Source organism: Pecten maximus, chromosome 1 (genome assembly GCF_902652985.1).
Source record: "Pecten maximus chromosome 1, xPecMax1.1, whole genome shotgun sequence".
Classification (NCBI taxonomy): domain Eukaryota; kingdom Metazoa; phylum Mollusca; class Bivalvia; order Pectinida; family Pectinidae; genus Pecten; species Pecten maximus.
Window position 1 is genome coordinate 21,190,910 of NC_047015.1, and position 72,089 is coordinate 21,262,998.

Below are 72,089 nucleotides of genomic sequence, written 5' to 3' on the forward strand. Positions count from 1 at the left end.
GACAGGGATAACAGAGGCTTCTAAAATATTAACAGTATCACTTACAAGTATAGGGTCAATAGGTGTACTAGAACGAGCGGTGACACGAGTAGGTTCTTGTATTACGTTTGTTAGATTAAAAAGAAGTATTAGTTCATTGAGTCTATGATTTCGAATTCTAAGCAAATCAATATCACTATAGCAATACACTTGTAGTCACTGCATGTATCACGTTGATACGATTGATATTAAATGTTTAATAAACTTCCAATAGCTATATAAAATGTCTAGGACGATAATAACATCACAGAGACAGTTATTGTGATTGTTCATGCCACCACTCCTATCTGATAAGTTATCTATTCAGTACATAACAGGTAATTCATTTGTTTGGCTGTATACAGTTGCAATCCAATAAAGATGACGAGATAAAGCAAAGCCTGCATGACAAATGCACATGTCATTTCCATCGATATCGTCAAGTGAGTATGTCGATGTCTGTATTTGACTGTCAAAGCGTGCTTCCTTCACGGCCTACAACATTACGTCCACCCTTTATGAACTGTGACATTCGCTGGACCAGCATCGTCACCACTTGTTGTTTTATATTTTGGAAATGGATTATTTACATTGTAGGACGTGATATTGCCAGTAATATATAGAGGGTATCCAATAGTTTCCTGTTGATAGTCATCAAAATATGTTACTTTTTTTTTAATAAGATCAAGAGCACTGATAACGAAACAACGAAGCATATTAGTCGCTACTAAGTCGGACATCTTTTTTATAGTATAAGGAAACAGAATATTTACCAGACGTGTCCATATAGCGGCCATTACACTGTCTTGAATCTTCAAATGTAGACGTGTGTTTGGATACATGTATCCAACATAGCAGCGCTCAGATGAAACACGCAGTATTGTGAAATTTTGTTTGTTTGTATCCGACTCCAAACCTGGTTTCCAGGCTTTAGCACTTTTAAAAGGCAAAATCGGTCAATTGTAACAACCAACCAACCAACCAACCGGTCTATTCCGAAACTCCGGATTGATAGATGGTCTGATTACCATCAGCTAGTCAAACACCCGCTATGTAAGAGAGCCTAGCAGCCTTCAATTGGATTTGTAGTTTGAAACCTTCACCTTGCAAACCAGTTTGTATGGTCACGTCCCTGACGATCTACATCTGTATGTAACCCCTGTCAATAAGCAGACCTCCATACGGTATTGTCTCACCTTCTCATATACATCTCCAGTGGATACGACATTGTGGTTCCTTAAATGGAACATTATCCGAGAGTGTGCATGATCTTGCCCCGTTTTCACCAACATTCCTTAACTTAAGGGGGGCCGCGGTGGCCGAGTGGTTAAGGTGTCCCGACACGTTAACACTAGCCCTCCACCTCTGGGTTGCGAGTTCGAAACCTACGTGGGGCAGTTGCCATGTACTGACCGTAGGCCGGTGGTTTTTCTCCGGGTACTCCGGCTTTCCTCCACCTCCAAACCTGGCACGTCCTTAAATGACCCTGGCTGTTAATAGTATATAGGTCTCTGATAGGATGTTAAACAAAAACAAACCAAATACTATTTTTACTCGCGTGCTTTGTATCGCAAGTATCCCATGTTCACGTCATCAGGAATCGCTTCGACGTCATACCGTCCTGTCAAGGCTGTGACTTGATGTTCAGCTGCTACTCAAACTAGGTCTCGATATCGGAAGCTGTTACGTTCCCCTACCTAAATATTCATGAACAATGTTAACGCAAAAACTTATGGTGACATGAATTATGTGGTTTTTCTCCGGGTACTCCGGCTTTCCTCCACCTCCAAACCTGGCACGTCCTTAAATGACCCTGGCTGTTAATAGGACGTTAAGCAAAATAAACCAAACCAAACCTTAACTTAAGGAAAACTCTTAACTCAAACTTGTCCATGGGAAACATCATTGGATTGAAGAAAGAATCTTACCTAATAAAACTTTCCTGAGATTCTGTAATGCGTTTCTTTGGGAATTTTTAAGTTATTGATGAAACTGGGGCCAGATATGTTTCAGCAAGTCTGCCTTTCTCAGATCCTTTGTGTATGTGGAGAAAGCATGCTGTCGCTTACCCAGTATTTTGTATGCTCGCTCCAACTGATTATGAGAGAGGTTGTCCTTTGGTTACTGAGACCTCTATCTGTCCCACCATTCCCTCATAACCTGGTCATCATTGGAGGATTCAGCAGTATAATTTTTGTCAGAGGGTTCTGGGGACTCCAGTTCATTACCTTCACATCAGTGAGAGAACACAAAGATGATTTAGGCGAGATAGTAACAGACTGAGTAGGCATGCGCTGTTATAATTGAGATTAAAGTGTACCCTGAACGAAAAACGATAATCAAATATGTTATTCTTTGTAACCACCAAAGAAGAATGTCGCAAACCGCATCAAAATCGGTTGGCCGAGTGCCGAGATATCGCACATCGAAGTACGCGATTTGCACCTGTCGGTCGACTGCTAATCAGCGTATCGGTCAGTCACGCTGATTTGGAACTCTTCAGTCTATGACGTCACAGGTTGAACGGAGTGACTGTTATGGTGGCCAGTAGCATAGAGGACAGTGTGAACAGTAGCAGCACAAACATGTCTGAATACGATCTGGACATGAGATTTGAGGTTGTTGAATTTGGCGAATATTGCCGACAAGAAGTCGGAATCCTACAATATAAGTTTGAGTTAAAAAAAAAATAAAAAATAGTGAAATTGACTCTGAAAATGACCGCTTGGTTAACACAGACTGGTGTAATAATCGGCCAATCACCAATAAATGTATATTAGTTATGTGTTTACCATTTCTTACTCATTACCAAAGAAAGGAACACAGCATCAACATTTTTAAATAAAATAATGTGCCATTTCATTCGCAAATTAATATTCAAATAAACATACTGGTAACAATACAACAGTTCTGGATAGGCCTACTCTGGTTTGTGAGAAAAGACGAACACACGTACAGTAAATTAATGCGTTATATTCTATACAAAACCCCCTTCTAGTCATGAAGGACACTTAATTTAGAAAGTAATATATTATAATCATCATGATCTACAATAGACTAAATCTCTCCCCGTATGAATACCAGTGTTGAAGTCTACAACAAACTTCTACATATACAGATTGTATCCCTTATTTTACATGCCATGGTCTCAGGGATTAAGGACGATTAAATGCTTGAGAAAGATATAATTTATATACGATCGTTGTCAGTGAAATTATATAAAAGTGATTCGCAACAATTATAATATAACTGATACTTTCTGTACAGGTATAAAGCATAGGTACTTATTAAAACCATCATTTTAGCTCCATTTTTTATGATAAAAAAACATACAATTTATTTCATTGTGACTAATCATAATTAATACTAAAACTTATAAACTCGCAATAATTTTCGTGTATGATTTTTTTTCCAAATTTTATGTATTTTTTGCTATTATTTTTTTAATTGTGTCATGAAGTGATCCAGATCCTTGTGGTTTTGCTTTCCATTCGTGTCGCAAGTCATATCTTCACTTAAAAAGGGACTTTTAACAGATGTATAAACATGTTCGGAGAATTACGAATTCCCAAGTTTGAATGGGTTAGTATACCGCTTAACAATTACCGGGTGTGAAATTACGGTCCACAAGCTCGTCACACCTGTCACTGCACCACAGGTGTCTGTGATTTCTGGTGTTCTAATCGGCACACGCCGATAATTGCTTGTGAGTTCACGCGTTTGGTTTCTGTACACTTCAAAAAAGTTCCGAAGACATGCTTTTACAGGTTGTACATAAATTTTATAAGGAATTGCGTTTATACTATAGGGAATACATTTTCAAGTTGTTGAAATCAAACACATTATTTTTGGAATTCAGTGAGTTTCGTTTTCCTTGCAAACGAAAAAATTCGTATCTCAAAGGTTTGTCTATAGAATAATTAACCAAAGTTACCTCATTCATATATATATACCCATGATGTTGAACATTTACTTTATGAATCTTGTCTGGGAGTTACTGATCTTTCATGAACACGTTTTATCAATTGCGGACAATTACCCAAAAATCACAAATAACGGTATCATTGCTGTTTTGGCTAATAAAAAAATCAAAATGATTAGCATTTATTTTACATCTTGTATGAATTGCATTTAAACTTTTATTGCTAGAAGTATTATAACCGAAATCGATACTGGTACATTTGTATGTAACAAACCGGTCATGCCCTCATAATAAAGGCTACATGATGTAAGTCGTTATAAACGGCCCGTTATTCAAATGTCATGCATGTTACAACGACCCGTTGAAATAAAAAAAAAAAAAATATATATATATATATACATGTTATATACGACCTGTTATAATAGAAAATAAATAAGATGATACACGTTGTATTTGGCCTGTTATAATAGAAAATTAGTAAGATGTTACATGTTGTATATGGCTCGTTATGAGAGAAAATTAGTGAGATGCTACATGTTATATATGGCCCTTTTAAAAAGAAAATTATATGTCCCTGGTTTCGGTAGCACTTGTTATTACTTATTCACAAATATAACTCAGAGAGTTTATTCAGCACTTTCATTTTTGTTGTCTTATTCGTATTAATTAGAGGCACGTGTTCACGTTTGTTTCTATATATTTCCTATATGGCGGCTCCGATCGTGTTCAACCTGTGACGTCGCAGGTCAGAGGTCACCAAAACGAGGTATTCGGTTTTGGGCTTAGGTGTGTTTTCGAGAAAAATCGAAATTACTCGGTAATGGGTCGGCCGATTTTGATGCGGTTTTCTGCATTCTTGTTTATTAATCAATACCAATAACATATTTAAATATATTTTTTCGTTCAGGGTACACTAAATAGGTTTTTTGAATTGGATAGACGTACAAATAATTAATGTAGTTATGACAGTCAAACAGATATGGAAGTTCACGGATTACTTGTAAATGACTGAAAAAAATCGGAAACAGTATGTGCACTGTGCTGTTAAAACGTTATCATCATTGGCTAATGTACCTTCATAATATATGGTTGTCTCTACAAAGTTACTTGCATGCTTTAAATGCGTCGAGATGAAAATCACATTTCTATTCAATTCATTGGCCGGATAATTTATTTTGTTTGACTCCTTTTTCATACGGCACTATATACATCCGGTTGTTTACTTCCGCATCAGCATGGCCAAGTTCGTTGGTATGATTAATGCGCTGTTAGCTAACGAACTCTCTCTATGAAATATATCAGTTGTTTGTCGTAAAAATCTAGGATGTCAGCATTTAATGTTTCCTACACGCTGTCATGAACCAAGTTGTACTTCGAAGCCATAAAGGCGAATACCTCCCAGGGGAAGATATATACGGGTAAGTAAATATATGTACTACAGCAGTCGAAGCATTTAACGTTATGACAGAAAAGGTATATGTGAAAAAAGCGAGAGTATGGTCGGTAGGTACATGATCCATGTCCTTGGTTGCTACGATCACTATGTAAAAATTGAAATGTCACCTGTGCATTTTTCTGTAAAATCATCTTTTTTTTTTTAAGCGGAAATTGCGATTTCTGTTTCATTTGCTTATTTGTTAATATCTAATTCATCTGAACGTCACAACAATCTGTATATACTTTCCCGTAATTTTCCCAATCCAAACAGAGCCGCTACAACCGGAAGTGGAGTAATGCAACATTTTTTCTTGTTTTTTTTTTCGACTCTGGATATGATAATCATTTATTAGATTTATTAGAGTTACTTCCCTTTCTCTATTCGGTTAGTATAGAGATTGAAAAACGGCAATTTCACAGAAAAAAGCACAGGTGACATTTTTAGCCCACCATCATTTGGATGGTGGGCTATTCAAATCGCCTTGCGTCCATGGTGCGTGGTCCGTCCGTCCGTCCCTACGTCCGTAAACAATTCTTGTTATTGCTATTTCTGAGAAAGTACTGAAGGGATCTTTCTCAAATTGCATACGCTGGTTCTCCTTGGTCTGAAGTTATGCATATTGCATTTTGGGACAAATTGGAAAACAACATGGCCGACAGACAGCCATCCTGGATTGACAATTGAAGTTTGTTATCGCTATTTCTCACAAAGAACTAAAGGGATCTTTCTGAAATTTCATATATACATGTAGGTTGCCCTAATGGTCCGTGGTTATGCATATTTAATTTTGGTACAAGTCAGAAAACCACATGGCCAACAGGCAGCCATCTTGTATTTTGACAATTGAAGTTTGTTATCCCTATTTCTCAGAAAGTACTTAAGGGATCTTTCAGAAATTTCATATAAAGTTTAACCTTGGTCCGTAGTTATGCATCTTTCATTTTGGGACCAATCGGAAAACAACACGGCCGACAAGTAGCCATCTTAGATTTTGACAATTGAAGATTGTTATCACTATTTTATAGAAGGTACTGAAGGGATCTTTCTCAAATTTCATATGTAGGTTCCCCTTGGTCCGTCATATTGCATTTTGGGACCAATCTGCTGAAAACCGCATGGTCGACGGACAGCCGTTGTCTCAAATTTCATATATAAGTTCTCCTTGTTTGAAAAGTACTGGAGGGATGTTTCTCAATTTGCACAGATTAGTAAGAGGAAGGGAAAAATAGAAAAGATCAATCTGACATGGAACTTATAAAGATCATTCAATGGTGGGTGCCAAGATCCCTCTGGGATCTCTTGTAATTTTATTGCCGGTATTGTAACAACCAAGCTCAACGATCATGCACCTACAAACCATAACTCTCGCTTTTTGTCAGGTATGCCTTTTCTGGCGGAAATGCTTCAATTTGCTACTGTTTATATAGCTATATATAGCTATTATAGTGGAATACCACTATAATAGTGAAATCAGGACTTCTCCCCAACCTGTCTAATGTAGTGATACAGTTGCCTTACAGCTTCACGCTCGGTAGCCAGTTACCAGAGGAAACTCTGGCTACACGCCCGGGCGAATTTCCCTTTTCCTAAATAGTCAGTTGAGTGTCGCAGTTCAATCCCCAGTGGGGTCACACTAGTCTCCTGTTACACTATCTATATATTACCAATCAGGATTCGTCTATACCTTCAAACTATTTGCTGTAAGGCCAAGAATGGGTTCAATGATACAGCCACAATGACATAGACCTTTCAGAATTATTTAAGCACCTCAAATTCAATTTAACAGTTTGAGGCTCTAGTAAGTAAAATGTACATCGTCATGTTTTAAAAGATAATACATGTTTCCACTAACAATAACATGCCAGAAAAATAAGGTCGGTAAATTCTAGGCAAGGAAATCTGTTTGCTGTCTTTTTTAATTATTTTTTCTAATTAGGTTATACAGACAATCAATATTGACTTTAATAGTCATCCTTGAAATGGTAAAAAAAACTTAGGTTAGGCACAATAATACAGGGTCGGTAGGGTCAGTGGAAACACAGATATTTAGTTTCTATGCCTCAATGTAATGTCAATTTGTCAGAGACATGTACTATTGTACATGTAATCTTCCTGGAAAAAAACCCTAGCTGGATATGTAAATACAAAAGCAATTGTGACATCTGCATGGTTTTTACTCCCAAGAACTGACCTGACAGTTACAATTTACATATTTATTATGTAAGTTTAATTGACAAAAAAAATAAAAATACATATTTGTCTATCTGCCATATTTTTCAACCTGGCATGAGTTTTGATCTGGCCATATCCCAGACCTGGAGATTATGAGAGATGGAATTATCTGGTGTCGGGCAATACATGTAGCACACTACTTTTATGAAAATGTGAAATTACACAATTCGGTAACGCTAGGATTTTCTGTGCAGACAAAATATATCTGGCATGATGTTTTACCTAACATGTTCATGTAGGTCAGGTGTCATGACATGCAAGATTTATTTTGTCTGCACCAAAATCTAAGCGACACCAAACAGTGTAAGAGAATTCTATGTTTTCATATACATATAGTAGTGCACTTTGTTCCTACACCATTAGAACTCAGGCTGCAGTCAACCATATCATTCATACTTCTGGAAACCGGGGAGTTGATCAGGCTGCAGTCAACCATATCATTCATACTTCTGGAAACCGGGGAGTTGATCCATAATGATTCTATGTTTGATAGTCTTGTTTCATATCAGTTCATTTACATATTTTCTGGATAAGTTATTGAATATTCTTTTTCAGTTTATTTACATTTTCATCAAGTATAAATTGTGCCATTTGTTATTGAACCATCTCTTCTGGCATTTGTCATAGAAATGTGCAGCAACAATTCATTTAATATTCATCCCCTTAAATGTCATATTGGTACTGTAAGTGATGGGCTTGAGATGAATTGAAATTGGTCGTTTTACATTTCAGTGTTGTTTACTTGAATGTAGTAAGTACAACAACTGGACGTGGTATTCGCCTGAAATTTCAAGGTTGTGAACATTGTAAGTATTCTGTTACTTGGGTCACCTCATATTAACATGATAGAGTCTTAATCAATGAAACATAAGCAAAACCGTTAATCTTAACCATAGAGCAATAATCAACACTACCCAACACCAAATAGCAATACCCAACATCTTACAATAATACACAACACCATACAGCTATACCCAACATCATACAGCAATATTCAACACAACCTAACATCATACAGCAAAACCTAACACAACCCAACACCATACAGCAATATTCAACACCACCCAACACCATACAGCAATATTCAACACCACCCAACACCATACAGCAATACCCAACACCACCCAACATCATACAGCAATATTCAACACCACCCAATACCATACAGCGATACCAAACACAACCCAATACCATACAGCAATACTTAACACCACCCACCATCATACAGCAAACCCCAACACCACCCAACATCATACAGCAATATTCAACACCACCCAACATCATACAGCTAAATCCAACACCACCAACATCATACAGCAATACCCAACACCACCCAACACCATACAGCAATACCCAACACCACCCAACACCATACAGCAATACCCAACACCACCCAACATCATACAGCAATACTCAACACCACCCAACATCATACAGCAATACCCAACACCACCCAACATCGTACAGCAAAACCAAACACCACCCAACATCATACAGCAATACCCATCACCACCCAACATCATACAGCAATACTCAACACCACCCAACATCATACGGCCATACCCAACATCACCCAACATCATACAGCAATAATCAACACCACCCAACAGCATACAGCAATACCCAACATCACCCAACATCATACGGCAATACCCAACACCACTCAACATCATACAGCAATACCCAACACCATACAGCAATACCCAACACCACCCAACATCATACAGCAATACTCAACACCACCCAACATCATACAGCAATACCCAACACAACCCAACACCATGCAGCAATACCCAACACCATCCAACACCATACAGCAATACCCAACACCACCCAACATCATACAGCAAAACCAAACACCACCCAACATCATACAGCAATACCCAACACCATCATACAGCAATACCCAAGATCTTACAGCAAAACCCAACACCATACAGCAATACCCAACACCATCCAACACCATACAGCAATACCCAACACCACCCAACATCATACAGCAAAACCAAACACCACCCAACATCATACAGCAATACCCAACACCATCATACAGCAATACCCAAGATCTTACAGCAATACCCAACACCATACAGCAATACCCAACACCATCCAACACCATACAGCAATACCCAACACCACCCAACATCATACAGCAAAACCAAACACCATCCAACACCATGCAGCAATACCCAACACCATCATACAGCAATACCCAAGATCTTACAGCAATACCTAACACCATACAGCAATACCCATCACCACCAAACATCATACAACAATACTCAACACCACCCAACATCATACAGCCATACCCAACACCACCCAACACCATACAGCAATACCCAACATCATACAACAATACTCAACATCATACAGTAATACCCAACACCACCCAACACCATACAGCCATACTCAACACCACCCAACATCATACAGCAATACCCAACACCACCCAACATCATACAGCCATACTCAACACCACCCAACATCATACAGCAATACCCATCACCACCCAACATCATACAGCAATACCCAACATCATACAGCCATACTCAACACCACCCAACATCATACAGCAATACCCAACACCACCCAACACCACCCAACATCATACAGCAATACCCATCACCACCCAACATCATACTGCAATACCCAACATCATACAGCCATACTCAACACCACCCAACATCATACAGCTATACCCAACACCATACAGCAATACCCAACACCACCCAACATCATACAGCAATACCCAACACCACCCAACATCATACAATGATACCCAACACAACCCAACATCATACAGCAAAACCCAGCACCACCCAACATCATACAGCAATACCCAACACCATACAGCAATACCCAACCCCACCAAACATCAAACAGCAATACCCAACACCACCAAACATCATACAGCAATACCCAACACCATACAGCAATACCCAACCCCACCAAACATCAAACAGCAATACCCAACACCACCCAACATCATACAGCAATACCCAACACCACCAAACATCATACAGCAATACCCAACACCACCCAACATCATACAGCAATACCCAACACCATCCAACACCATACAGCAATACCCAACACCACCCAACATCATACAGAAATACCAAAAACCACCAAACATCATACAGCAATACCCAACATCATACAGAAATACCAAACACCACCAAACACCATACAGCAATACCAAACATCATACAGCAATACCTAACACCACCAAACATCATACAGCAATACCCAACACCAGCCAACACCATACAGCAATACCCAACACCATACAGCAATACCCAACACCACCCAACATCATACAGCAATACCCAACACCACCCAACATCATACAGCAATACCCAACACCACCCAACACCATACAGCAATACCCAACACCACCCAACATCATACAATGATACCCAACACAACCCAACATCATAAAGCAATACCCAACCCCACCAAACACCATACAGCAATACCCATCACCACCAAACATCATACAACAATACTCAACACCACCCGACATCATACAGCCATACCCAACATCACCCAACATCATACAGCAATACCCAACACCATCCAACATCATACAGCAATACCCAACACCACCCAACATCATACAGCAATACCCAACACCATACAGCAATACCCAACATCATACAATAATACCCAACACCACCAAACATCATACAACAATACTCAACACCACCCAACACCATACAGCCGTACCCATCACCACCAAACATCATACAGCAATACCCAACACCATCCAACATCATACAGCCATACCCAACATCACCCAACATCATACATCCATACCCAACATCACCCAACATCATACAGCAATACCCAACACCATCCAACATCATACAGCAATACCCAACACCACCCAACATCATACAGCAATACCCAACATCATACAGCAATACCCAACATCATACAATAATACCCAACACCACCAAACATCATACAACAATACTCAACACCACCCAACACCATACAGCCGTACCCATCACCACCAAACATCATACAACAATACTCGACACCACCCAACATCATACAGCAATACCCAACACCACCCAACATCATACAGCAATACCCAACACAATACAGCAATACCTAACCCCACCCAATCTCATACTATACAATAACAAAAACAAATATTGTACCGCAATACCTAACACAACACAACATGATACAGCATTACCCAACATCATGCACACAACATGTACCACATAACTCAACCCAACACCATACATTACCACCAAACACCATTTAACTCCACACCATACATCACAACCAAACACCATTCAGCAACACCTAAGACAGCTCTACCCAACCTTATACAACTCTTACAACTTAACCCAATACCACCTTGCAATTTCACACTATTTAACACATGTTCAATATTTTTTGAAAACTATGATGCATCTAATAATTTAATACTTGAACTACTGAATTAAATATATTTCCCAACTTAGGTGAATACACTTGTTGAAACCTGACATAATTTAATCACAAGAAAGGTAAAAATCACATGCTTATGTCATGGCGCAGCGTCTGTCGTCCGTCGTCCGTCCGTCTGTCCGTCAACATTTGCTTCAAATCGCTACTAGTCAAAAAGTTCTATTTGGATTTTGATCAAATTTGGCCAGAAACATCCTTGGCAGAAGGGGATCAGATTTTGCATAAATTGTGACTCTGACTCCTAAGGGGCCGGAGGGGCGTGGGCCAATAGGGGAAATTAAGGCAATTCCTTTAAATCGCTACCAGTCATAAAGTTATGAATGGATTTGAACCCAATTTGGTCAGGAACATCCTTGGGGCAAGGGGAACAGATTTTGCATAAATGGTGACTCTGACCCCCGAGGGGCCAAAGGGGCGGGCCTAATAGGGGAAATAGAGGCAATTCCTTTAAATCGCTACTTGTCATAAAGTTATGAATGGATTTGAACCCAATTTAGTCAGGAACATCCTGGGGAGAAGGGGAACAGATTTTGCATAAATGGTGACTCTGACCCCCGAGGGGCCAATGGGGCGGGGCCCAATAGGGGAAATAGAGGTTATGCCTTTGAAATCGCTACTTGTCATAAAGTTATGAATGGATTTGAACCTAATTTAGTCAGGAAAATCCTTAGGAGAAAGGGAACAGATTTTGCATAAATGGGGACTCTGACTCCCGAGGGGCCAATGGGGCGGGGCCCAATAGGGAAAATTCCTTTAAATGGCTACTAGTCATCAAGTTATGAATGGATTTCATCCCAATTTAGTCAGAAACATCCTTGGGGGAAGGGGGAAAATTTTGCATAAATGGTGACTCTGACCCTCGAGGGGCCAATGGGGCGAGGCCTAATAGGGGAAATAGTGGTAATTCCTTTAAATCGCTACCAGTCATAAAGTTATGAATGGATTTGAACCCAATTTGGTCAGGAACATCCTTGGGCCAAGGGGAACAGATTTTGCATAAATGGTGACTCTGACCCCCGAGGGGCCAAAGGGGCGGGCCTAATAGGGGAAATAGAGGCAATTCCTTTAAATCGCTACTTGTCATAAAGTTATGAATTGATTTGAACCCAATTTAGTCAGGAACATCCTGGGGAGAAGGGGAACAGATTTTGCATAAATGGTGACTCTGACCCCCGAGGGGTCAATGGGGCGGGGCCCAATAGGGGAAATAGAGGTTATGCCTTTAAATCGCTACTTGTCATAAAGTTATGAATGGATTTGAACCTAATTTAGTCAGGAAAATCCTTAGGAGAAAGGGAACAGATTTTGCATAAATGGGGACTCTGACTCCCGAGGGGCCAATGGGGCGGGGCCCAATAGGGAAAATTCCTTTAAATGGCTACTAGTCATCAAGTTATGAATGGATTTCATCCCAATTTAGTCAGAAACATCCTTGGGGGAAGGGGAAAAATTTTGCATAAATGGTGACTCTGACCCTCGAGGGGCCAATGGGGCGGGGCCTAATAGGGGAAATAGAGGTAATGCCTTTAAAATCGCTTCTTGTCATAAAGTTATGAATGGATTTTTTCCCAATTTAGTTAGAAACATTCTTGGGGGAAGGGGAACAGATTTTGCATAAATGGTGACTCTGACTCGCAAGGGGCCAAATGGGGCGGGGCCTAATAGGGGAAATAGAGGTAATTCCTTTAAATCGCTACCAGTCATAAAGTTATGAATGGATTTGAACCCAATTTAGTCAGGAACATCCTGGGGAGAAGGGGAACAGATTTTGCATAAATGGTGACTCTGACCCCCGAGGGGCCAATGGGGCGGGGCCCAATATGGGAAATAGAGGTTATGCCTTTAAATCGCTACTTGTCATAAAGTTATGAATGGATTTGAACCTAATTTAGTCAGGAAAATCCTTAGGAGAAAGGGAACAGATTTTGCATAAATGGGGACTCTGACTCCCGAGGGGCCAATGGGGCGGGGCCCAATAGGGAAAATTCCTTTAAATGGCTACTAGTCATCAAGTTATGAATGGATTTCATCCCAATTTAGTCAGAAACATCCTTGGGGGAAGGGGAAAAATTTTGCATAAATGGTGACTCTGACCCTCGAGGGGCCAATGGGGCGGGGCCTAATAGGGGAAATAGAGGTAATGCCTTTAAATCGCTTCTTGTCATAAAGTTATGAATGGATTTTTTCCCAATTTAGTTAGAAACATTCTTGGGGGAAGGGGAACAGATTTTGCATAAATGGTGACTCTGACTCGCAAGGGGCCAAATGGGGCGGGGCCTAATAGGGGAAATAGAGGTAATTCCTTTAAATCGCTACCAGTCATAAAGTTATGAATGGATTTGAACCCAATTTAGTCAGGAACATCCTTGGGAGAATGGGAATAGATTTTGCATAAATGGTGACTCTGACCCCAGAGGGGCCAATTTGGCGGGGCCCAATATGGGAAATAGAGGTAATTCCTTTAAATCGCTACAGTCATAAAGTTATGAATGCATGTTGTAAACTTAGAGAGTCTGGACTTCGTTATTTCTTTAAAGCAGTTGGGATCCCCATACTTTGAGCATATAAAGCATTGCTTGAGGTTGACAAATAAAATGAATTGAACATCAATACTAATTTGACATTTGGTCAAATCCAACCAGGTGAGCGATACAGGCCCCATGGGCCTCTTGTATTGTTTTATCAATTAAATATTTTTTAAAGGCACAAAAATTCCTGCAACACAGTTAGCACTATGTGGCATTGGGCAACTATCTTGCCCTCTAACATTCATACATGACTGAATAAATTTACATCCACAATCTCAATTTCCCTCTGACCAAACACTAGACATTTTGATAGATGTCTGTAGCATGTGGCCAGAGACAATCGAGGCTGACATCAAGCCAGTCCATATCAGCAGTCATTAGCCCTGTTTTATCCTATTGCTGTGTGGAATTGATATATTTGGGAAATTGGTATTGAACACTTCAAAACCAATGTATACAATATAGGTGTTAATGTTTATAAATTAACCATTGTACGTGTAAAATTTATTTGTACATACTAATAACAATATATACTTTTGGTATTTGAATAGATTATATCACTATTTCTTAACATTTTCATCAGGTTGGAAAGTATGGTTTATAGCATTGTAAGAACTGTGTACAGTTTGTAGGATTGTAAGGAGAGTAAGAACTGTGAACAGTTTGTAGGATTGTAAGGAGAGTAAGAACTGTGAACAGTTTGTAGGATTGTAAGGAGAGTAAGAACTGTGTACAGTTTGTAGGATTGTAAGGAGAGTAAGAACTGTATACAGTTTGTAGGATTGTAAGGAGAGTAAGAACTGTGTACAGTTTGTAGGATTGTAAGGAGAGTAAGAACTGTGAACAGTTTGTAGGATTGTAAGGAGAGTAAGAACTGTGAACAGTTTGTAGGATTGTAAGGAGAGTAAGAACTGTGAACAGTTTGTAGGATTGTAGAGAGTAAGAACTGTGAACAGTTTGTAGGATTGTAGGAGAGTAAGAACTGTGAACAGTTTGTAGGATTGTAAGGAGAGTAAGAACTGTGTACAGTTTGTAGGATTGTAAGGAGAGTAAGAACTGTGAACAGTTTGTAGGATTGTAAGGAGAGTAAGAACTGTGAACAGTTTGTAGGATTGTAAGGAGAGTAAGAACTGTGTACAGTTTGTAGGATTGTAAGGAGAGTAAGAACTGTGAACAGTTTGTAGGATTGTAAGGAGAGTAAGAACTGTGAACAGTTTGTAGGATTGTAAGGAGAGTAAGAACTGTGAACAGTTTGTAGGATTGTAAGGAGAGTAAGAACTGTATACAGTTTGTAGGATTGTAAGGAGAGTAAGAACTGTGAACAGTTTGTAGGATTGTAAGGAGAGTAAGAACTGTGTACAGTTTGTAGGATTGTAAGGAGAGTTAAGAACTGTGAACAGTTTGTAGGATTGTAAGGAGAGTAAGAACTGTATACAGTTTGTAGGATTGTAAGGAGAGTAAGAACTGTATACAGTTTGTAGGATTGTAAGGAGAGTAAGAACTGTATACAGTTTGTAGGATTGTAAGGAGAGTAAGAACTGTATACAGTTTGTAGGATTGTAAGGAGAGTAAGAACTGTGTACAGTTTGTAGGATTGTAAGGAGAGTAAGAACTGTATACAGTTTGTAGGATTGTAAGGAGAGTAAGAACTGTGAACAGTTTGTAGGATTGTAAGGAGAGTAAGAACTGTGTACAGTTTGTAGGATTGTAAGGAGAGTAAGAACTGTGAACAGTTTGTAGGATTGTAAGGAGAGTAAGAACTGTGAACAGTTTGTAGGATTGTAAGGAGAGTAAGAACTGTGTACAGTTTGTAGGATTGTAAGGAGAGTAAGAACTGTATACAGTTTGTAGGATTGTAAGGAGAGTAAGAACTGTATACAGTTTGTAGGATTGTAAGGAGAGTAAGAACTGTGTACAGTTTGTAGGATTGTAAGGAGAGTAAGAACTGTATACAGTTTGTAGGATTGTAAGGAGAGTAAGAACTGTGTACAGTTTGTAGGATTGTAAGGAGAGTAAGAACTGTGAACAGTTTGTAGGATTGTAAGGAGAGTAAGAACTGTGAACAGTTTGTAGGATTGTAAGGAGAGTAAGAACTGTATACAGTTTGTAGGATTGTAAGGAGAGTAAGAACTGTGAACAGTTTGTAGGATTGTAAGGAGAGTAAGAACTGTGAACAGTTTGTAGGATTGTAAGGAGAGTAAGAACTGTATACAGTTTGTAGGATTGTAAGGAGAGTAAGAACTGTGTACAGTTTGTAGGATTGTAAGGAGAGTAAGAACTGTGTACAGTTTGTAGGATTGTAAGGAGATTAAAACTGTGAACAGTTTGTAGGATTGTAAGGAAATTAAAACTGTGAACAGTTTGTAGGATTGTAAGGAGAGTAAGAACTGTGAACAGTTTGTAGGATTGTAAGGAGAGTAAGAACTGTGCTCAGTTTGTAGGATTGTAAGGAGAGTAAGAACTGTGAACAGTTTGTAGGATTGTAAGGAGAGTAAGAACTGTGAACAGTTTGTAGGATTGTAAGGAGGTTAAAGCTGTATACAGTTTGTAGGATTGTAAGGAGGTTAAGAACTAGCTTTGTATAGTTCGTAGGATTGTAAGGAGATTAAAACTGTGAACAGTTTGTGGGATTAAAATCAGAAGAGAAAATTCTCCCTAAGGAGAAATTCTCCAAGAACCAACGTCCTGCAGAGTTCAAAAAGATGCTTTGTTTCATCGCTTGGTTCACTGTGAACAGTTTGTAGGGATGTAAGGAGTTTTAAGAAAACTGTGTAAATATATGATTTATGTTTAAATTAAGAAAGTATAATAGCCATTTTTATTGTTGTAGTTGTATACAGACATGGACATCCACCCGCAGAAGAGAAATTTGAAGCAAAGAAACATTATTTGGACTATCCTGACATTGATCTGTACAAGAGTCAAGGTACATTTTACCATAAGATAATTCAACTGGAGGGATTTCATCTAAAAAAAAAATTGATAAAACAATTATGTGCTGTAAGTTAATATGAAAAGGGTATTTCTGGTTGTTCTGTACCTTTTCTTATGGCTTCTAAAACTATTGTCAAAATATCTTTCTTGTTGGTTTGAATTCACCTGGCCAATGTTAAATTAGACCGTAAATATAGTGTAAGAGGAATCTGGAAATGAAGGGTCACTGAATCATTGATCCTACCTATTTATTCATTGAAATATTGTTAACTATTTATTTATGTATACATTTATTTATTTATGTGATTAATTAAATTTATTTATATATCTATTTATTTATTTATTTATTTACTGTCTACATGACTATATAATTGTATGTATTTATTTTTAACTTAACATTATAAATATTAGAGAGTGTAGGGATGCATGATAGTAGAATGAATGTGGAGAAGGATGGATGACGCGAGAAAGCCCTCCTGCGAGAGGACAATGCTTGTAATTTATAAACTATGTCTTGTCTGAATAAAAATAAAAGTTTAAAAAAATCATTTATATATACGCACAAGTGTGTATAAACAGTTTCTGCTGGGAAGATATTTTACACTGTTTAGCAACGTGTTATAACACAATCATGACCGCCAAACATTTGTCACTCATTCTAGCTTAATCTATTTAGAATTTCTACAATCAAATATTGTATGTTTTGTATATCTGGTAAATTGAGGTGTATGATCTCCATAAGAAAATAAGTGGATGATTTTGTGCAATTTTTATATGATAATGAAATACCAACATGTGCGGAATTTCCCTTTTATGTCCATTCATAAGAACATTTAGGGTAAACAAATGTACAGTTGTATTGTTTTTTGACAGATATTTTCATGTTAGGAAGCTACATCTTTCCATTCCGAATTCGACTACTTACTGAAATTCCTGGTAAGTTTAACATTTTTCTTACTTCTTTCAAAATCTTTATTGATAAAACAAACCGAAAAACAACTGCTATCATGTTTGTTTTGTAGAACTAGGAATGCATGTACACCCTTTCTGGTATTTTGAAAATCTTTTAATTACAAAAAAAAAAAAGCGATGTATATGGCACGTTATTCAAAACAGCCATGTTGTCAAACATAATGTTATTACCGCTGGTAACTGTAACAGTACTGTAAAATAATTTATTTCACATACATATTCAAAATGAACTTGTGACTACATCTTTTTTTTTCTGACTTGATTTCTTCGTCAGCCTCATTTGATGCTAATGGAATAGGTACAGGTTGTAACTGGACAGCCAAGGTGACATATACACTAAGTGCTGAAGTGATTGATGCTTCAAATCTAAACGTGAGTGTTACAGAACAAGGCTGTTATAAAGATCAGGATGTTACAAAAACCAAAATGTTATAAGATGTATCATGACATTCTTGTTGGAAACAAAGATGCTTCTAGTTTTTGTAATATTAGATTGATAATGACAAGTTCGAATTGATATTCCAGGTGTTAGGTAAAAACCTGTACATTTGAATTTTGAACTGTTTTGTTTACATGTCAGATGTTTGTGGATACACTATGAACTATATATGTTAAAATGACACGTTTTTATGTAGTTATATCTTGTTTAGACTACCCAGACAATAGTTGTATACCACCCTCTGGGAAGAACGGAAAGCTCTAGTACTCCAAAGTTAGTTACCAACAGACTAGATGTCCCCTACCTCCTGTTTCTCAAGAAGCCCCTCTTTGTCACTGCCAAGTAAGTTTGTACTGTAGAGTGTAAACCCTCAACCTTGTGATACAAGTACATGTCTACAATATACTGAGCTACTGAAGAGACAATTAAGTTGTATTGACACAAGTTTTTCTCCATAGTAATGTATATATAAATGATCATCATCATTAAAATATCTATCTTTATCTAGACACAGGCTAACTATATACTACTGTTAGATAAAAATTCTACTCATGTTTACAATTCATGTAAAAATCATTGATAGAAACTATAGCTTAAAGAACATTTTGATTGGTCAAGTACAATGTAAAAATGTTAAAGACTTGATTTACCAACGGAAACTGTTACTAAAAACAGAAAGTCATGTAAATAAGGAATGAAAATGAAATTTTCTCTCATACACAGATTGCAGAGAAATGTCCAGCAGACGGGGGATAGCATGAAAGTGAAAATTATCATTACAAACCAGACCAATAGGGATGTTAGTAACATTACTGTGCGTCTGATAAGGGAGATAACTTTTGTAGCCAAAGGTGGATTGTCGAGCACAAAAATATGCAAAGATGACAGTATACAGGAGACAAGGGACAGGATCTTCATTTGTCCAGAGAAAGGACCCTTCATAGTACAGGATATACCAGTAGAAGGGTGTCTAGCTGAAATCCTTAATAGGTAATTACTGTACCTGGGTTTGTAGGTGAAATCCTTGATAGGTAATTACTGTACCTGGGTTTGTAGGTGAAATCCTTGATAGGTAGTTACTGTACCTGGGTTTGTAGCTGGAATCTTTGATAGGTAATTACTGTACCTGGGTTTGTAGGTGAAATCCTTGATAGGTATAGTTACTGTACCTGGGTTTGTAGGTGAAATCCTTGATAGGTAGTTACTGTACCTGGGTTTGTAGCTGAAATCTTTGATAGGTAATTACTGTACCTGGGTTTGTAGGTGAAATCCTTGATAGGTAATTACTGTACCTGGGTTTGTAGGTGAAATCCTTGATAGGTAATTACTGTACCTGGGTTTGTAGGTGAAATCCTTGATAGGTAGTTACTGTACCTGGGTTTGTAGGTGAAATCTTTGAAAGGTACATGTAATTACTGTACCTGGGTTTGTAGCTGAAATCTTTGATAGGTAATTACTGTACCTGGGTTTGTAGGTGAAATCCTTGATAGGTAATTACTGTACCTGGGTTTGTAGGTGAAATCTTTGATAGGTAATTACTGTACCTGGGTGTTAATTCAAGGTCCTATAAATATGTGATCATTGTACAGGTAAGCTGCCAAAATCCTAAATAGGTAAGTAATGTACAGATGTGTATAGCTGACGTCCTAACTAGGTAATTATCTATAATTACTGTTCATTTACATGTACACAGTATGTACTGTAGCTGAGATCCTGAATACACTTGTGGGAAATTACTGAACATGTGTGTAGCCAAAACCATAGGTGATTTCTGAAGAATTTAAGTATCTATTTAGCAAGTCTCTTTCATACAGGACAGATGTTTAGGTAGCTGTATGTAGGTACAAAACGGATTAAATAGGAGTCACTCACCTTATTTTTATATATTTTGTTTTGCCATGCTTTGACTTCCATATCATTACAATCCTTCTTTGATCATTTATAAACCGTGTGTTTAAAGGAAGATTATTTACATAATCAATCATTTCTAAGCAGGGGACTGGACAACTTCATCATACCACTGAAGGAACCTCATGATCAACATTCACCCATCCCCTCTTCTGTCGCTGGTAATCACATACAGGTAAATACAATTTTACTAACATGTACATGTATATACAAATACAATCACATACAGGTAAATACAATTACTATCACATACAGGTAAATACAATCACTATCACTTACAGGTAAATACAATTACTATCACATACAGGTAAATACAATTTTACTAACATGTACATGTATATACAAATACAATCACATACAGGTAAATACAATTACTATCACATACAGGTAAATACAATTACTATCACATACAGGTAAATACAATTTTACTAACATGTACAGGTATATACAAATACAATCACATACAGGTAAATACAATTACTATCACATACAGGTAAATACAATTACTATCACATACAGGTAAATACAATTTTACTAACATGTACAGGTATATACAAATACAATCACATACAGGTAAATACAATTTTACTAACATGTACAGGTATATACAAATACAATCACATACAGGTAAATACAATTACTATCACATACAGGTAAATACAATTACTATCACATACAGGTAAATACAATCACTATCACTTACAGGTAAATACAATTACTATCACATACAGGTAAATACAATCACTATCACTTACAGGTAAATACAATTACTATCACATACATGTAAATACAATTACTTTCACATACAGGTAAATACAATTACTATCACATACAGTTAAATACAATTACTATCACATACAGGTAAATACAATCACTATCACTTCCAGGTAAATACAATTACTATCACACACAGGTAAATACAATCACGATCACATAAGGTAAATGCAATCACTATCACTTACAGGTAAATGCAATTGCTATCACTTACAGGTAAATACAATCACTATCACATACAGGTAAATACAATAACTATCACATGCAGGTAAATACCACGCCCATTTTATAGCAAACATACAAATCACTGAGAGTGTATGTGATTGTAAGTCTCACCAGTGTTGTTCAGTACACTAATAAGGGTTGTCTCCCTTTAAATACTATCCAAGGTTTTACTCTCCACCACCCCAACCACTGCTAAACAGATCGTGTGAACATTGTTTGCATGAAACTGTTTTACGGTGTATCCCTAGTTTACTATAAAGTAAACCCCTTACTTCTCTATCATTGTTGATTAATGTATAACCAAAAGTTACTTTTTAGCACATCCCTTCAATATATATTAAACTTTTGATAGATTGCATTATGCTTACAAAGTTGTAACAATTTGACACTGTATTTTACTAGTTTTTTCGTCACTTGTGTTTCAGTGCCGATATGTAGTGGAGATATTAGTCAGACTAGAGAACAATGCTAGTCTGGTCACAACACTCCCAGTACCATGCATTTGGCACCAGAAAAATAAACAGGTACCTCAAATATCCCCTGGTATATACTGATAATATAACGTTCTAATAAAACTGTTTAATATTTTATACCAGTGATCAAGTATTAAAGGTCAGTAAAGTAGCTCTACAAGAGAGCACAACACTAGACAATAATGGGAGATATTATATTCTGTAAAGGAAAGTGAGGACCATTCAGAAGATAATATTGTGAGAGATAATTCAGTAGTGGATAGAATGAAAGATCATTCATTAAGGGATAGTGAAACAGATGCTTCAGTAGAGGATAATGAGAGGAAGTATTCAGTAGAGGATAATGTGAGGGAGGATTCAGTAGAGGATAATGTGAGGGAGGATTCAGTAGAGGATAATGTGAGGGAGGATTCAGTAGAGGATAATGTGAGAGAGGATTCAGTAGAGGATAATGTGAGGGAGGATTCAGTAGAGGATAATGTGAGGGAGGATTCAGTAGAGGATAATGTGAGAGAGGATTCAGTAGAGGATAATGTGAGGGAGGATTCAGTAGAGGATAATGTGAGGGAGGATTCAGTAGAGGATAATGTGAGGGAGGATTCAGTAGAGGATAATGTGAGGGAGGATTCAGAGGATAATGAGAGAGATGATTTAGTAGAGGATAATGTGAGGGAGGATTCAGTAGAGGATAATAATGTGAGGGAGGATTCAGTAGAGGATAATGAGAGAGATGATTCAGTAGAGGATAATGTGAGGGAGGATTCAGTAGAGGATAATGAGGAAGGATTCAGTAGAGGATAATGTGAGGGAGGATTCAGTAGAGGATAATGTGAGGGAGGATTCAGTAGAGGATAATGAGAGGGAGTATTCAGTAGAGGTTAATGAGAGGGAGTATTCAGTAGAGGATAATGTGAGGGAAGATTCAGTAGAGGATAATGTGAGGGAGGATTCAGTAGAGGATAATGAGAGGGAGTATTCAGTAGAGGATAATGTGAGGGAAGATTCAGTAGAGGATAATGAGAGGGAGTATTCAGTAGAGGATAATGAGAGGGAGTATTCAGTAGAGGATAATGTGAGGGAGGATTCAGTAGAGGATAATGAGAGAGATGATTCAGTAGAGGATAATGTGAGGGAGGATTCAGTAGAGGATAATGTGAGAGAGGATTCAGTAGAGGATAATGTGAGGGAGGATTCAGTAGAGGATAATGAGGGAGGATTCAGTAGAGGATAATGTGAGGGAGGATTCAGTAGAGGATAATGTGAGGGAGGATTCAGTAGAGGATAATGAGAGGGAGTATTCAGTAGAGGATAATGTGAGGGAGGATTCAGTAGAGGATAATGTGAGGGAGGATTCAGTAGAGGATAATGAGAGAGATGATTTAGTAGAGGATAATGTGAGGGAGGATTCAGTAGAGGATAATAATGTGAGGGAGGATTCAGTAGAGGATAATGAGAGAGATGATTCAGTAGAGGATAATGTGAGGGAGGATTCAGTAGAGAATAATAATGTGAGGGAGGATTCAGTACAGGAAAATGTGAGGGAGGATTCAGTAGAGGATAGTGTGAGGGAGGATTCAGTAGAGGATAATGAGAGATGATTCAGTAGAGGAAAATTAGATGGAGGATTCAGTAGAGGATAATGTGAGGGAGGATTCAGTAGAGGATAGTGTGAGAATTTATTCAGTAGAGGATAATATGAAAGATTATTCTTAGAGGATTATTTGAGCGATGATTCAGTACATACGATATTGTGAGAGATGATCCTGTAGAGGATAATAGTGTGAGAGGTAGTAGATGATTCAGTAGAGGATAATAATGTGAGAGATGATTCAGTAGAGGATAATGTGAGGGAGGATTCAGTAGAGGATAATGTGAGAGATGATTCAGTAGAGGATAATGAGAGGGAGGATTCAGTAGAGGATGATAGTGTGAGAGATGAGTTTGTAGCCAATTCATCTCTAGAGGATGATATGATTCAGTAAATAAATACCATTCTCTGTATATTGATTATCGTCACTAGACAGGGATTTTAACCTGAACATACATTGATTGAACACTACTAGAGGGCACACTGTCTCTCAGGTGTGAAGGGATGGGCTGGGGTTACACAGTAGAACTTCTCAGACTACTTAATCATGTTAGTATTGACGTTTACAGTGGGCGGACCAGTCCATACCAGACTGGGTATATAACACCGAGGTCATGCTGTCCGAATCACCTTTCAGCGTCCCAGAAAATGTCCTCAGTGAGTTTGACCATATTTCTACTGTCATTCATGACATACATCATGATTCCTGTCTATGTGTATCAATGAGTCGTTGGAGGTCTCTGTAATGTTCAGATAATCAAACATGATGTAACCATCAGATTATACATTCATGTGCTCTTACTAATGACTTCTTAATAAAATGTTCACCAAGTCTTGATTTAATGGCTCATAACAGGAGTTTAAAAATGCTACAGTATTGGAAAATTATCCCTGTCTGATTGTGATCTAGGATTGGAGTTTCAGTTAGCCAAATGTTACTGAAGGGTCAGGATGACCTATAGTCACCATGCTTCATAGGTCGTTTCACATTTCAAACTTCTTCTCAAGTTCCCCCAATGGAATTCAGCTCTAACTTACCTGAAATGATCCTGAGATGGTCTTGACCAAGTGTTGTTATTTTTCAGGTCGATTTGAAATCCAAGATGGCCGCCATGGCAGCCATCTTGAAAAACACAATTTAATCTTCTTCTCTAGTTCCATGGGTGCCATTGAGCTGGAAATTAGTGAGAATGTTAAGGAAGGGGAACCAACAAAGTGTTGTTATTTCTAAGCTTCATAAAAACTTTGACATGGCAGCCACGGCAGCCATTTTGTAACATGATTATGCTATCATGGTTTTCCTTAACATCACCTTTTTCAAACTTCTACTCAAGTTCCACCAGTGGGATTCAACTCTAGCTTACCTGAAATGATCCTGAGATGGTCCTGACCAATTGTTGTTATTTTTTGGCTCAGTCCGATATCCAAGATGGCTGCCTTGGCCAACAGTGCCACCATACTTGCTACTGAGTATGTACAGTGTATACTACAATAGTACAAGGGTTTTTAGTGTCAGATGAACGTTAAGGCCCATGAGCCTCTTGTTTTTGTGTGCTGTTGTATAGCCCTTTCCATTTTATTGTCATCTCGCTACTGCCATCAGCTTTCATTGCTGAAGTGTTCTGCTATACATTGAGGTATTATATTCAGTCACCAACAATTACATTTATTTTTAGCTCACCTGCCCGAAGGGCAAGTGAGCATATGCCGTGGTGCGGCGTCCGTCGTCCGTCCGCCGTCAACTTTTTCATTTAAACAACTTCTTCTCAATAACCAAGAGGCCCAGGGACTTGATATTGGGCCTGTAGCATGCTGGGGTGAAGGGCTACAAAGTGTGTTCAAATAAATGACCTTGACGTTCATTCAAGGTCACATGGGTCAAATAGGCTATAATCTTCAAACGACTTCTTCTCAATAACCAGGAGGCCCAGGGACTTGATATTGGGCCTGTAGCATGCTGGGGTGAAGGGCTACAAAGTTTGTTCAAATAAATGACCTTGACCTTCATTCAAGGTCACATGGGTCAAATAGGCTATAATCTTCAAACGACTTCTTCTAAATAACCAAGTGGCCCAGGGACTTGGTATTGGGTCTGTAGCATGCTTGAGTGAAGGACTACAAAGTTTGTTCAAATAAATGACCTTGACCGTCATTCAAGGTCACGTTGGTCAAATAGACTATAATCTTCAAACGTCTTCTTCTCAATAACCAAGAGGCCCAGGGACTTGGTATTGGGTGTGTAGCATGCTAGGGTAAAGGGCTACAAAGTTTGTTCAAATAAATGACATTGATCTTCATTTAAGGTCACATGGGTCAAATAGGCTATAATCTTAAAAAAACTTCTTCTCAATAACCAAGAGGTCCAAGGACTTGATATTCGGCCTGTAGCATGCTTGGGTGAAGGGCTACAAAGTTTGTTCAAATAAATGACCTTGACCTTCACTAAAGGCCACATGGGTCAAATAGGCTATAATCTTCAAACAACTTCTTCTCAATAACCAAGAGGCCCAGGGACTTGGTATTTGGTGTGTAGCATCCTAGGGTAAAGGGCTACAAAGTTTGTTCAAATAAATGACATTGACCTTCATTCAAGGTCACATGGGTCAAATAGGCTATAATCTTAAAACAACTTCTTCTCAATAACCAAGAGGCCCAAGGACTTTGTATTGGGTCTGTAGCATGCTAGGGTGAAGGGCTACAAAGTTTGTTCAAATGAATGACCTTGACCTTCACTAAAGGTCACATTGGTCAAATAGGCTATAATCTTCAAATTACTTCTTAATAACCAAACGGCCCAGGGACTTGATATTAGGCTTTTAGCATGCTGGGGTGAAGGGCTACCAAATTTGTTCAAATGAATGACCTTGACCTACATTCAAGGTCACAGGGGTGAAATCGACTTAAATCTGTAAGCAATAATTTTGCGATAGCCAAGAGCCTCTGAGACCTGATATTAGGCTAATAGAATGCTGGAATGAAGGACTAGAACATTTATTAATATGAATAAACCTAGCTTACTCTGATATATGAATAAAAAGGTAATCAGCATGATACAATATGTATCTGTAGAAATGACCTCAATCAACTTCAAAGTTGCTGTAGAGCCAGGGGAGCGATACAGGCCCATTGGGCCTCTTGTTTTTTGTATCAGCAAATTAAGTATTTTGATCAAATGAGAGGAAATTTCAGTCTGAATACTTTGTCATGGCCTTAATGAGGAAATTCCATCACTATTAATAATGTTAAATTGACATAATGATAACCTTTGTCTGCCTGTTCTATCCTGTATATTTTGTTATACAGGTGGTGAGGTGTTTGCAGGCATCCCTAGATTCCAGGCCCTGACAAGTCCAAGCTGACGATAACCTAATTCCAGACATCCCGGTGTTACCTTGATATACTGGGGTATCTGCGACATGAAGGAGTGCAATGTCCTTTATTCAGTTGTTTTCAGCTGGGTAAAATGTCGGTATACTTTGATATCCAAATTGTCTGTGGGCACTGTCATCTGGATGTCCTATATATAATGGTACATATATACACAAGTGTGGATACGTATTTGTGAATGGATACCTGAAGATCACATGGCATGGAAGTATGATTCTTCCCTGTCCCATACTACCAGGTGACTAGTAGTGACCTGGCCCCAGATTCATCAACAATCATTAACTTGAGGAAATCCCTTAATATTCCATTGAAAAGCATTACATAATTTAAAGATACTTTCTTAGCTAAAACTTTCCCCTTCGACCTACTAACGCTTTCCTATGGACATCTAGCAGTAAGTTAAGGCATTTCCCTAGGTTACCGAACGTTGACGGAACTGGTGGCAAGCTTGATGCCTTGGTTAGAGCGTCCATCTAGACGTCTGATATCCACCCTCCATCCTACAGTAAGTCCTATATTATATTCCACCACATAACTTAGGTTGTAAATTTAGGTTTGGGATCTAAGACTATAAAGAAGGAAGGATTTATTTTTAGCAGGATTGTTGATCACATGCACGTAACTCCATTGACTAAAGCATCTGTACAGCGTTTCACATTCCTGGTTGTGAATCTTAAATTTTGTCAGGACGATCGCAAGTTTTCTCAGCTGTATCGCAATGTTGAAGACTAGAGAGATAATCTAGACTTGTGGCTAAGAATACAATGCATTCTTAATATCGGGACGCTTCGATTTGAGGTCTACATATTTGTATACTGGAGATAAATTACAAGCACAATGGTTGAGGGAGCACTCTACCGATATCGGGGTAGTATCGGGTAATCTCAGGGTATTTATATATATAGCTATCACCTATAAATAGTCACTATCAACATGTATGTAAAACACTGTATATTGTGATAATATGTACTGATCCTTTTCATTATTAAAGACGAAGAGGGATTTGCACTGATGTCACAAGGTAAATGATATATCAAAATAGGGTCTCATTCACGTGCTGAAATAATGATACATATTGTTAACTATAAACTATAAATGGCAAAATGGTGTGTCCCTTAATTAACATAGGAACCATCGCTGTACATGACGTAATAGGTGTCTCGGGATCAGATTTTATTGCATTGCCCAGTGAATGGTTGTTGTTTAATATAATTTACGAAATATGCTGGACTTTATATTTCTATAGATGATATGGTGCATTTGTTCTCAATTGTAAATGATATATTTTTGATATTTTTGATAATGTTTCTGATGGCCACCTGTGAACATTTTTGTCATTATATAATTTAGGAGTGCCTTGGCTGTCCTATATGCTAATCTCATTCTGTACTTGTACAAGTTTATCAATAGTCACTATACATATATATCATGTACACCATGTTTATACCATTTGTCTTTCCCTTCAAGGCATTGTCTGTTGTCTATAGTAATACACATGTACACCAAAACTGTGCCTAACTACTGACACAAGGCATTTAAGGTTATGAGCTCCATAATACATGTATACAGTCTTAAACTACTAGTATTCTTTTGATATTGTTATAAACACATACTTGATAAACGATTGTTTTCTTGTGGTATTGCTTTAGAAATATAATTAAACTACTTTTCGTATTATATATTTGTAAGAGAATTACAACTAAATGACAAATACAATTATATTATGTGTTGAACAGATTGTATGAGTAGGACAGTGAAGCACCGTGACTGTGATGTTATATGTATAAAATGCACGGATGTAACTTAAGTATCCATTCCATGTTTTCTTTGTTATATTTCATGTAAGGGAGGTTGAGCGGATATGATATGAAGTTGTTAAAAACGAATTTTAGAGATTACATTTTTATATTAAATGTTACGAGTGAGATACTAATGAACCCGACAGAAGTCGTGTAATATTATGAAGTTATAGAGTTATATGCTATTAAAGATTATCAGGCCAAAGTTTCAACAGCATTTCATTATTTTAAGAAGTCCCTTAGGGAAATAAAGAAAGCAGTACAGAATTTAAGTTTCTTAACTAAGATTCCTCCATTAATCCAATAATGTCTTCTTATGACCTGACAGTTAATTGTACAACATCAATCTTAGTTCCGATAATTTAAATCCAATAATGCCTTCTTATGACCTGACAGTTTATTGTACATCAATCTTAGTTCCGATAAGTTTAAATCCAATAATGCCTTCTTATGACCTGACAGTTTATTGTACATCAATCTTAGTTCCGATAAGTTTAAATCCAATAATGCCTTCTTATTACCTGACAGTTTATTGTACATCAATCTTAGTTCCGATAAACTATACTATACTTTGACTGTCAAATGATTAGGTAAATTATTGTCATCACTGAGGATTGACACTATCCATAAAAACCAGGCTCCGGTTTCTTTTCCTTAACTTAAAATTTTCCACAGGAAATCATTATAGGAAATTAAGGAGAAATATTAGTTAAGGAAACTCCATAGATTCTGAAATGCTTCCTATGGAAAATTTTAAGTTAAGGAATTACTTTATAATATGTTAAGGAAGATCGACAAAACTGGCCCTAGGTTTGTGGTGATGTGGGCATTCGAAGAGAGAGGTAAAATGACCAAGTATAAATGTTTACCATAACCAAAAAAATGGACGGCCTGACTTGTGTCGTCTGTAAAACTAGTTTACCATTAAATGTCGGTAAACTGAAATACATATAACCATCATTGTACGGCTGTTATCTCATTGGTTTAGACAAATATTTAATTTACGTAGTGTTAATGAGGTGGCGATATTATACCACAACTTATAGATATACTATACACTATTGATGGCTGCTGGTGATGCTCATAGCACGTGGTTGTTTTGTACCACTGTCCTTATCACACTGAATAGATATACTGATGTACTGATATAATATGTTGATGGTTGTCTGTAAAATAGATTAGTTATACAATTGTACCTGGTATTGTTGTGTACTGTCACAGTGGCATTTCTCTAGAAAGACACGGAAACGGATACAATATTTAAATCATACACTGTCAAGTTTTATAACATGTATGGATTTTGCTTGTAATTAGCTTCTCCGCCAATAAATGATTAGAGCAATATATAATTAACGACATATATACATTGTATGTTTATTTAAACGTTCCAATTCTGAAAGTGATATATATTTTTAATGGTTGTTGATATGACAGCGGAGCACATCTCTAAGCTATTCGGCAATTATACATTTAGACATGGTAACTCCGACGATTCCATGTTACCAATTTAGACATGGTATCTCCGACGATTCCATGTTACCCATTTAGACATGGTTAGTCCGACGATTCCATGTTACCAATTTAGACATGGTAACTCCGACGTGGTAACTCCGACGATTCCATGTTACCCATTTAGACGTAGTAACTCCGACGATTCCATGTTACCCATTTAGACGTGGTAACTCCGACAATTCCATGTTACCCATTTAGACGTGGTAACTCCGACGATTCCATGTTACCCATTTAGACATGGTATCTCCGACGATTCCATGTTACCAATTTAGACATGGTATCTCCGACGATTCCATGTTACCCATTTAGACATGGTATCTCCGACGATTCCATGTTACCAATTTAGACATGGTATCTCCGACGATTCCATGTTACCAATTTAGACATGGTATCTCCGACGATTCCATGTTACCAATTTAGACATGGTATCTCCGACGATTCCATGTTACCCATTTAGACATGGTAACTCCGACGATTCCATGTTACCCATTTAGACATGTTAACTCCGGTGATTCCATGTTACCCTTTTAGACATGGTTAGTCCGACGATTCCATGTTACCCATTTAGACGTGGTAACTCCGACGATTCCATGTTACCAATTTAGACATGGTATCTCCGACGATTCCATGTTACCCATTTAGACATGGTAACTCCGACGATTCCATGTTACCAATTTAGACATGGTAACTCCGACGAATCCATGTTACCCATTTAGACAAGGTAACTCCGGTGATTCCATGTTACCCATTTAGACATGGTTAGTTCGACGATTCCATGTTACCCAATTAGACGTGGTAACTCCGGCGATTCCATGTTACCAATTTAGACATGGTATCTCCGACGATTCCATGTTACCCATTTAGACATGGTTAGTCCGACGATTCCATGTTACCAATTTAGACATGGTAACTCCGACGAATCCATGTTACCCATTTAGACAAGGTAACTCCGGTGATTCCATGTTACCCATTTAGACATGGTTAGTCCGACGATTCCATGTTACCCAATTAGACCTGGTAACTCCGGCGATTCCATGTTACCAATTTAGACATGGTATCTCCGACGATTCCATGTTACCCATTTAGACATGGTTAGTCCGACGATTCCATGTTACCAATTTAGACATGGTAACTCCGACGATTCCATGTTATCCATTTAGACATGGTTAGTCCGACGATTCCATGTTACCAATTTAGACATGGTAACTCCGACGATTCCATGTTACCCATTTAGACATAGGACGAACAAACAAAATGGAGACTGTAAGGGGCAGGCTATTAGAACAGAGTAATGATTGGATTAGAGGTGATATTGATGGACCAAGCATTCCCATCAAAATAACGAGTGGGTGTTTTATGGATGGTACGTCTCAGCAGAATTATATTAAAGTGCTTGGAATCATATAACATGCTTTATTAAAATTGAACCACAGATTTTTGTCATCTTGTGGGTTTTGACAATTTTATTATTTTAGATATTACGTTGTGGGTTGTGTCGACATCAAATAACTTATACGTCATACTATACCAAATAACTGTCACACGTCATACTATACCAAATAACTGTTACACGTGATACTATACTCTGTAACTGTTACACGTGATACTTTGCCAGGTAGCTGTTACACGTGATACTATACTCTGTAACTGTTACACGTGATACTTTGCCAGGTAGCTGTTACACGTGATACTATACTCTGTAACTGTTACACGTGATACTTTGCCAGGTAGCTGTTACACGTGATACTATACTCTGTAACTGTTACACGTGATACTTTGCCAGGTAACTGTTACACGTGATACTTTGCCAGGTAGCTGTTACACGTGATACTTTGCCAGGTAACTGTTACACGTGATACTTTGCCAGGTAGCTGTTACACGTGATACTTTGCCAGGTAACTGTAACACGTGATACTTTGCCAGGTAACTGTTACACCTGATATTTTGCCAGGTAACTGTTACACGTGATACTTTGCCAGGTAACTGTTACACCTGATATTTTGCCAGGTAACTGTTACACGTGATACTTTGACAGGTAACTGTTACACGTGATACTATACTCTGTAACTGTTACACGTGATACTTTGCCAGGTAACTGTTACACGTGATACTATACTCTGTAACTGTTACACGTGATACTATACTCTGTAACTGTTACACGTGATACTTTGCCAGGTAACTGTTACACGTGATACTTTGCCAGGTAGCTGTTACACGTGATACTTTGCCAGGTAACTGTTACACGTGATACTTTGCCAGGTAACTGTTACACCTGATATTTTGCCAGGTAACTGCTACACGTGATACTTTGCCAGGTAACTGTTACACGTGATACTATACTCTGTAACTGTTACACGTGATACTATACTCTGTAACTGTTACACGTGATACTTTGCCAGGTAACTGTTACACGTGATACTATACTCTGTAACTGTTACACGTGATACTATACTCTGTAGCTGTTACACGTGATACTTTGCCAGGTTACTGTTACACGTGATACATGTACTTTGCCAGGTAGCTGTTACACGTGATACTTTGCCAGGTAACTGTTACACGTGATACATGTACTTTGCCAGGTAGCTGTTACACGTGATACTTTGCCAGGTAACTGTTACACGTGATACATGTACTTTGCCAGGTAACTGTTACACGTGATACTTTGCCAGGTAGCTGTTACACGTGATACTTTGCCAGGTAGCTGTTACACGTGATACTTTGCCAGGTAACTGTTACACCTGTATGAATGACATGTAGCTGGTGATGTAATTATATGCATTACACTGTATAATGTATTATGCTGGTCCTCAGTCTGGACAACTTGTTTACCGATATGATTCGTGTAAAAAGATCGATAAGTTATGTGTTCAAGATTGTACGTACTTTACAGTCTGTATTTATAGCTGTATGCTGTGGAGAAAAATGTATTTTACAAAAACAAATTTTTTAAAAATAAATTTGATTACATGTACATCACATATTGATATTTTTTCCCGTTTTAAATTTTATTCTTCACCTGTCATGTAAGGATTTATGAAAATTGTATTTTATACAGTTATTTTCCGAAGAGATTTTTGCACAGCAATATATTATGCAACTTTTTGAATTTTTATATATATATTCATTTTTCACATGCATGTTCTATTTTTTCTGTGGGATAAATACAAACAAATAATATGTTTTTAAAATGTCTTAATAATTTACTTACTATCGGTGACTCGTGATGTTCTAAAGGCGCAAAATGTTTTGTAATATTTTGAGTCTATAACGAAACAGCTGTATGATAGGCTTAATTCAGCTCTATTGTATGTCAAATTGTATTGCTATGTGTTACCTACCTTTTGTACAATATTTTGATCAACATACATGTAATACGAAAAGCTGGACGATCTGAGAAGTACAGAATTGCCCTCTGTGATTAACGGTTTGCATTACTGGGAGTGTGATATTGAATCACACAAGAGATTAATTATGTCAAGTGATGTTTTCTTTTACTTTAATTATGTGTTTTGTACTTTTAACACTGTTTCGAAGTAATTCTGCAAATGTCAATGTAGAGTGTTTTAGAAAAGCTGTCAAATTAATCTGCGTTGTATGAAACTTAGGTGTATTTCGAAAATTACACAGCTGTTTATTTCTGAAAATGAAAATAAATGACTGCACGTGTGCTGATAATTAAAGGAACTTTAACGCGGAAACAAAAATTGGAAGCCAATTGAGTTATTGAGTATTATGAAATTTAAGTTTTTAGATACGAACATTGTTAATGAATTAATATTGGAACCTCATTATGGTTCGATTTCATTAATACCGATTATACCCCCATCACACTAGGTCACGTTCCCACTACGTCCAACCACGTCCTGGAAAAAATTGAAGAACGCAATGCGAACGCAGAAAGAACTTGTACAACGTAGTAAAGACTCAATAGAGACCGATAAGGACGTGTTATGGTCTTCATGGACCTGGAGGACGTGAACAAACTTTGAGCATGTTAAAAAAAAGCGTAGCGAGGACGTGGTCCAATCGGGACGTAGTAAGAACGTAACAGGGACGCAGTACCAGCGGTATTGACGTGGTAATGACGTAACCAAAACCCAATGAGAACTTCATTGACGCAGTGGAAGCGTAGCGCTGATGGAAAGGATTGTATTACGTTCTCATTGCGTTGTCAGTGCGTTCTTGCTACGTCAATGTAGTTCTTATTGCGACCTCTCTACGCTTGTACAATGACCAAGGTACGCCAATACCACGTTGTTGATGACCACGTTAGGTTTCCAGTACGTTCTTACGGTGCTCATTAAGTTTACGACACGTCTGTCACAGGTTACCACCACGTCAAAACCACGTCCAGAGGATCGGCTGTATAAATACTCATTTCAAGTTTAATTCATTATCACTTTCGTTCAAACTACAAAAGAAGATGGTTACAAGTTATCAAGAACTTCTTATGCATCTTGCTCTGATTCAAGGACAACAGGTTTTTATTGATGCACAGGCCGCACTTTTGATGCTGCGAAGAAGGCGAAGAAGGAATAAAAGACAACCTAGGCTTTTTTGGGTTCGTCCTTGGCTTTCTGTTGAAAGAAGACTACAATTTGGCCATTATGATCGACTAATGACGGAGTTAAGAGTAGAGGATTTTCTCGGCGGCATATTGTGAATATTGCAGGGGAATGGAAAAAAGAAACAAGTCAAGTTGTATTTATAGGGAACGGGCAAACGCAGAGAGAACGTAGTAATTACGTAATGCACGCGTAGAAAGATCTTTTTGGACGTAGTAAGAGCGTATTAAGAACACACAGAGCGTGGTGCACGCGCGAACATGCGCGAGATAAGGTCTTAGTGGAAACGTGTAGGACGTAGTAAGAACCCAGCAAGGACGTAATGAGGGCGTAATATGAACGTGACAACTGCAAAATTCTCCATTTTTGCCACGACCCCGCTGCGTTTCTCGAAATTTTAAGGACGCAGTGCGGTCTTCGTGGTCTTTGTCTTAGTGTGATGGGGGCATTAGTGATTTGCTCTTCCACAGATGTTGATATTTTATATTTGTACAATACACTTAATATATATTCGATGTTCACAGAAATCGGAGATGTATTGTTATACATACATTAGGATGTTGTTTTAGTTGTTGTTTTTTCCTCTACAATTAGTATAATGTATAATCCTCAGGTTCTGTATTTGGTATCATTTAAAATTCTGAAGATACATCAATTTGACTAACCGAGTAGCAACTGTGATTAGTTCTACAAATGAAATCAAAATTACGTTAACTCCCATTGAAAAATATTCCAAAAGTTCTGTGTCATTTATTGAACCACTAGAAATGAAAACCAACCGTATGATGGATATTTCTCATTAGACATACAGGAACGAAAAGGTAAAAACAGCCTCCCCATGGCATGATACATATAGCTACCTGTACAGTAAGGGGGAAATTAAATATATACACTGTCGGATAATATTAACATTACAAAAAATACAAATGTGAATTACATGTAACATACCATATTGACGATACACAGTAACTTTTAATATACTGAAGTCGGTGGCCGAGTGGTTAAGGTGTCCTGACACTTTATCACTAGCCCTTCCAACTCTGGGTTGCGAGTTCGAAACCTACGTGGGGCAGTTGCCAGGTACTGATCGTAGGCCGGTGGTTTTTCTCCGGGTACTCCAGCTTTCCTCCACCTCCAAACCTGGCACGTCCTTAGATGACCCCGGCTGTTAATAGGACGTTAAACAAAACAAACCAAACTAAAGTTAGATTCTTTTCTCGTTCTCCACTTGGATAAACATGGGCCCTAGTACAATGGTTTATCACCATATTGTTTGGGGTGTAATTTATAAATCAAAATTGTATTATTGATTGAGGATATTGTAATTGTTTTCTACAATATTAGCCTGACTGAGAAATATTATATTTGTCCTCCAGGTTTGTTGAAGGGCATTGTATTTTGTTGTTAAGATAATTTGACATGTTAAAACATTTATTTTTTTATATTTGATCTGTACAGTACCTGTTTGAAAATGGAGGTATACTATTAATAAAATGGAGCTATATTATCAATAAAATGTAGTTATAGTATTAATACAATGGAGCTATATACTATCAGTAAACTGATCGTACAGGAGCTTTATGAAGGCATGTTCTTTGTCCTTGGTGGATTTGTAATACCAGTAAACATTTTCGATAATGCATTGAAACCCACAACTGAGGCTATGGGAGCTCATGCACGTTCGTTGTCTGTCTTTAATTAACCTGCTATGTGGACTATACACGTATGTACGTCCACAATATGCGGCATAAATAATTGGTGCACTGTCGTGAATTCGGTAGTTATACACATATATATTAGGGAATGGTCTCCAAGATGGCGGACCATATCGTCAATACACAAAAATTAACATACCAAAACGTTAAGACACAATGATCAAATATACGATATCGTCAATACACCAAAACGTACCAAAGCATCAAAACACAGTCCATGTTCGCGTCAATAAAACAATGTAAATGAGACATGATTACCCGGAGGAGAAAACCGCTATTGTACGACTGTGGCATTCTTATTGTTTATACTTTCGGCAGTTTTTAACGAAGATATATAGTACAGCACTGTCATTAGTAAACCCAACCAGCCTGGAGGCGCGATACTGACATACTTCTGAGATCATCTTAAGGCACTGGATGTCGTGTACTTTAATGCGCCTAATGATCCAAACGTGTATCTGAGGGACCCAAGCAGAAACCATACAACATGTCAGCCAATGATTTTCACTAATAGCGTTCGATTTCGAAATTAACAACCATTTCTAGGTTACTCGTATCTTTGATTCTGTAATTTTATTTTACGTCTTTTCGGAGTGCACTCCTGATTCCATGATTTACAGTCGTTATATTTACTAAAATAATTGACGTTGAAATTCACGCGTTGCTTTAAAAGGTCTTATCAATCAATGACTGGGTCAAGTGCTTTATAGGCAAATACTCACAATTTATCAACTGAAGTAGGCAAGTACGATAGCACACTGTTATTACTTACACGTACTTGTCAAAAATCTGATTTGTTCTCTTAACATGACAAAAATCAGCTTTTAAGAGCACGAAATGGGTGAACTGTTTCGCTAGGGCAATCGTAAGTAGAACGGCCATATGATCTACTATAGTTACGGGAACAACCTAAAGCTAAATACCGAATGGGGATGACTCGCATTTACCGAGAATCGGACATTTACCTTAATACTTTTAACGGGAAGTGACCGTATAACAAAATTCTTGTTGTTGATAATTGGACTGGAAGTGACCAGCACTATAATAGTACCATTGTAGTCATAGGAGGGGAGGTAACACTACCATTGTAGTTATAGGAGGGGAGGTAACACTACCATTGTAGTCATAGGAGGGAGTGGTAACACTACCCTTGTAGTTATAGGAGGGAGTGGTAACACTACCATTGTAGTTATAGGAGGGGGAGGTAACACTACCATTGTAGTTATAGGAGGGAGAGGTAACACTACCATTGTAGTTATAGGAGGGGGAGGTAACACTACCATTGTAGTCATAGGAGGGAGGTAACACTACCATTGTAGTTATAGGAGGGGGAGGTAACACTACCATTGTAGTTATAGGAGGGAGAGGTAACACTACCATTGTAGTTATAGGAGGGAGAGGTAACACTACCATTGTAGTCATAGGAGGGAGAGGTAACACTACCATTGTAGTTATAGGAGGGGGAGGTAACACTACCATTGTAGTCATAGGAGGGGAGGTAACACTACCATTGTAGTTATAGGAGGGGAGGTAACACTACCATTGTAGTTATAGGAGGGGAGGTAACACTACCATTGTAGTCATAGGAGGGGAGGGTAACACTACCATTGTAGTCACAGGAGGGGAGGTAACACTACCATTGTAGTTATAGGAGGGAGTGGTAACACTACCATTGTAGTCATAGGAGGGGAGGTAACACTACCATTGTAGTTATAGGAGGGGAGGTAACACTACCATTGTAGTTATAGGAGGGAGAGGTAACACTACCATTGTAGTCATAGGAGGGGAGGTAACACTACCATTGTAGTCACAGGAGGGGAGGTAACACTACCATTGTAGTTATAGGAGGGAGTGGTAACACTACCATTGTAGTTATAGGAGGGGGAGGTAACACTACCATTGTAGTTATAGGAGGGAGTGGTAACACTACCATTGTAGTTATAGGAGGGGGTGGTAACACTACCATTGTAGTTATAGGAGGGGGAGGTAACACTACCATTGTAGTTATAGGAGGGGAAGGTAACACTACCATTGTAGTTATAGGAGGGGAAGGTAACACTACCATTGTAGTTATAGGAGGGAGAGCTAACACTACCATTGTAGTTATAGGAGGGGGAGGTAACACTACCATTGTAGTTATAGGAGGGGCAGGTAACACTACCATTGTAGTTATAGGAGGGGAGGTAACACTACCATTGTAGTTATAGGAGGGGGAGGTAACATTACCATTGTAGTTATAGGAGGGGGAGGTAACACTACCATTGTAGTTATAGGAGGGGAGGTAACCCTACCATTGTAGTTATAGGAGGGGGAGGTAACACTACCATTGTAGTCATAGGAGGGAGTGGTAACACTACCATTGTAGTCATAGGAGGGGAGGTAACACTACCATTGTAGTTATAGGAGGGGGAGGTAACACTACCATTGTAGTCATAGGAGGGGGAGGTAACACTACCATTGTAGTTATAGGAGGGGGAGGTTACACTACCATTGTAGTTATAGGAGGGGAGGTAACACTACCATTGTAGTTATAGGAGGGGGAGGTAACATTACCATTGTAGTTATAGGAGGGGGAGGTAACACTACCATTGTAGTTATAGGAGGGAGAGGTAACACTACCATTGTAGTTATAGGAGGGGCAGGTAACACTACCATTGTAGTCATAGGAGGGGGAGGTAACACTACCATTGTAGTTATAGGAGGGAGTGGTAACACTACCATTGTAGTTATAGGAGGGAGTGGTAACACTACCATTGTAGTCATAGGAGGGGAGGTAACACTACCATTGTAGTTTTGGAGGGGGAGGTAACACTACCATTGTAGTTATAGGAGGGAGTGGTAACACTACCATTGTAGTTATAGGAGGGGCAGGTAACACTACCATTGTAGTCATAGGAGGGGAGGTAACACTACCATTGTAGTTTTGGAGGGGGAGGTAACACTACCATTGTAGTCATAGGAGGGGGAGGTAACACTACCATTGTAGTTATAGGAGGGGGAGGTTACACTACCATTGTAGTTATAGGAGGGGGAGGTAACACTACCATTGTAGTTATAGGAGGGAGGGTAACACTACCATTGTAGTTATAGGAGGGGGAGGTAACACTACCATTGTAGTTATAGGAGGGGAGGTAACACTACCATTGTAGTTATAGTAGGGGGCGGTAACACTACCATTGTAGTTATAGGAGGGGCAGGTAACACTACCATTGTAGTTATAGGGAGGGGGAGGTAACACTACCATTGTAGTTATAGGAGGGGGGGTAACACTACCATTGTAGTTATAGGAGGGGGAGGTAACACTACCATTGTAGTTATAGGAGGGGGAGGTAACACTACCATTGTAGTTATAGGAGGGGGAGGTAACACTACCATTGTAGTTATAGGAGGGGGAGGTAACACTACCATTGTAGTTATAGGAGGGAGTGGTAACACTACCATTGTAGTTATAGGAGGGGGCAGGTAACACTACCATTGTAGTTATAGGAGGGGCAGGTAACACTACCATTGTAGTTATAGGAGGGGCAGGTAACACTACCATTGTAGTTATAGGAGGGGCAGGTAACACTACCATTGTAGTTATAGTAGGGGGCGGTAACCCTACCATTGTAGTTATAGGAGGGGCAGATAACACTACCATTGTAGTTATAGTAGGGGGAGGTAACCCTACCATTGTAGTTATAGGAGGGAGAGGTAACACTACCATTGTAGTTATAGTAGGGGGAGGTAACCCTACCATTGTAGTTATAGGAGGGAGTGGTTTACACTACCATTGTAGTTATAGGAGGGAGTGGTTTACACTACCATTGTAGTTATAGGAGGGGGAGGTAACACTACCATTGTAGTTATAGGAGGGGCAGGTAACACTACCATTGTAGTTATAGGAGGGGCAGGTAACACTACCATTGTAGTTATAGGAGGGGAGGTAACACTACCATTGTAGTTATAGGAGGGGGAGGTAACACTACCATTGTAGTTATAGGAGGGAGAGGTAACACTACCATTGTAGTTATAGGAGGGGGAGGTAACACTACCATTGTAGTTATAGGAGGGGCAGATAACACTACCATTGTAGTCATAGGAGGGGGAGGTAACACTACCATTGTAGTTATAGGAGGGGCAGGTAACACTACCATTGTAGTTATAGGAGGGGGAGGTAACATTACCATTGTAGTTATAGGAGGGGGAGGTAACACTACCATTGTAGTTATAGGAGGGGGAGGTAACACTACCATTGTACATATGTAGTTATAGGAGGGAAGGTAACACTACCATTGTAGTTATAGGAGGGGGAGGTTTACACTATCGTAGTTATAAGCACATAACGTTGTAACATCAGTGGTATCTTTCCCAAAATAAGCAAGTCTTCCTTTGTTAAAGTACCCTAACAAAGGTAGATTATACATGTACCTCGTAGGTCAGCCCGGCAATTAATATACACATTGAATCATGTTTTCATGTTGATATCAATTTAATGACTTCAGTAATGGTTCGTTAGTGAAATCATGGGACAAATATACTTCACATTTGACCTAATTGTCAATAGATGGTTAGGTAATATCGCGCTTCGCTGCTGTATACTATCTTAAATATTTATAAATCTGCGCTAAATTAGATAATTTAATTTTATACGTTTAGCTACACAATGACTTACGAGAATGAACGCAGCATGGTAGGTATATATGGATCCTTTCTGTACCATATAAACTAATCTTATATCGGGGGTATCGTTACTTGTGTGTAATTAATCTCCTTCCAGTTCGAATATCAGTAAACAGAAACTTTTAGTCTGTCTAAGAATCAAACGAGACATACTTAAATCTGTTCAGAAGTCACACTTATCATTCCATTTCCGATAACAAAGAGTATATGCTAATTTAAAGTATCTTCTATAATATATGTGTCACCCTACAACGGATAATCCATTAAATTTTTACGGTAATTAATCTTCCCAAATATGGCGTCAATGGTGACTCGTTGGCTGTCAGTGGCGATCTAAACGCGGTCGCTTTGTGCTCGTGCTACATTGTAGATACATTAATGGTTCGATAAAGATAAAATATCAGACGAGTTTAAATCAATGGATCGTCAAATGAACATCGAATGCACACTTTAAAATATTCCAAAAGTGAAAACGCACACAAGGAAATCCATTTAATGCATATATAAACACTGCCTATCTGGAATTTTCAGACCGTTAAATGTTAGTGCGACGAGAGTTTCTATGGTGATTTATAGATATAGTGTTAGATTAAACATTGTTAAACCAAACACCTTTATATTTTACCATGGCAACACGTAATGTACAAAATATCATATACATACGTGTTTAGATACAATACAACAGGATTTCAGATAAATGATGACAACTGTGTGAAACTGAGAAAAAGAGCATTAGACGTTGGTAAAAGGTTGTCGTCGTAGCTAGAATTCAAATTGAATTTAAAACCTGCTCACATTCGACTGCTGTCGTGTTGCGATCATGTCACTTTGAAAAGATCGATTTGATGGAATGATAATTAAGTACATAGCCCATACGAAGAACTCGTGTTTTTGGTATGGTACAACACTGTATCAAACATACATAACATCGCGTTGTCTTCAAATTTTATACTTTTTGACATTACAGTATAACATGTATGATGAGAGTGCATGTTAATTAAACGCCACGGTTTGGAATTTCTGCAATATATATGATATATGATGTCCCACACAGCTCGGCGACTCTCAGCAGGCAAAACGTTTCTGATTGGTTGACCAATCAGTGAAACACTACAAGTTAGAATACAAACGTTCGATTGACGTACATGTACAAATGTACATAGTACTTACTTGAGTTTTGCAAATAGGCGGGGCTAAAATGGTCGGTCAAAATTTCCGAATTTGTTTTCAAAATTGATTTTTTATGCAAGCACCTAGAATGTGTTTACATGTTATTTTGAAATGGTGTTTTCATCAAGTGTTCAACATATCACAATAACATTTTATGTAGCGAGTAGCTTAAAAGTACGCTTTGATTTGCATAATTTTGAACAGAATACGAGGGAAAGAGTGTTAGATAGGTTTTATAACTATATAAACTTTAGATATTTTTTTAATAGATAAGCCTACCCAATAAGTTTAAAATCTTATATCACAGAACGAAACATGATAAATATTTAAAAAAAAATCTGATATATGACACTTGCATGTATGGTATTTGGGCCAAAAACTTGGATAGTCTATTAAAACTGTTTTAAATGTAACCTGTTTTTGTTACTATTTCTAAAATTTGAGAATGAAGAACGTTTCAGAATATCAAAATATGTATATTAGAAACAATAACTACAATTATCAATAGCGTTTATATAAGTATCATTGATTCAATTGTTTTCAGACGAAATGCAGTTTTTTTTTTCGTCTGACCAATCAATTTGCGAATACCTTTAATAAGGGAGGTCGAGCATCAATAATTTGCTGTTATTTACCTGGAGCGCGTTATGCATATCGTTCAGTACTGACTGAATGAAATATAGTTAAATTATGCGGTAATCTAAATGGATTGTAATTTGACATACATACCTCTAGAATTCGGAAATTAATGCTCAACCACCCAGTAATGTAAATGTAATATCCTAGCACAGTTATATGTACAACGTGCATTATCTTATTATGTATCATTCCCCCTCACGCACCTGCAACTCCCCTCTCCAAATCGTATGATGGAACCAATTTCCGTCATTTACGTATTCCGTATTATTTTACCCTCCTTCCCAACTGTATCCACCTTCTCCCTGCACAATAATTACCTCCCCTGTCACATTTCTAACACGGAAACTGTTTATGCATTCTTCATAAATACTAATCGTGCCGATTACTACATTTCTTACCCTATCCAGACACTAAATACACTCATACTTCTCTTAGGGCCATCCTCAGTAACCTGAATGCCTATTTGCCATAGTTTGTATTGTGTCCGGATAGGTGTTTTCTTTAATCGCGCTTATTCCCCATCATGCTTTTCCACTTACATCACCAGGTCTGTAATTATCGACATTTTATATCTACTAGTTATGTTACAAGTATTACGATTCCTAATTCACACGCTACGAGTTGCAAATAAACTGAAACATTACTTTTATTACAGTTTCAGACATGCTCCAAATGTAGTAAAGAATGTTCTATCTCCTTCTTCTAACTTATGTATCTCTTTTCTACTAATCAAGCTGCTGCTCCTTCTCTGTGGCGATATTGAATGTAATCCTGGGCCCCAAGAGTCCGAGTCCGAGTCCGATTTATCATCCATCTCTTCATGTTCGTCCAATTTTACAACATTGTTTAATGAAGCTAACTACGCGTTTGTTCACCTTAACGTACAGAGTATTAAGCAGAAATACGACATACTATATAGCGAACTATACAATCTCGATATTCTATTGTTTACCGAAACCTGGCTCACTCCCGATGATACTGCTTCAGACTCCGACTTTCCTGGGTTCTCTTCTCCTTATAGTTACTGTAAACCAAATAGACAAGGAGGGAGAGTGTCTGTATATGTCAGTAACAACTTATCGTCAAAACGTAGACCCGATCTAGAACTACCCTCTATTGAATGTGTATGGCTAGAACTTAGTTTAGCTGGAAAACCTACTTTTTATATGGAACGTTTTATAGACCCCCAAACGCCCCTGTCGCTTGCTGGGATCACATTGCTCATTCCATTGAACTTGCATTTAACACTAGAATTTCCAATATTATAATTACTGGCGACTTCAATGCAAATCTCTTAAGCGATAACAACCACTCCACACATCTTCGTAACTTACTAACTACTTTAAACCTCACGCAGAGCGTCGCGAGCCCCACCTTCTTCACTGAATCATCCTCCTTCCTCCTTGATATAGTATGCGCTAGCGATCCATCATTAGTTAACATTTGTCATGTTGGCGAAAGCTTTCTCGACCAACCTTTGAGATACCACTGTCCTATTTATGGTAGTATCAATATATCTAAACCTACCCAAAAATGTTTTAAACGCAGTATATGGCTATACGACCATGGTGACTACAATGATTATAGAGATAGACTTTCTCAAATCGACTGGGACACTATATTTGATTATGCTGACATTGACAAAAGCACAAACCAACTTACCGATATTATACTCAGTACAGCCAAAAAATGTATACCATTCAAGACTATAACCGTAAGAAATAATTCTCCTGCATGGTTAACCAACATGGTAAGAAGAATGATACGCAAAAGAAAATACCTACATCGTAAAGCTAAACGATCTGGAAATGAAGACGATTGGGCTAATTTTAGAAAACTCCGAAATCTATGTGTTAATGCTATTCGTAAATCCAAAAGTAATTACTTTAATAAACTCTATAATTATTAAATAAGTGTTTATATAATAATCCGAATTTTTATGTTAATGACCGTAGCGACTAAACCACAACTGTTCTGAATACATAATGACAAAATTAGATGATCAGACCACACTGGGACATTGTACGATGTTTACTTGCCGAAATATACGCATTTTAATTCCAATCCAAACCGCCTCACAGCTTCAGGTCGCCATCTTTGCTAAAATCAAAACATCTGTGCGTTTGGAAGAGTCAGTACTGCAAAGCTTCTAAATGATCTTGTGATACAAATTTTAAGATTATCATAGAAACGAAATATGGATTTTAAAATAATTTGATTTAAATTACTTATGCTTTAGGTTAGCAAATAGTAGCAATTATTTGCAATGAACTTTAACGCTGTACTCAATACTGATCACGATGCTTTTATTTAGACGTTTTCCATTTCTTTCGCTTCATTTCATTTAAAGAATTGTTTTAGATTTCCCAGTTATTTCGCGGGAAATGAACTTGATGACGTAGGAAGGCCACATGGTATAGAATCAGGCATCTATAGTCGATAAGTGGAGGTTTGGAGTGGATAACACTTCGGTCCATTAGCTGTATGACATTTCGTGGCGTCGGTTATTAGAACGTGACCCAGAAAACACGACGATAATAAAAACAGAAGACCATTGAATATTACCGGATTATTTTCTCAATTTTTGAGACACCGTTGTGCTAAATTACAATGGAAAGTAACACTGATTTAATTCATAGCTATCGTATCGTAATCTATAATAAATTATGTAGTTGGGCAAGATCTACTTTCGTTTTACAGTTTACGGATATGGTCATATAAATAATTCATCTTCTCAACCATAGTCGAATTACTTCACGGGATAGTTCTATCAAGTATATTTGTACTTCTCATGTACAGGGTGCATATTTGTTTAAAATTGACTGGTCTGCAGGGGTGATCTGGCTACTCTCAACAGACCCTGACCCCAGGGTCACGTTACTATCGTATCCTTTTGTAAACACTTCATAATAAATGTATCCACGACTGATTCGTTTGGATAACTACAACTTTCTACCTTCTGGAAGAGACGTGTATATGATATACCATATTTACGTGGATGGATACTTCAGCATTTTAAATACTTTAATATATAAATACTTATAACCGGTTGGCTTGTAATTAAATAAGTATTTATATAATAATCCGAATTTTTATGTTAATGACCGTAGCGACTAAACCACAACTGTTCTGAACTACATAATGACAAAATTAGATGATCAGACCACTACTGGGACATTGTACGATGTTTACTTGCCGAAATATACGCAATTTAATTCCAATCCAAACCGCCTCAGCAGCTTCAGGTCGCCATCTTTGCTAAAATCAAAGCATCTGTGCGTTTGGAAGAGTCAGTACTGCAAAGCTTCTAAGTGATCTTGTGATACAAATTTTAAGATTATCATAGAAACGAAATATGGATTTTAAAATAATTTGATTTAAATTACTTATGCTTTAGGTTAGCAAATAGTAGCAATTATTTGCAATGAACTTTAACGCTGTACTCAATACTGATCACGATGCTTTTATTTAGACGTTTTCTATTTCTTTTCGCTTCATTTCATTTAAAGAATTGTTTTAGATTTCCCAGTAATTTCGCGGGAAATGAATTTGATGACGTAGGAAGCCGACATGCTATAGAATCAGGCATCTATAGTCGATAAGTGGAGGTTTGGAGTGGATAACACTTCGGTCCATTAGCTGTATGCTATTTCGTGGCGTCGGTTATTAGAACGTGACCCAGAAAACACAACGATAATAAAAACAGAAGACCATTGTACATTACCGGATTAATTTCGCAATTTTTGAGACACCATTGTGCGGAATTACAATGGAAAGTAACACTGTTTTAATTCATAGCTATCGTATCGTAACCTATATGTAGTTGGGCAAGACCTACTTTCGTTTTACAGTTTACGGATATGGTCATATAAATAATTCATCTTCTCAACCATAAGTTAGTCGAATTACTTCACGGGATAGTTCTATCAAGTATATTTGTTCTTCTTATGTACAGGGTGCATCTTTGTTTAAAATAGGTGTGATCTGGCTACTCTCAGCAGACCCTGACTCTACCCTGACCCCAGGGTCACGTTACTATCGTATCCTTTTGTAAACACTTCATAATAAATGTATCCACGACTGATTCGTTTGGATAACTACAACTTTCTACCTTCTGGAAGAGACGTGTATATGATATACCATATTTACGTGGATGGATACTTCAGCATTTTAAATACTTTAATATATAAATACTTATAACCGGTTGGCTTGTAATTAAATAAGTATTTATATAATAATCCGAATTTTTATGTTAATGACCGTAGCGACTAAACCACAACTGTTCTGAACACATAATGACAAAATTAGATGATCAGACCATACGGGAACATTGTACGATGTTTACTTGCCGAAATATACGCAATTTAATTCCAATCCAAACCGCCTCGCAGCTTCAGGTCGCCATCTTTGTTAAAATCAAAGCATCTGTGCGTTTGGAAGAGTAAGTACTGCAAAGCTTCTAAGTGATCTTGTGATACAAATTTTAAGATTATCATAGAAACGAAATATGGATTTTAAAATAATTTGATTTAAATTACTTATGCTTTAGGTTAGCAAATAGTAGCAATTATTTGCAATGAACTTTAACGCTGTACTCAATACTGATCACGATGCTTTTATTTAGACGTTTTCTATTTCTTTTGCTTCATTTCTTTTAAAGAATTGTTTTAGATTTCCCAGTAATTTCGCGGGAAATGAATTTGATGACGTAGGAAGCCGACATGCTATAGAATCAGGCATCTATAGTCGATAAGTGGAGGTTTGGAGTGGATAACACTTCGGTCCATTAGCTGTATGCTATTTCGTGGCGTCGGTTATTAGAACGTGACCCAGAAAACACAACGATAATAAAAACAGAAGACCATTGTACATTACCGGATTAATTTCGCAATTTTTGAGACACCATTGTGCGGAATTACAATGGAAAGTAACACTGTTTTAATTCATAGCTATCGTATCGTAACCTATATGTAGTTGGGCAAGACCTACTTTCGTTTTACAGTTTACGGATATGGTCATATAAATAATTCATCTTCTCAACCATAAGTTAGTCGAATTACTTCACGGGATAGTTCTATCAAGTATATTTGTTCTTCTTATGTACAGGGTGCATCTTTGTTTAAAATAGGTGTGATCTGGCTACTCTCAGCAGACCCTGACTCTACCCTGACCCCGGGGTCACGTTACTATCGTATTCCTTTGTAAACACTTCATAATAAATATATCCACGATTGATTCGTTTGGATTACTACAACTTTCTACCTTCTGGAAGAGATGTGTATATGATATACCATATTTACGTGGATGGATACTTCAGCATTTTAAATACTTTAATATATAAATACTTATAACCGGTAAACTTGTAAGTTAAACAATAATACTAACACTAGTGCAAGGGATTGGTGGAAAATTGTAAATAACTTCATGACTAACTCTTTTGAAAAAAGCTCAATTCCCCCTATCACTGTAAACAATAGCATTATATATGACGATCTGGAAAAAGCTAATGCATTCAACAATTTCTTCTCCTCTCAATCTACCATTAATGACACAAATATTCACCCTCCTGACCTACTTCAACCTCCTCACACCCTTGCTAACATTGTTATCTCTCGACAAGACGTTCTCGACGCAATACACTCTCTAAACACCAGAAAGGCGGCTGGTCCTGATTTGATAAGTCCTCGATTGATAAAGGAAGCCGCCGATATTTTAAGTTACCCTCTACAGCTACTATTTAATCTGTCACTTACCTCATCTACATTTCCGTCTCCCTGGAAAAAAGCACATGTCACACCTGTTTTTAAAAAAGATGACCCCTCTGTTATCAGTAACTACCGTCCAATATCTTTATTGTCTATTATTGGCAAATTAATGGAAAGATGTGTGTATAAATATGTCTACAATTTCCTTATCGATAAATCACTTCTAACCCCGTACCAATCTGGCTTCAGATCTGGTGATTCTACCATCAATCAACTTCTATCAATTTCCCACGATATTTTCTCTAATCTTGATTAGGGTAACGAAATCAGATTGATATTCTGTGACATAAGCAAGGCGTTTGACCGGGTTTGGCATCGAGGCCCACTATCCAAATTAAAATCTTTCGGAATAACTGGAAATCTCTTTTTGATGGTTCTCAAATTATTTACGTAATCGTTGCCAAAGTGTAGTTATCAACGGTAAGCAATCCAACTTAGCCTAAATTACAGCGGCTGTTCCGTAAGGTTCAATCCTTGACCCACTACTTTTCTTCATTTTCATAAATGACATTGTTAATAACATTAGCTGTGCCATAAAACTGTTTGCTGATGACACATCTCTGTATGTCATCGTTGAATCTCCACATCTTAGCGCTAACCTGTTAAATGATAACCTTAGTAAAATTAACGAATGGTCTAAAACATGGCTTGTTAACTTTAACCCTTCTAAAACTCTAACAATGACCGTAAGCAAAAAAAAAAAAACTAACAAACCGATCCACCCCTCCCTATTCATGAAAAATACCATACTTACGGAAGTCACCTCACACACACATCTAGGTATCACACTCTCAGCTAACGGAAACTGGACTGGTCATTTACAGCACATTACAAGTAAAGCCTCTAAAAAACTAGCTGTCCTTAGAAATCTCAAATTTAGCATTGATCGGAAATCCCTTCAAACTTTATACTGTTCATTTATTAGACCTTTACTTGAATATGGAGACATTGTCTGGGACAATATAACATTAGGCCAAAGTAAATTATTGGAAAGTATACAACTTGAAGCTGCTAGGATCATTACCGGGGCTACAAAACTTACAAGTCACGACCGCCTATATTTAGAGTCTGGTTTAGATGCTCTTGTTAACAGAAGAAGAAAACATAAAATTATTAAATTTCATCAGATGGTTCATGACCAATGTCCTATCTACTTAACAAACTTGCTTCCAGCTCGCCACTCCAATATCCACTCCTACAACACAAGAAGTGCCGACTCCTTCAAATTAATTCCTTGCCGAACTAATCTCTTCAAAGACTCTTTCCTTCCCTCCTCTGTTGTTCTGTGGAACGCACTACCTGAGGTCATAAAAACTAACCCCTCTATTATTAATCTTAAAAAATTCCTCAATGCTGGCACTGAAACCGTACCCCTATATTACTATCGTTGTAAAACTAGACACAGTCAGATTCACCACGCACGACTCAGGATGCATTGTAGTTCTCTGAACAGTCATTTATATATACGCAATCTAGTTAACAGTCCCCTGTGTTCATGCAACTTATCTGACGAAACTACAGAGCACTTCCTTCTTCACTGTCCAAACTACCAGCACATCAGAATTCAATGTTTTAGAAACTTACCTCCCGACTACAATGTTAACATTTTATTATATGGTAACCCTGATATGCCAGACCAGTATAACGAAAATATCTTTGATATTGTTCAAACATGTATTATGCATTCTAAAAGATTCTAGAGTCACTGGTACACGTCTAACATCACATTCTTATAATGTGTGCTTTTTATATGCGCAATATCTATACGTACCGAAAACACTATACGATTCCATACCGCAAACCTGGTTACCGATATAAGGTTGTAAGGTTGTAATACAATTATTTCGGTTAATACATGTGCAAATATATTTATATACATATATATATATTAACAAATTAATCCTATCGGTAAATCCATGTAACAGTTTCCTCTTCTCAACCCCACACGCTTTCCTCCCCTCCCCGCACCCCCTCACTACCTGTATTAAATAATGTAGTCCACTTTGTCAGTACCGTCATTTTGCCAATATGTTACAACTTATGGAGACAGATTAATATAAGTACACTGTACTTGTTTCTGAATCCGATCATTTTCATTTATGTTGCTGTACTACATGTTGTATCGAATCACAAATAAAATACAATTTAAACTGAAACTATTTTAAATGTAACCTGTTTTTGTTACTCTTTCTAAAATTTGAGAATGAAGAACGTTTCAGAATATCAAAATATGTATATTAGAAACAATAACTACAATTATCCGTTTACTTTTTATTGTTCATTAACTGCGTTGAACTTGAGGTCCAATTTAAACATTAAAATATCCAATATTTCGATAATACTGGTGGATGTCAGCCAATGATATTTCACGCAATGCTTCGGAAATCATGGTCATTAGTTATGGGCATATTACCGTGAAAAATCACATTACTGTTGATTTTATTCTTACTTCTTTATCAAACCAAGTTTGATAAAAAAAAAAACCTGGGGTATCATTCACTTTGGTACACTGGTATTATACCAGATTGGCATTTTCATTAGGTCATGTGGCTTAATCTCAATGTTTCTAATATACTCTTAATTTTTAAGAAATTACATTGTTTAGGATGAATGCAAAACAATTAAAATAAATTTGAATGAAAAATTAGTTCCGTTACATGGAAATAGATTATCGATAAATGCATCTTTCAGTCTGCCGAACCTGTCATATTGTGAGTGTAATGCGTTTTGATGCTTTATTTGATAAGGAGTGTTCTTTTTAGACCGTTGACCCGACTGTCAAACACTGAAGAAATAATTAAACAATATAGGCACAAACATGGCCTTTACAAGATAAAGAGTTGGGACCTACCGCTGCTTGACCGTTAACTGACCGTTGCTGCCCCTATAGTCTGTGGTTTATGGCCGACAGACATGTAAACGCTGACCTTTATTAATAAAAGATATTTTGTTTACATATCCATGGCATTGTAGGCCCGTCTCGCTTTGTTATATTGATACATGTAGGTACTATCCCGACTCTGTGAGCATTTAGTTAGAGTTTCCTGCTGTATTTTGGAAAACATATAAAATAAAAATGTCTAATAGTTTGAACGTTCTGTCCGGCTATTAATCCCCGGTGCGATGTCCCAGTAATAAACTGACACTGGTATACTGGGGTATCAATACTAAGGAACCTATGATGATATGGAAGCTTATCTTCCTGTCCATATATACTGCTCACTATCTAATCAATACTGGCCGAATTATAATACATTTTCTTATCTTTCGTTGGATAAATATGGCGAAAGCAAACAGCTGAGCCAAATCACACGCTAAATGGTGCTATATACCATAAAAAGACGGTGCATGTTGAAACAGCCAGACCTAAGTACACAAATGCGCTAGTCAATGTTTCCGAGATCACTTCGACGCCAGACACCGAATCAGACTATCACAAATAGACTAGGACATATCGATAGACGCTTTACTGCCAAAATGCATGTATTATATTGCATAAAATAATTTGAGTTTACATTCTTATGCTTTTACGTATAGCTTTTCTAATTTAACGAAATGCATTGTACGTGTCAGTAGACAAGATATCGGAGTGATCGGACACTCCGTGTAGATAACGGCAGTATATCCGCTGTGTTATTGGTACCAGCCTATACATATTTCATCTATAAGAAGTGCTTACTTATTACACATTAAAATGATTGCCACAGGACACGTCGCAGGGATAACATGGCAGCTTTTTAATATTGCTTTTTATTCCGAAATGTCCATACGGTGTAGATATTGTCATGGGTCTTTCAATTAATGGCATCACTCAGAGGCTGTTGTGTTTTGAACTATTTACAGCAGTTTTGTAAGTATTTTACATAAGTATTGTGCACATCTTATACATTTCGGGAGCTGTGCGGTGTGACAGTAACACCAAACGAGTACGTCACACAGAATTCTCGATTAAGTGTCTGACGAGGAGGTAAAACGTCCGTGTAGTGGAATGGATGAGGTTTTGCCAAAACATCATAGACACACGCGGTCAGTTTAGTCTGGTCATAAAAACAGTCTACGTTCTGAATTACTTGCAATAAAAACATACACTTACTTTTACTCCTCGACTTGTTACTGTCCGACAGCAAGTAAATTGACTAGTGTTTATGTGTGCTGTAATGCTGTGGCAATTTCGACATGTTGTTCCCTGTCGAGATGGCCGGTGAACATATAGTTTCGTAAACATTGTACTACCAGCCCAAAAGCACATTCAACACTAGTTCTTCTATTTATTACTTGAAATTGCGGATCAGACATACCACGAGATAAACGATTATCAGCATAATCTTTATTAATAGAAATAGCGGCCAGTTTACAAGTAAAGCTCAAATACACTCTCTCGCTTGGTGTGACCTGTTCCCGAACCACTGTCTTTGGTTGGCACGGGTCTTGGACTCGTGCTTTATGGAGTGAATAAGTGGTTGTTTTGAAATAAAGGACATTTGTTGATGTATACATTAAATTAAATCTAATTTCATATTATTGTGAGGGACATGAATGCAGTCTCCATTTGTAGCTGTTTTACCGGTGTAACGTTGAAAATGGACCGCGTAGAATAGTGAACCACATACAAGTATTGGATCTCGGTACCAGTTGATATTGTCATAGACGTTGCGATAAGATATACTTACATGATACAATGTATAAACGATATTGAAGGACATTGGTAAAATAGAATGGCCTGTGACCTTAGGTGACCTTTGATATCACATTAGGCTGTTATGAGAAGTTACATGAAATGTACATGTATATAATACTTATGTACACTGATGAACACTTTAACTCGCGACACCTGGTGACCCAGATAATGACCATTAGCATCACTTTAGATAAGATGTCCCTATACATGTATACGATTTATAGACATTGATTGATAATTTGACCCGTGACCCTTATTGAACCAGATAATGACCTTTCTTATAACTTTACATTGTTTTAAAAAATGCATATAAATTGTGTACGATATTGATTGACATTGATTAATAATTTGACCTTTGACCCTTGGTGACTCATACAATGACCTTTGAAATTACTTAACACTGTTACAAGACAGTCATGTAACATGTACACGATATTGATTAACAATTTGACCTGTGACCTTTGGTGACCCATATAATGACCTTTGCTATAACCACTGTGCATGTCCTACTAAAGCCCCTGTCACACTTTACCGGATTGGGCCACCGGACGTGAAACGGATAACATTTTTGGATATCCGGTGATGTTCGTCAATATCCGTTTTATGTCCGTTTTATGTTCGGTTCATTCGTTTCATGTCAGGTGATGTACGGTGCGTCCGGTGGTATCCGTTGGAAAGTTTTGTGCATGCACAAAACTTGAAACGGACAGTAACGGATTAGAATATTCGTTGGCTGTCCTGTGCATGTCCGTTTTGTCCTGTATATATCCTGTCATTGTTCGTTTATATGCGGTAGGTATACGGGGGGCCTGCGTTACCCAGTCCGTTGATGGAACTTGAACGCATACGCCACGCATAAACCGGACCTTCAGCGGACACATAACGAACACATAACGGACACATAACGGACAAACACAGGATGCTTGCAGGATTAACACCGGACACGACGAATAGACAAACGGATTGAAAACGGATAACACGCACAGAACGGATGAATACAGAATACCTACAGGATACCTACAGGGGGAGGAACTGACTACCGACAGAAACTGATTAATTATCGCAGGCATATAAAAAGGTTCCTGGAAGCTTCCAAATTAGATTCACAGACAGTTGTCAGCATGGAATGTCAGACTAAAGTTTCTGTGCAGTTTAGGGCCGCCTTGCTGCAGGCAGAAATGCATTTGAACAATGTTCAGATGGACCTTCACCAGTACCTTTCCCACAGGAGAAGAAGGCACCGCAGGCAACAGCGAAGACGTTATTGGTCGAGGTCATGGCACTGTAACTTTTTGACAACTGATCGCCGGAGAAATGCATATACCTTGTTTTTTTCTGCACGCGCGCGTTAATGTCCGTTAGGTGTTCGGTTTGTCCGGAATGCATCCTGTACACGTCCTGATTCACCGGTTCATGTTCGTTTGTTGTTCGTTACTCATTCGGAGACACCCGGTTGGTAGTACGGTAGCCGTCGTTACATGTTCGTTATTGGTACGTTTTATCCGTTCCATATTCGGTGCAAGTACGTCGTCAGTTTGGATTTTTCTACCGGACTGACAACTTTGCCACCGTATACCACCGGATAACAAAAATTTCTATCCGTTGATGTCCGGTACACCAATCCGGTCAAGTGTGACAGGGGCTACGCATGGTCCTATGGATGTCCTATGTGAGTTTTCATTTTACATGAGATTTATGAAAACCGTCTTCAGATTTTTTCACTTTACCGAGGCTGTTAGTTATTGCATCTATACGTCATCACTGCTAAATCAAAATACAAAAATGTATTGATTTGTTTCTTTTCAAAACACAAAGCGTTATGATCAGTGGCCCAAGATTGGTAATTAAAATCATCTCCCGAGCCGTTCTATCGATGTTGATATATATATCGAAAGCTAAGTACATTTGTGCAAATGTTGGGGGTTCAACATCCATCACTGGGTTATATAGGATGGGTGGAGACATTGGTATATATTGTTTTGAAATGCATTTATATGAAGGTTGATATCCAAACGCCCATGTCTGATAGAGGACAAGACTTTATAAACTGTTCTGTTTAATATTCTAAATTATCAAATATCCTAACTCTACCAGATAGTTTTTTTTTTTTTTTTTTTTTTAAGTATGAATTATTTTGATTGACTCATTATTCCTTGTCTTAGTTCTAAATTAACACACTTTGGTGCCTTGCGTGGAGCTAGAATGATGTAAAACCTGTCTGGTGTATCTACGAGGAATTCACATTCTATGTTTTGTTTTCCTTCCATGTGTTTCATTTACAAATTACAAATTACTGTTACTGTTGACCCTTAACATCACTGGCGAGTCTCAGAAGGACTAACCAACTGTATGCTGGTATTACACATAATTACAAATTACTGTTACACTGTTGACCCTTAACATCACTGCCGAGTCTCAGAAGGACTAACCAACTGTATGATGGTATTTCACATAATCATAAATGTGATATTGTTTTACACTTGAGTTTTCCCCCAGAAACTTCAGTTTCCTCCCATTGGAAAACCCTCCGCCGCTTTGAACAATCCGGGCCAACAAACGTGATACATATAAGTTGATATAGCTTGTTTCACAGACGTTGTAAAATAAATAAATTTTATGAAACTTACATAAATATATTTCCCACTTTCAAAGAAAATAGCTTTTTAATGTACGAAAGAAATAATAATAGCATGAGCTATACTGGTTTCTACAGACTTCTACAGGATCCAAGGGACACAACTTTTGTAGTCAGGTCGCCTGTATGATCGTTATTAGAGATGTGTTCGTTTTTTTTTTCTCATGCAAAACTAAACCGACAGATGTTAATAATGAGTTCTATTATATATCAGATGTATTTTCCTTTCACTTTTCATGTGAATTTTGAGACTTAGTGAGTTTGCGATATTTCATATTTACTTTGCAATACATCAATATATACACATGTCTATAATGTATATATACAGTGTTCCCATACTGGAACTATTGTGAATTTTTTTTTTTGTGTTGTTGTTTTTGGAAAAATACTGAAAGGTTAGTAAATTTTGGAGTTTATTTGAAACTCACATTGTAGTAAATTGACGAAGCGGGACAGCCAAAATCATACTAGTATACATTACTTGTAGTTTTTGTTTCCATGGTAACTATTGAAGTATTGAGACTGAAAATTGCTCCACAGCAATAGACACTATTAAACCACTCGATTGATTGGTGTAGACAGTTTTGGGAAGTGATATTAAATGGTGTAGGAGATATGATCCGGTAACGCCACCGGACGAAAGGACGGATGGACGAAACCCTTTGTACATGTACTTTCGTTTGGCGGGGATAGAAAGTCAGTGTCGTATTAATATCGGTCCGGGCAGCGGGCTGCCCGTCCTCCCGCCTGCCAGGTGGGGAGGCCACAGTACCCGGCCGCTCAGTTGCCTGAAGAAGCCTTCCACTTAGAGGAAAACTATGCGCCCATTTCACAGATTTGACACTCACTAAATCTGAAATTAATAACTATTTCCTACACAAGCACGCACTATACCTGTATAACATTGTCCCAATGTCGCAAATGGGAAATAGTTTCCAATCCATCTCATAAAGTGGACAGGACAAAACTAGTTGTTTGTTTCAAATCGATCTAGAAATCGGATTGTGAAAGAGTACATGTATATATGTATCAAGATAGGTTTCGTAATTTTTCTAATAATAAGATAATTTTGATTAGATTCGTGATCATAATATATAAATTCTAGTAGGTTACCAACAGGCATCTAAGGTAAAAACGTTTGTGTCCACTTTGGCTCACAATGGAACGGGGTTATAACAGGATACTTTGTCTGATTTATTTTCTAACAGAATAAATTACTAGCATAATTCCTACAAAACGAAAGACATCAGTCTACAGGCTCTAGGTCGAAGCTAGGATATGCTACAGTTATTGGGGTGAATGATTGAAAATAATGATTTTCTGATGTAGTACAAGAAACTGTTTTATTTATATTTGGAATTTTATATCAATATAAAAGAATAATCTAAAAGTCTTTTCAAATAAAATGCATAGTTAATAGCATTATAGGCAGTGTATCTAACTCAATTTAGCCGTTACAATATGTTATCTAGGCCGAGTCAAAGTAAACTGGAGTGACGGGAAACTGAAACTGAAACAATATCTTAATTGTTATTTCATATCTCGTTCAGATTTGGTTATCTCTATACATTATAATATTCAGAATAAAATCTTTGCTAAGCATTTGTAATAACAATGTGCATTTCTACTGCATAATCTTAACTTGTTATTCATCTCGACTTAGTTACTGGAGTTTAACTTCGGGAGCTTTGCTCCCAGTGCCGTAAGACGTAATGGGCACGAGAGATAAGACTAAGCTCAGTGCACATCCTGTACGTCACCTGTCATATCCAATATGGAATCATGTTTGCGATATCGTATTTCAAACTATTTGTTAATTCAATATCGGTAAAAACAGCAACTTTATTTAAAGGAGGTGTGCTGAGTTTGATAAATAGAAAGTATTTTATCATAAAATGATGATAACATTAACATATATACTCACTATTACTTATCACACCAGAACTTAAAGTTCCTACAAACTGCACCATGTTCACCTTTGTAAGAGGATAATGGAGCTATAACATTAAAACTGAATACACCAGCAGTTCCTCTGTGGTGTTGTGTACCTTAACACCAAGTTTAAATTCACAAATGGAGAATCGTTTGATCAAATTGTGAGTTTTTGATAACAATGTATATTTCTATGGAACCAAATAAAATCATAATTATACTGGCCTCATTAAGTCTATCATAATACGATTTCTCTGAAACTCTCCCTTAACAAGGAATGGTTCCATTTACTTTTCGTACATCCGTAATATTGGTTACATAAAATCTTCAAAAACAATTAATACCCGATCACCATTATTAACGACAAATAATAATCTTCACATAACTAGAATCATTTACATAAAATGTGGTCGACTGTTATTGTTACTCCAAAAAACCAATAAACTTCAAATATGAAAACACAATATATAACGTGATTTAACGTCATTTTTCCTATCGTACATTTTTTTTCACTTGGCTGATATTAACTTCACACACAATAAATAATTAAAGTTTTGGATATTTTTTAAATTATATCGTGCTGATATATGGAGTAAATCGCAATAAAGATTTGAACTTAATTGAAGAAGAAAGTTAAACGAGATAAGACCTCAGAATAATCCATCTTGACTATTTACGCGGAACTTAGGTTGGGAATGAAATCAAACCATAACAAATGTAGCCGATGATAAAATGCTGAGCGGAAGCACAGTGCATTATCACATGGAGGAGACAATTATGTCAACATGGTACATGCCTAGGAAAACACATGGTGAAAATCGCGTAAGAAAACAGAACATGACACAAGGCGTTGTGAGGGAAATGCACAGTTATGAATAATGCATAACTGGTGTTTTATCTGATTCCTGTAGCGGAGTTGATTAGCCGTCACCTACATACCATTCTGATGTTAGCAAAGCCCTTCATCGCTATCAAAATGTAATCATTTTCCCTTCAGTGTCGATAATCATACTTTTAACATGAGAATGTATCACTACAAATTGTAATTATATGCCGAAGCGAATGAGTAATAACAGCAAGTATCCTTGCAACATAATCAACATAGGTAGCAGCGTACAGTAAAACTGATAAATTCTGAAAAGCACATGTTTTAGATGTGTAAACATATCCAGTTAACCCTACCTATTGCCTATACTAAGGTATATATAATTGTAATATATTTTTCAGACCTTTGGAAACCATGGTAACCACTTCAAATAACCTTGCAAATATCATGATTTTTGACCAAAAATGATACAATTCCCTACATATCTGTATTTCCTTCTGAAATCTATTTGAAAATCAATATCTCTATTGAAGAGACAGGATTAATCTTGTTTTGACATTTGTTCATCATTATGTCTTACCTTGGCTGCCATTTTTCACTGTAAATATACTTTCTTAAGATCGTTTTTTTTTTTAAATATACTACTTCATACTGAATATACAGTATATATATCTATATATAATTTTCTAAGCATATACTAATACATTAATCTCAAAATATATTCTCCAGTCAATTGAAATTCCAGTCCTGTGATGTCAATGGTTCCCCAGTCGACTGATATACCAGTCCTGTGATGTCAATGGTTCCACAGTCGACTGATATACCAGTCCTGTGATGTCAATGGTTCCACAGTCGACTGATATACCAGTCCTGTGATGTCAATGGTTCTCAAGTCGACTGATATACCAGTCCTGTGATGTCAATGGTTCTCAAGTCGACTGATATACCAGTCCTGTGATGTCAATGGTTCTCAAGTCGACTGATATTCCAGTCCTGTGATGTCAATGGTTCTCAAGTCGACTGATATACCAGTCCTGTGATGTCAATGGTTCTCAAGTCGACTGATATACCAGTCCTGTGATGTCAATGGTTCTCAAGTCGACTGATATTCCAGTCCTGTGATGTCAATGGTTCTCAAGTCGACTGATATACCAGTCCTGTGATGTCAATGGTTCTCAAGTCGACTGATATACCAGTCATGTGATGTCAATAGTTCCTCAGTCGACTGATATACCAGTCCTGTGATGTCAATGGTTCTCAAGTCGACTGATATACCAGTCCTGTGATGTCAAAGATTCCCCAGTCGAGTGCTATACCAGTCCTGTGATGTCAATGGTTCCTCAGTCGACTGATATACAGTCCTGTGATGTCAATGGTTCCACAGTCGACTGATATACCAGTCCTGTGATGTCAATGGTTCTCAAGTCGACTGATATACCAGTCCTGTGATGTCAATGGTTCCTCAGTCGACTGATATACCAGTCCTGTGATGTCAATGGTTCTCAAGTCGACTGATATACCAGTCCTGTGATGTCAATGGTTCTCAAGTCGACTGATATACCAGTCCTCAGATGTCAATTGATCATCAAATTATCTTGTTTTTTTCGAAGTAATGACAAGTGTTACCAAAATATATCGACTTATATACAATATTAATGGTTGTTCGAAACGTGAGAGAGAGAGAGAGAGAGAGAGAGAGAGAGAGAGAGAGAGAGAGAGAGAGAGAGAGAGAGAGAGAGAGAGAGCGCGTAAAAAAGAGTTATTAATGTTCTAAATGAATGGTGTTCATTTAAATGTCATTAAATCCTCTATTGTAAATTAATGGGCAATTAAGGAAGAACAAACTGAAAACAATAAGATAGCTCGTTTTCTACCACAATAGATATAGGCGTTATTCAACTCTCAATGCATAACATCAGTTTATACCACACGTGGAATAAACTCTAAATGCGTTTTGATTGGCTGAAACGGTGATCTTTGACCGGGAATAATTTTTTAATCATTCGCCACGATGTCTTGGAAATGATTACGTATAAGAAGTATTTCGCAGTTGTTTTGTTATATTTTTTTATGATTTGTAATAAATTGTAATATTTCCATACATTTCCGAATTGGTAAGTTTTGCATATTAAATAGCGGCATTATATACTAGATAACTCTCCTTAGTTATTTTTCAAAAGTTAACTTATGAAAAATAAATAACGACAGTGAAAGAAATACCATATACAACAGCCTCTCGTTGTGTAACCTCTTTATATTCTCCTTAAGAATGCCAAACTGGCATATCGAGTGATACTTTAAGAAACCAATAAATCTCTGTCGCAATTCAGAGTTTGCAGTATTGTCAAGGTTAAACATTGTCCTTGCTTTTGACGCGTTTCGAAATTTAAATACCACCCTATGACATATTTGTGTAATAGTATTCAGTCGTCATAAGTATTTCAAGTTCTAAATAAAGTCAATGTACATACGGTTGTTTAGAGACACAGCTGGTCAAACAAAAACCTCTATCGTATCTTAATCTTAACGACATTTTTTTTGTCCAAAACATATGAGGCACATGAATTAAACAAGTTCTACTGAAAAATATTTCTTCACACATATTGCCGAAATTGCCACATAGATTTCAAAAGTACATGACAAAAGCAAGTTCCGCGATTTGACATGCTTTATACTAATAATTATGTTAAATGTGGCAAGAAAATAGATAAAATACGAATACAGTTTCTATCTGTTCTTCTATTTAGATTTTCCTTAAAGTACATGTGTATATATGTTACTTCACTGCCTGTTGTTTTAGAATAGGTGTTTGGTACATGTACTTTTATTAATATATATATATGTAGGCATTTGGGTCATACCAGTTTTAAGATAGGCACGGTGTTAATTTGTTTATCAATATGAATGTGTTTTATGTTATTCGCTATCGAACTAAGCGTTGTCTGTACACTGTCCAACACTGATGCTTTTCCTAGACAAGAAGGCAGCTATTGGAACGCTGGATATAACACTGAGACATCTGTGTAGTATCGTGTAGTTGATATTAAGAAATATATATTGACGTAAATTGCACATTTGATGGAAAAAGCCAGATATTACGACACTAGGAAAGGTATTAAACAACCCTTATATATCCCTACGATATCAGCATAATCCTGGAACAAGAAGGAGTACAAAGCGGCTCTTCTGGCCATATACGTCTTAAGTAGGGTTATTTCCTGTGGGAGGATACTGACAACCGGTTTAATTGAAGTTGAGGGTTTGGCATTTCCTGTGTGAGAAATGCGGAAACAATTAGTGAACGCTCGAGTGAATAATCCAGTAAGGATGAAGACCCAACGTTGAATCAGTGTATAATAAAAAGGACTTCAGTAGCCATGGCGACTTCGTTATTTAAACGGTTATGTAATAAAGCTGAATTATCAACCTACATATAATACAGCATAGCTTGTAATGATTACCTGCTCGAGTAGTAATTACGTGGCAGGGAAATTCAATTCTTTTAATTTTACTGGGGTTAACGACACATGTTTTCCTCAGGACCAAACCAGTGATTAATTATGATCGTTTTTACTGCTAAAATATGAATTAAATATTAATAATGATGCCAAACTAAAATAACATGTTATCAGCTAAAATGAAGTTAATACAGAGCTAACCCTGTGTAAAGTAATACTTTGGTCTGAGAATTTGTTGATGTAGTGTCACTGTTTTAAAGAACTTTGGGTTTTTCCTCTTAGCTAAAACAGCATATGATCAGCGTATTTAAAAGATTAAGACATGGCCATATTATTTTGACTAGTCCTTCAATGAAATCAGCCTTGGTATCTCGTCTTTTGAGGTGTATTTCATCCAGGCCTTGGTTATTTTTATGATGTATACTCCAGTTTAATTCACAACTTTGCTTTTAAAAATGATCGACTGTCCTATTTATATGTATACTGAACGTTAAAGAGGCTTACCCGCAGACGGACCGGTAAACGGCACATCTCCGATCACTAAATAAACTTCAGTACACGTTTCTATGTGACAAAATTAGAGGCTTTCCGACTTTATTTCTTGAAAACAATTACAGAATATGTATTTAAAAGACGTTTTAAAACTCAACCTGAGAGGGAAATGTATGGAATATAACGGCAAATCTTCTTTGTAAATCGCCGCTGCCTTTGAAGTTATCACTGTGCGGCACTGTGCACGTGCTTGTTTCTTTGATGTGTCAATCAAATTAGACTTATTGCGGGTTGCGATTAAATAAATAATATTTAAAAATGAGGTTTTAATATCACTTTTCAGCGTTTTATAAGGAAAATAAAATGAAAAACTCAACAATTCCAACAATCTGTCATGTGTAAAAAATCTTTTTCTATTAGCCAATTTTTCTGATCTCTCTGCGGGCAAGCCTCTTTAAATATGTATCTTTATCCGATCAGGTTAAGACACAAACAAGGCATTTTGTGAACAGTAAACTTTCAAACGGAACACGATATTTAATCTTACTTCCAGGTAACTATTTTTATCATCCCCGTATATACTATTTATAGCACTTGAACACCTACAAATGAGGGACAGTAATGATTGCGGAGCTGTGGTTTCATTACTGGGCCTTTTCTCTGGGGACTGAGCCAGTATAACGGTACAGATATACCGGTCTTTAATTGATATACTGAACTACCTTAATTATAGGTATACATTATACATGTACTCGCCACATCTTGGATACGGAATATGTTATTGGGAACAAATAACCTAGATTTTCTGAGGCGAGTGTTATACATGATTAACGTAATCCGACCTAAATCGGGTTACATCAACGTTGTGTTCCTGTACATAACAAATTGCGGTACTGGGGATTATGGCATATAAGATACGGTATCGCTGTAACGTTAAACGATATTGTCTCGTGATCTTCACTATACTCTAGGACAACTTTGGTCTTACCTTAAATAACAAAAGTGTAGAAATTTGATATTTAAAAAACAAACAAACAAACCACAAGGTCCAAACAGAAAAATCCTTGATAAAACCGTGATTACTTATTGCGTTAGGTGGCAAAAAGAAGATTAAATGTACAATACAATTGATATACCATTGGTACATTTCAGGACACTTTAACATCATGTTTAATGTCGATGGTATGATGAAGAACTTTATTAGGTATGTTGCTCTGATATATTTTTGTTGATTATCACATTTTTACATTGCAGCCAACGTTGACGCTTTGCCACTAGATTGTAGATGAAATGTATACTATTTTAAACTTTCAATTTCCTGATGGAAGCCAGTCTGTGTTTCCAAATGAAACTATTTCAATATAGTGGTGACATATTTTGTTATTTGTGTAAAATGCTGCCGGAAAATTTTACAATTGTTTCGGGAGATGCCTAGTGACGAAAAGAATAAGTCTGAGTCTGAGACATTGTAAACTATTAGAAACATAAAGTCCCCCTGGGCGACCGTAAACTATTAGAAAACATAAAGTCCTCCTGGGCGACATGAAAACGAGGATTTTAACTCTCAGAAGTACTTACTTGAGTAGTGCGTCGGGCTATAAAATTCTTTTAAAAATCCCCTTTGCGGGCTCTCTGACCATTTTTTTTTTCAAAAACAATACAAACTGCGGACTATACAGTATATATCAACTCCAAGGTCAATTTACAATACACAAAGTAAGCAAATCTACGGTCATATCTCACGAACTATACCTAAACGATTCAACTACTTTACTCCCAACCCTCAGCCAAGGCCTCCCGACAGCAGTGTGCTTCAGCAAAGCTAACAGCATACAATTCGAAGACAACATGTGCTACCCATAGCTAGTTTATTGTCTCTCCTGGGGATTACTTGGTGTGGTACCCTGGTACCCAGAGACTTCACGTGGTACCCAATTAGCTTATTTCGTGTCCTGGGAATTACTAGGTCTGGTAAGGGAGGAAGACTTCACGTGATACCGACTTCACTTATTTCATGTCCTGGGGATTATTAGGTCTGGTAACCGAGGAAGACTTCACGTGGTACTAACTTCATTTATCTTATATTCTGGGAATTACTAGGTCTGGTAACGGAGGAAGACTTCACGTGGTACTAACTTCATTTATCTTATATTCTGGGAATTACTAGGTCTAGGTAACGGAGGAAGACTTCACGTGGTACGGACTTCACTTGTTTTATATCCTGGGGATTATTAGGTCTGGTAACCGAGGAAGACTTCACGTGGTACCGACAGATGACCTTTTTGTATCATCTGGGGAGTAGTACCTGGGGTAGAACCGGCTGTCGACATTACTGTTTACCACAGAATCTACCTGTTGGACATACAATGTGAAAAGAGCGATACATTTGGAGGATTCCTCCATAATGTACTTGTACTCGAACTTCATTACGTAGCGGGCTATATGCAGATATAAATTATTAAAACTATTATTTTGGCTGGTGTGGACAATTCATACCCAAGAAATTCAAGTACATATAAACGTATCTGTAGTATCTGAGATTCGAATCCGTACCTATTGATATAACGTGGTAAATCTCCATAAGCAATTCTACATAGATCCATTCCCATGTTCTCTGATGCCATGAAAGTGAGGAAATCTACATTTGGCTCTGTTTACACCATCAAAACATTTGTGTAGATAGTCATGTAATTAAATTTCCCTGATATGGTATGTCTGGATTCGCTATCTAGATCAATATAACCAGGGCTACCATTGGTGCGCACGTTCTGTAATATTGTTTTATAATTCTCTATTGGCACTGTCATGTAGGAGTAAGCCATTTGTAAAAAGGGGCATTTTAAACAACATTCATATTTTATCTTGTGTCACCATCGCTTCATGTTTCCTACAGACTCGTTGAAAATGAATTAATGGAAATCAAATTAGTTACCAAAAATAGAATTGTGTATTGGGTATCTATGGTATTAATAGAACTTTATGTCTAATGACGTCGATAAAGGCCATGCAGATATTGAACCCTCAGATAAGATTTCGTTAAAAAAAAATCTGTAATGCCGGATCTGTAATGCCGTACATTCGTTTGAGGAATCTTCATTCACGTATTATCATTTACATTCAAGTACGTGTAATTGGTAGATATCGTATGTATCTACATCTAAGCTGTTACTTTTTTGTTATGAGGAGATTATACAGTTTGGGAAAGGGATAAAGGTTCTTAAAGTGGCAATAATGTTTCAGCTCAAGTTTGTTCCCCTATTGTCCCCATTTAACACGGTTGAAAATTATCTTCTCTGTAAGATTCTCATTACTTGGCTTTTTGCAATAGACTGGTGATATATTGTTCTGTACACTTACACGATACGTGTCGTTACATCCCCCCAGTCGCAAAACTCATTTTGACTGATTACATCCAGTTTGATATTGGAAATGTGAATGTTGTTCCGAAATTTAAACTAAAATGATTGTTTATGATAACCATAGCACCAAAATGATTTGAGAGACGGCATCTGACTGACCTGCAATGTATGTAAAAAGCAGCAAAGGGATACATCTCTGTATCAATCCCCAAATAGACATTAGTTTAAATTCCAAATCAGTCAACCGAGGGCAAAAATGTGATGACGTAAGATTGACAAACTTTTGAAAAGACTCGAGGGACAACAAGACCAGATGTTCCGGAAACCAGCAAGGGTGTTCTGCCTCAACGACGATTTCCGTGATCCGCACTTTGAATGCACTTTCAATTGAAGTAAAACATGTTATACATTTCTTTTAGCTTAAATGTTTTTCTATCACAGTTAGAAAATAGATTATATGAATGACACAAGTATACCGATACATACATAAATATACTGCCATGTCGCTGACATGTCGACACTATTCACTACACAGTCTAGCCAATATCCATGTATTATGCAAGTACACAACGTATACTCCTACTCGGCGTGTCATATGTCGCAAAAAAGCACCATATTAGGAAGTAAACAGACTATCACGTGACAAAGTGATACCCGTGTACCGTGTTACTTCGCATTCATGATACGCAAAAAAAGCTTTATACAAATTCGGAGAGAAACTTCCCGCTGAACGCGTTTATAATTGAGAGATTAGCATCTGTTTATATACATAAAAACCCAGTAGCCTTCTTTTATCGTAGCGTTTTCGTTTTTAAATTTTGAGTAATATCTGTAAAGTGCCTAGCATCGTACCTATTCAATCTGCGTTCTCTGTGGATTTCGCCTTAGAAACAGTGGATGCAAAAAAAGTAGCAGTCAATTCGTAAGGAGGGAGTAAGTTCACGTACGTGCTGGTATGAACTGCACATAATATAGTACTGAGATCCGTTTTACTGGATTTTGCCATTGTCTATGATACCCTTTGATGCGGATTTATAAACAAAATGTGTAGGTCCAACAACATCGTGAATGAATCCAAAATTGCACAAAGCGCGTGCTTGTGTTCTGTAACACGATGCACGTATAGTTCTTTCGTGCAATTGGTTGGATCGGAAATGTCATTTTGTTACGTGGTTGTCTGTTTAGTTTGCAAATACCCTATCCTCGTATGAACCTGGCTGTTATAAGGACGTTAAACCTGGCTGTTATAAGGACGTTAAACCTGGCTGTTATAAGGACGTTAAACCTGGCTGTTATAGGGACGTTAAACCTGGCTGTTATAGGGACGTTAAACCTGGCTGTTATAGGGACGTTAAACCTGGCTGTTATAGGGACGTTAAACCTGGCTGTTATAAGGACGTTAAACCTGGCTGTTATAAGGACGTTAAACCTGGCTGTTATAAGGACGTTAAACCTGGCTGTTATAGGACGTTAAACCTGGCTGTTATAAGGACGTTAAACCTGGCTGTTATAAGGGACGTTAAACCTGGCTGTTATAAGGGACGTTAAACCTGGCTGTTATAGGGACGTTAAACCTGGCTGTTATAGGGACGTTAAACCTGGCTGTTATAAGGACGTTAAACCTGGCTGTTATAAGGACGTTAAACCTGGCTGTTATAAGGACGTTAAACCTGGCTGTTATAGGGACGTTAAACCTGGCTGTTATAAGGACGTTAAACCTGGCTGTTATAAGGACGTTAAACCTGGCTGTTATAAGGACGTTAAACCTGGCTGTTATAAGGACGTTAAACCTGGCTGTTATAGGGACGTTAAACCTGGCTGTTATAAGGACGTTAAACCTGGCTGTTATAAGGACGTTAAACCTGGCTGTTATAGGGACGTTAAACCTGGCTGTTATAGGGACGTTAAACCTGGCTGTTATAAGGACGTTAAACCTGGCTGTTATAGGGACGTTAAACCTGGCTGTTATAGGGACGTTAAACCTGGCTGTTATAAGGACGTTAAACCTGGCTGTTATAGGGACGTTAAACCTGGCTGTTATAGGGACGTTAAACCTGGCTGTTATAGGGACGTTAAACCTGGCTGTTATAAGGACGTTAAACCTGGCTGTTATAAGGACGTTAAACCTGGCTGTTATAGGGACGTTAAACCTGGCTGTTATAGGGACGTTAAACCTGGCTGTTATAGGACGTTAAACCTGGCTGTTATAAGGACGTTAAACCTGGCTGTTATAGGGACGTTAAACCTGGCTGTTATAAGGACGTTAAACCTGGCTGTTATAAGGACGTTAAACCTGGCTGTTATAAGGACGTTAAAACCTGGCTGTTATAAGGACGTTAAACCTGGCTGTTATAGGGACGTTAAACCTGGCTGTTATAGGGACGTTAAACCTGGCTGTTATAAGGACGTTAAACCTGGCTGTTATAAGGACGTTAAACCTGGCTGTTATAGGACGTTAAACCTGGCTGTTATAAGGACGTTAAACCTGGCTGTTATAAGGGACGTTAAACCTGGCTGTTATAGGGACGTTAAACCTGGCTGTTATAAGGACGTTAAACCTGGCTGTTATAGGACGTTAAACCTGGCTGTTTATAGGGACGTTAAACCTGGCCTGTTATAAGGACGTTAAACTGGCTGTTTATAAGGGACGTTAAACCTGGCTGTTATAAGGACGTTAAACCTGGCTGTTATAAGGACGTTAAACCTGGCTGTTATAAGGGACGTTAAACCTGGCTGTTATAAGGACGTTAAACCTGGCTGTTATAAGGACGTTAAACCTGGCTGTTATAGGGACGTTAAACCTGGCTGTTATAAGGACGTTAAACCTGGCTGTTATAAGGACGTTAAACCTGGCTGTTATAAGGGACGTTAAACCTGGCTGTTATAGGGACGTTAAACCTGGCTGTTATAAGGACGTTAAACCTGGCTGTTATAGGACGTTAAACCTGGCTGTTATAAGGACGTTAAACCTGGCTGTTATAAGGACGTTAAACCTGGCTGTTATAGGGACGTTAAACCTGGCTGTTATAAGGACGTTAAACCTGGCTGTTATAAGGACGTTAAACCTGGCTGTTATAAGGACGTTAAACCTGGCTGTTATAAGGACGTTAAACCTGGCTGTTATAAGGACGTTAAACCTGGCTGTTATAGGGACGTTAAACCTGGCTGTTATAAGGACGTTAAACCTGGCTGTTATAGGGACGTTAAACCTGGCTGTTATAAGGACGTTAAACCTGGCTGTTATAAGGACGTTAAACCTGGCTGTTATAGGGACGTTAAACCTGGCTGTTATAAGGACGTTAAACCTGGCTGTTATAAGGACGTTAAACCTGGCTGTTATAAGGACGTTAAACCTGGCTGTTATAAGGACGTTAAACCTGGCTGTTATAGGGACGTTAAACCTGGCTGTTATAAGGACGTTAAACCTGGCTGTTATAAGGACGTTAAACCTGGCTGTTATAGGGACGTTAAACCTGGCTGTTATAAGGACGTTAAACCTGGCTGTTATAAGGACGTTAAACCTGGCTGTTATAAGGGACGTTAAACCTGGCTGTTATAAGGACGTTAAACCTGGCTGTTATAAGGACGTTAAACCTGGCTGTTATAGGGACGTTAAACCTGGCTGTTATAGGGACGTTAAACCTGGCTGTTATAAGGACGTTAAACCTGGCTGTTATAGGGACGTTAAACCTGGCTGTTATAAGGACGTTAAACCTGGCTGTTATAAGGACGTTAAACCTGGCTGTTATAAGGGACGTTAAACCTGGCTGTTATAAGGACGTTAAACCTGGCTGTTATAGGGACGTTAAACCTGGCTGTTATAAGGACGTTAAACCTGGCTGTTATAGGGACGTTAAACCTGGCTGTTATAAGGACGTTAAACCTGGCTGTTATAAGGACGTTAAACCTGGCTGTTATAAGGACGTTAAACCTGGCTGTTATAGGACGTTAAACCTGGCTGTTATAGGACGTTAAACCTGGCTGTTATAAGGACGTTAAACCTGGCTGTTATAAGGACGTTAGACCTGGCTGTTATAGGGACGTTAAACCTGGCTGTTATAAGGACGTTAAACCTGGCTGTTATAAGGACGTTAAACCTGGCTGTTATAAGGACGTTAAACCTGGCTGTTATAAGGACGTTAAACCTGGCTGTTATAGGGACGTTAAACCTGGCTGTTATAGGGACGTTAAACCTGGCTGTTATAAGGACGTTAAACCTGGCTGTTATAAGGACGTTAAACCTGGCTGTTATAGGGACGTTAAACCTGGCTGTTATAAGGACGTTAAACCTGGCTGTTATAAGGACGTTAAACCTGGCTGTTATAGGGACGTTAAACCTGGCTGTTATAGGGACGTTAAACCTGGCTGTTATAAGGACGTTAAACCTGGCTGTTATAAGGACGTTAAACCTGGCTGTTATAAGGACGTTAAACCTGGCTGTTATAGGGACGTTAAACCTGGCTGTTATAGGGACGTTAAACCTGGCTGTTATAAGGACGTTAAACCTGGCTGTTATAGGGATGTTAAACCTGGCTGTTATAAGGACGTTAAACCTGGCTGTTATAAGGACGTTAAACCTGGCTGTTATAAGGACGTTAAACCTGGCTGTTATAGGGACGTTAAACCTGGCTGTTATAGGGACGTTAAACCTGGCTGTTATAAGGACGTTAAACCTGGCTGTTATAGGGACGTTAAACCTGGCTGTTATAGGGACGTTAAACCTGGCTGTTATAGGGACGTTAAACCTGGCTGTTATAAGGACGTTAAACCTGGCTGTTATAGGGACGTTAAACCTGGCTGTTATCAGGACGTTAAACCTGTCTGTTATAAGGACGTTAAACCTGGCTGTTATAAGGACGTTAAACCTGGCTGTTATAAGGACGTTAAACCTGGCTGTTATAGGGACGTTAAACCTGGCTGTTATAGGGACGTTAAACCTGGCTGTTATAGGGACGTTAAACCTGGCTGTTATAAGGACGTTAAACCTGGTTCTTATAAGGACGTTAAACCTGGCTCTTATAAGGACGTTAAACCTGTCTGTTATAAGGACGTTAAACCTGGCTGTTATAAGGACGTTAAACCTGGCTGTTATAAGGACGTTAAACCTGGCTGTTATAAGGACGTTAAACCTGTCTGTTATAGGGACGTTAAACCTGGCTGTTATAGGGACGTTAAACCTGGCTGTTATAGGGACGTTAAACCTGGCTGTTATAAGGACGTTAAACCTGGCTGTTATAGGGACGTTAAACCTGGCTGTTATAGGGACGTTAAACCTGGCTGTTATAAGGACGTTAAACCTGGCTGTTATAGGGACGTTAAACCTGGCTGTTATAGGGACGTTAAACCTGGCTGTTATAGGGACGTTAAACCTGGCTGTTATAGGGACGTTAAACCTGGCTGTTATAAGGACGTTAAACCTGGCTGTTATAGGGACGTTAAACCTGGCTGTTATAGGGACGTTAAACCTGGCTGTTATAGGGACGTTAAACCTGGCTGTTATAGGACGTTAAACCTGGCTGTTATAGGACGTTAAACCTGGCTGTTATAAGGACGTTAAACCTGGCTGTTATAAGG

At 37.8% G+C, this 72,089-nt stretch overlaps 1 protein-coding gene across 13 annotated transcripts; it reads left to right on the forward strand.

Moving 5' to 3' along the window:
• Nucleotides 1-5,174: 5,174 nt before the first annotated feature.
• On the forward strand, nt 5,175-36,700 carry LOC117327517. 13 transcript variants are annotated; one of them, XR_004532667.1, is made up of 12 exons: nt 5,175-5,358; nt 8,343-8,416; nt 17,439-17,534; nt 18,416-18,478; nt 18,789-18,886; nt 19,165-19,295; nt 19,677-19,943; nt 20,946-21,036; nt 22,286-22,384; nt 24,491-24,578; nt 27,225-33,018; nt 33,137-36,700. XR_004532667.1 is itself a non-coding variant. In XM_033884551.1 (11 exons), the coding sequence occupies exons 1-11, from the start codon at nt 5,297-5,299 to the stop codon at nt 27,278-27,280; spliced, it is 1,125 nt and encodes a 374-aa protein (XP_033740442.1). In that variant the 5' UTR covers nt 5,175-5,296; the 3' UTR covers nt 27,281-36,700. The 13 variants fall into 13 exon arrangements, 2 of the variants coding, with proteins under 2 accessions (XP_033740442.1, XP_033740492.1); XR_004532670.1 differs by having other exon boundaries at nt 33,261-36,700; XR_004532668.1 differs by having other exon boundaries at nt 27,225-32,990.
• Nucleotides 36,701-72,089: the final 35,389 nt, after the last annotated feature.

What these genes read in the sequence shown, in the direction of transcription:
- LOC117327517 (XM_033884551.1), top strand. Translation starts at nt 5,297, where the DNA reads ATGAACCAAGTTGTACTTCGAAGCCATAAAGGCGAATACCTCCCAGGG. An exon ending in ACTACTTACTGAAATTCCTG is followed by an intron (nt 18,479 to 18,788) that starts GTAAGTTTAACA and finishes TTTCTTCGTCAG; the next exon opens with CCTCATTTGATGCTAATGGA. An exon ending in TCGCTGGTAATCACATACAG is followed by an intron (nt 21,037 to 22,285) that starts GTAAATACAATT and finishes CTTGTGTTTCAG; the next exon opens with TGCCGATATGTAGTGGAGAT.